The sequence below is a fragment of the Artemia sp. Qi Xiang Cuo genome, chromosome 13 (genome assembly GCF_049724085.1).
Source record: "Artemia sp. Qi Xiang Cuo chromosome 13, ASM4972408v1, whole genome shotgun sequence".
Classification (NCBI taxonomy): Eukaryota; Metazoa; Arthropoda; class Branchiopoda; order Anostraca; family Artemiidae; genus Artemia; species Artemia sp. Qi Xiang Cuo.
In genome coordinates this window covers 18,998,581-19,070,669 of record NC_142806.1, presented here as the reverse complement: position 1 = coordinate 19,070,669, position 72,089 = coordinate 18,998,581, and the positions used below count along the sequence as shown (strand labels likewise).

The window sequence follows — 72,089 nt, the reverse complement described above, 5'->3', positions numbered from 1 at the left end:
ACTCAAACAGCCCAGAGAGACACACAGCCCAAAGAGACACACACAGCCTCAAGAAACACAAACAGCTCAAAGAGACACAGACAGCCCAAAGAGAAACACAACTCAAAGATACAAACACAGACCTAAAAGACTCAAACAGCTCAAAGTGACATCTACAAACCAAAAAGACTCAGACACTCCAAAAAGACACACAGTCCAAAGAGACACACAAAGCCCAAAGAAACACAAACAGTCCCAAGGAGACATAAACATCCCAAAGAGACATCGTCACTTTTTCTCTATTTTCATGTATTTGCCCTGGACAGATACCGAGGAACGTAAGTCAATTCAGTGATTAGAGGGAAATTCTCTATCGTAACTGCTAATTACTTTAATCCTTTTTCGCCATCGTCAAGTGCATGCTCTGGAAATGTATACGTCATTTTCTTTAGAATATATAAACTATACCCTCTAAATAATTTCTCAAAGAATATTTTATTCAGAGATTTCACGTTAAAAAGTTATCAAATCACTAATTACCCCTTTTTTTATCTTGCCTCCTATCAATTCTGAGTTTCCGGCTAGAATTAGACAAAGCCCGTCTTAATCACCAATTTGGTAGCCCTTTCGCAATAACAAAAAAGGAACATCATTAAAAACTAAGATGAATGCAAATTACCCCGTATATGAATTGAGCTGCCCTCTCCGAAATACCTTGCTCTTTATGCTAGACGTTTTGCTAATAGCTATAAAATACATTAAAAAAAATAAAACTATACCTTTTAAATAATTTCTCCAAAAATATTTTATTCAGAGATTTCACGTTAAAAAGTTATCTAATCACTAATTACCCCTTTTTTTATCTTGCCTCCTATCAATTCTGAGTTTCCGGCTAGAATTAGACAAAGCCCGTCTTAATCACCAATTTGGTAACCCTTTCGCAATAACAAAAAAGGAACGTCATTAAAAACTAAGATGAATGCAAATTACCCCGTATATGAAGTGAGCTGCCCTCTCCGAAATACCTTGCTCTTTATGGTAGACGTTTTGCTAATAGCTATAAAATACATTAAAAAAAATAAACTATACCTCTTAAATAATTTCTCCAAAAATATTTTATTCAGAGATTTCACGTTAAAAAGTTATCTAATCACTAATTACCCCTTTTTTTATCTTGCCTCCTATCAATTCTGAGTTTTCGGCTAGAATTAGACAAAGCCCATCTTAATCACAAATTTGGTAGCCCTTTCGCAATAACAAAAAAGGAACGTCATTAAAATCTAAGATGATTGCAAATTACCCAGAATATGAAGTGAGCTGCCCTCTCCAAAATACCTTGCTCTTTGTGCTAGATGTTTTGCGAATAACTATAAAATACATTAAAAAAAATAAAATATAACTTTTAAATAATTTATCCAAAAATATTTTATTAAGAGATTTCACGTTAAAAAGTTATCTAATCACTAATTACCCCTTTTTTGATCTTGCCTCCTATCAATTCTGAGCTTCCGGCTAGAATTAGACAAAGCCCGTCTTAATCATCAATTTGGTAACCCTTTCGCATTAACAAAAAAGGAACATCATTAAAAACTAAGATGAATGCAAATTACCCCGTATATGAAGTGAGCTGCCCTCTCCAAAATACCTTGCTCTTTATGCTAGACGTTTTGCTAATAGCTATAAAAAACATTAAAAAAATAAACTATACCTTTTAAATAATTTCTCCAAAAATATTTTATTCAGAGATTTCACGTTAAAAAGTTATCTAATCACTAATTACCCCTTTTTTATCTTGCCTCCTATCAATTCTGAGTTTCCGGCTAGAATTAGACAAAGCCGGTCTTAATCACCAATTTGGTAACCCTTTCGCAATAACAAAAAAGGAACATCATTAAAAACTAAGATGAATGCAAATTACCCCGTATATGAAGTGAGCTGCCCTCTCCGAAATACCTTGCTCTTTATGCTAGACGTTTTGCTAATAGCTATAAAAAACATTAAAAAAATAAACTATACCTTTTAAATAATATCTCCAAAAATATTTTATTCAGAGATTTCACGTTAAAAAGTTATCCAATCACTAATTACCCCTTTTTGTATCTTGCCTCCTCTCAATTCTGAGTTTCCGGCTAGAATTAGACAAAACCCGTCTTAATCACCAATTTGGTAACCCTTTCGCAATAACAAAAAAGGAACATCATTAAAAACTAAGATGAAAGCAAATTATATCGTATATGAAGCGAGCTGCCCTCTCCGAAATACCTTGCTCTTTATGGTAGACGTTTTGCTAATAGCTATAAAATACATTAAAAAAAAACAACTATACCTTTTAAATAATTTCTCCAAAAATATTTTATTCAGAGATTTCACGTTAAAAAGTTATCTAATCACTAATTACCCCTTTTTTGATCTTGCCCCCTATCAATTCTGAGTTTCCGGCTAGAATTAGACAAAGCCCGTCTTAATCACCAATTTGGTAACCCTTTCGCAATAACAAAAAAGGAACATCATTAAAAACTAAGATGAATGCAAATTACACCGTATATGAAGTGAGCTGCCCTCTCCGAAATACCTTGCTCTTTATGATAGAAGTATTTCTAATAGATATAAAATACATTAAAAAAAATAAACTATACCTTTTAAATAATTTCTCCAAAAATATTTTATTCAGAGATTTCACGTTAAAAAGTTATCTAATCACTAATTACCCCTTTTTTTTATCTTGCCTCCTATCAATTCTGAGTTTCCGGCTAGAATTAGACAAAGCCCGTCTTAATCACCAATTTGGTAATACTCCAAAACATCACCTGTGTATTATACTGTACATAATCACGACATCTCCTCCAATTCGCAAATTCCATTACCCCTTTTTGCAAATGTTAAACAAACATCTCCGATTGTAAAAGCATTAAAAAATTTTCCAATCACTAATGACCCCTTTTTTATCTTGCCTCCTATCAATTCTGAGAAGGGTTACCGTGTATTATACAGATCACATATCTCATTACCCTTTTTAAATGTTAATCAAATAATTCTGATTATAGTGTCCAATTTTTTTGTCTGCTTTTCAAAATGATCGTATTTGGAAATCTGTCATTTAACACTAAGAAGTAAATTAGGTAACCCTTGTGCAATAACAATAGGCTTGCAAATAAAAACTATTCTCTTTGAATTCAATTCTCTTACTAATATGAATTGTAAAGAAAACTATTCCTTTTATTCAAATCCTAATCACCAATCAAGTTATACTCGTTCCTCTTGGCAAAGGTGTAATGACCTGTAGAATAGGACTACCAGAAAAACCTGTTTGGTACGGGGGCGTCAGCAAATCCAGACGAGCATCTCTACTGTCGTTATGCATCAGTACATACAGTTTCTTTAGTTTTTTTTTGTCTATTTTGAGGCTCCCTTGGTCCTCCTCATCCCCCCCCCCCCAAAAAAAAAATCTGTAACAATGGAGTCAACCCGTAGGCTGGGGAGGATGTTCAAATTTTCTACAGGGGATAAAAGATATGGAAAATCTTGATTTTTATACGACAATCCCCAGTAGGGGAGGCAAACTCTGAATGCAGGTAATTCTTCATGGTTGTGGATTTAGTTTTAAAACACATCAGTGCAAAAAAAATAAAAAAAAATCCAATTTTAAGCGCTTTGCATCGGTAGGCCTATCATTACATTTTCTTCCAAAATTTCAAGTCCCGGTTAAGGTTTTCAGGAGCCTCCTTTAAAGAACAAGGACAAAAAGGCAAACTTTGGCGCAAAGACCGCGGGATTCAGGAGAGGCAGCCCCCCTGATATATGGAATAATGTTTTTTTTTATAGGTTTTTTTTTAAGTTCCAATTTCGTTTTTTACCTTCATTTGAAAGCTATCTTTATTTAATCAAACAGCTCGTGGTGACGAACTGTAAGTAAAGAGTGCCACGGCTCAATAGTAACCGAAACTCTATAGAACGGAATTTTGATACCAAATAGATATATAAAAACAATCATATTTTTATGCTGATTCAAAAAATATAAATTTCATTAAGTTTAGTCTTACCCATCAAAGGCTACGGGCTTGAGAAAATTTGCCGGATTTTCGAAAACAGGAGGAAGCACCTTCTAAGCCATGAAATCTTAATAAAAATCACACTATCAGAATCAGCATATCAGAGAACCCTGCTGTAGAGGTTTCAAGTCCCTATCTGCAAAAATGTGGAATTTTGTATGTTTCGCCATAAGAAAGATCATGGATGCGTGTTTATTTGTTTTTGTTTTGTTGTTCAGGGGTGATCGTATTTACCCAGTGGTCCTAGAATATCGAAAAAGGGCTCATTCGAACGGGAATTAAAAGTTCTAGTGCTCTTTTTAAGTGACCAAAAAAATTGGAGGGCAATTAAGCCCTCTCCCTCGGCTCTTTTTTTCTCAAAGTCGTCCGATCAAAATTTTGATATAGCCATTTCGTTCAACATAGTTCAAAAGCCTAATAAATATAGCTGTGGAGATTTCATGACCCCCCACAGCCCCTAGGGAAATATTTTTAAGTTACAAAATTTGTCCATTGTTTACGTGTAGTATTTGCTATTGGGAAGTATGCATACATTTATCGGGTGAGGGGGCCAATTTTCTACAGGTGGGATTTTCCACGGGGGCAATTGGTCGTGGGGAGGGAATTTTTCAGGGGGTGAATTTTTCAGCAAAAATTTTACACTGGTGAAATTTGCTAGAATTCCTGTACGATATTCTTCTTATGTCTTGCTTTCTCTTTGTCGATTCAATTTTACGCGTGGAGATGTTAAGGGTAAGTTTCCAGGGCAAATTTTCAGCAGGATTGAATTGTCTAGAGCAATGGTTCTCAAACTTATTAAGACACTGTAGCCTACCCCTTTTTACCCACAAAACATTTTTGGTATCCTTTCCCAGTTACCGGTAGGCTACTAAGTAAACTATAGCTAAAATATAAATAAATTCGACAGTCCTAGAGTTAAAGGGTTGAGTTTTTTTTTGTTGGCTGGCCGTGTACCCCTAAAAAATTTTGCATACCCCCATGGGGTACGCGTACCACGACTTGAGAACCACTGGTCTACAGAATGAATCGGTCAAGAAGAGGAATTTTTCCGTGGAGGCTTAGCCAAATCTCTTGGTATTATTTAAAATATGATCAGAAATTAAATAAAAAAAAAAGTTGTTTCAACTGAAAGTAAGGAGCAACATTAGAACTTAAAACGAACAGAAATTATTACGTATATGAGGGGGGTTGCCCTCTCGTCAATACCTCGCTCTTTACGGTAAAGTTTCTTTTAGTACTTTCTTAAGAGCTATTTATTCTAACTATACCCTTTGTGATTCAGGGGTCATTCTTAAAGAATTGGAACAAAATTCAAACTTTAGCGTAAAGAGCGAGGTATTGAGGAAGGGGCAAACCCCCTCATATACGTAACAAAAATATACGAATAGAAAACTTCGGTACGGAAGTGAATTCGTAAGCTATTTATTAACTTACCTATATTTATTACTAATAAAACGTTAGTAAATAAAACTAAAAGTTCTAGTGCCCATTTTAAGTAACCAAAAATTTGGAGGGCAACTAGGCCCCCTTTCCCGCCACTTCAGTTAAAATCGTCCGGTCAAAATTTTGAGGAAGCCATTTAGCCAAAAAAGTAAAATTACTATACAATTTCCTTTTAATTATTCTTGTATTGTAAGCCAAAATCAAAACCTGCATTAATTGAAAAACATTCAGAAATTAAATAAAAATTAGTTTTTTTAACTGAAAGTAAGGAGCGACATTTCAACTTAAAACGAACAGAAATAATTTCGCATATGATAGGGGTTGTCCCCTCCTCAACACCTCGCTCTTTACGCTAAAGTTTGACTCTCTTACAACTCTATTTTTTAAAACAATAAAAAACTTTAGCGTAAAAAATGAGTCGTTGAGGAGGGGACAGTCCCTTTCATATACGGAATAATTCTTTTCGTTTTAAGTTTTAATGTCGCTCCTTACTTTCAGTTAAAGCTTTTTTTTATTTGATCTGAAACAGGACCGAAGGCAATACTTGTCCGCGAAATTTTCAAGTGTCTTCCCTTAATTTTCCCTGTCTAAAATTGAGCACTCCTGATTTCCCTCATGAATGATTATTCATGCAAATATTGTCTTCAATTAAATTTGGCATTCCGTCCCTGACAATCCTAGATCAATTAATAAAAATTCTCCCGACCACTTTATAACCTTCAAAATGTTTCAAATTCCGATCAACTTCCAATCTGCAGCGAAATTCCGGAAGTGCCACCTGATAGTCAATACGCCGACAGAGTAGAGAAAAGAGACTTGTCATTTTCTCCCCATAAGGATGACCAGTTGAAGGTCGTCGGCAATGGCCGCACCTGTAAAAGAATGCGGTCAAACTTTCTTTGATTTATTCTTGGGACAAGAAAAAAAAGAAAAAAAAAGATGGTTCAACCATTCAGAGAAATTTAATGCTATGACGTTTTGGTTGAGGTTGTAAGACTGGTTACTATCTAGGTAAAGAAGTCTGTATATCTTGAAAGTAGGCCTACATTCGTAGTGCCAATATTTATACTTGGCAATGCTATTTATGTCGTGATTACGAGAAGCGTTTACGTACTCACATGCAGTACTATAATATAGCAGAAACCATTTTGTTCACTTTCTACAGGAGAAAACCTCAATATTAAATGGTCAAGCTTTAAAGTGAATCAAATCAATGTTTTGTATTTTCAAATCAGGCACTTACGTTGAAACGTTTTCTAGGGGGCTCATTAACAACAAAAATATATTTGATTTGATGATTTGTACAAGAAATGCCCAGAAGTGCCCTTCGGGCGCCCTGTTTCAAATGACATAGCTAAAACTCAATACTCTTGGACGAATATATGAGCTGAGTTCTAATTCGTGTATTGGCTGTGATCTTTCAGCAGTGGTTGAAGGGGGTTGAAAACCAGTGCCCTCATTATTCTCGAGTTTTCCATGGTTTCCCTAAATTTCTTTGAAATGAAATCCGGTTTTTCGAAAATTCCACAAAAATCAACGTTAGCAAAAATTAACGATTTGTTAAAAAAAAAACGGAGATAGGGGCAGCAGTGATTTAAATCTAACTCGGCATTCGAAACGCAAAATGTTGCAAATTTTTTTTTAAGAGAACGAAATACTGAGTTTTACGTTTTGGGTTTTTCAATTGCAATTAATGAATAGCTGTTTGCACAAGGATGTTTTATTTGGTGTTGAAGAGAATAAAAGCTCCAAACTCCAACAGTTTCTAGATTAAGGAAATGGAAACATAACACATTTTGGCATAATATGAATGTCTAGTTTTCTTGAGCCCCAACTAAAGTATTGAAAAGCGAGCTGAACCAGTCGAACGAGCGCATTTTTTTTATATATTTTTGTTCGAAAAAAAGTATTACATAGCGCATTTTGAATGACTGCACCTGAACTGGTATAGTTTTAGTTCTCTGCTTTCACCGTAAAATCATCATAGCAAATTAGTATTGCACAATAATAACAGAAAATAATGACTTAAGCTAACATGTTCAGCTTTCAGAGCCTATGTTTCAAAAATTGTATATCTGATGTCGATGAATGTGTACGCGGAAGCCTCAACGCAATAAAAACCAATGCAAACACGAATAAGGTTTTTTTTAATTCAAATTCTGAATATGACTTTATCTGCAGAGGTGGTTTTAGAGGAGGGGCACTGACCCTGGGTGCAGAAATTTTAGGGGCGAAAAATTTCAATTGAATAATCTAACGGTTATAATATTATCGTAACTGTTGAAATTTATTTTTATTAAAATAAAGTATAGGGCGCAGATAATAAATTAAAATGATTAATAAATGATTAACTGACTAATAAAATAAAAATAATTAAATAATAATAATTAAAATAATAAATTAAAAGTCATTAAATAATAAATTACTAATTAATTAATAAATTGAAAGTAATTTTGTTAATAAATGAAAATTTGTTAAAATTTTGCCTGGAAATTTTGTGGGAGACAGGGGGGGGGGACACTAATCAAGATTTTGTCCAGGACACAAGAAAGGTCAGAACCCCCTCTGTTTATCTGTGGAGAAAAAGCAAAGCACAATGATGACCTGACATTTCGGTGGGTTCTATGGGCATCAATATGACAAGCATTTAAATACTGACTTACATGGAAAATTAAAAAAATATACGCAACAGCAGAGGGACGTGGAGGGGTGATTGCCCACTTTGATTGATTTTTCACTTTAATTCTGCTGTTTTGCTTATATCTGACTCGGGAGGGAAGTGTCTGTAATTACTTTTTCCCCAGGCACCAGCAACCCTACCCACCAACCCATGTCTTTGCCCATGGGTGTTTAAAGAAAAAAAAATGGTAATACGTCGAAACAATTTAAGGACAGCTCATGGTCTTATAGCACGAGAAATCTGTCCAAAGAAGGTCCGTATTTGCTCAATAACTCATCTTGTGTAACCAAGGAAAGACGGAGTTGTTAGCAGTGATTCAAAGGCGTTATGTAACCCTATTTTTGAGAGCAGTATTTACTACAAAAAAACACGGTCTTTAAATTGGTCTGATCTACTTTCCGATATTCTATTTCGTCCTTACAATAATTAGGAGTTTCTACTTTTCTCAAGATCTGATGTATCTCCTTTTCTCAACTGCAGAAACTGTTGCAACTTGAAGCATCAACCACCAAAAAATAAGCAAATTATATGAATTATAATTATATGAATTATATGAATTATAAATTATATGAATTATTATAAAAAATGCGTGAAGCATCAAACAATCTCGTGATCTTTAGAAAAAGGGTACTGGCCCTAAGCTCTGGCCCTCCGTCCAGAAACATGCCTAGAATACCCATGGGTATGAGGTTCCCTTCCAAAATTTAAGGTTATTTAATTCACCTTTTTAAGTTCCGCCTTATACCTTTGGATTGCCTTTTAAAATTGTCAACATCTATCCAAGTCAAAGTTCCCCGGATGCCACCTATGGTACTGATGTTCCGCTTATAATTGTTCCTCATAAACTACGGTGTATTTTTTTTTTCTTATAACACATTTCGGTATATTTTAACCAAAATTTTAATTTAGGATTTTTTTTTATTGTACATTTCGGTATATTTTCACTAAAAATATAATTTTGGTAATTTTAATTTTCTTATAGTACATTTTGTATATTTTTAGTAAAATTGTAATTTTGGTAAATTTTTTTTCTTATAGTAAATTTGGATATATATTCACCAAAATGTTAAATTCAATAAATATGGGGATTTTCTATATGCGTTTGATACTTTTTGCTGCCTTATTGGTTTGAAAATTAAAAAGTTTTTAGAAGCAAAGTTACACTTTCATTTGTGTTGCCACTTTGAATTATGATAAATAGATAAGCGAAACTAATTATTTAAATTCTTCAATGCTTTTCATCCGTAAAAATTCTAACACTAAGAGCATTCTGATTCCCCGTTTACTAGTATGCTAAGATATCCATTAAATAGTCAGGATCCTGCTTCCTTCATTGTCCTTATAGAAAATGTGTTTATAATAAATTATAAACTATAAATTATAATTATATAAGTTATATATAAAATTATATAAATTATTATTTAAGTTATAGTTTTATATAATATTTATATAGTTTTATAAATAATATATAATATATATTTTTATATAAATATAAGTTCATATAAATTATAAGCTATATAAATTACAGTTTATAACAAACTGTAAGCAGCGTGAGTTTTCGGTGAGGATGAGTTTGGTGAGCTCCTTGAGCCTTTTCTTTCAAACCACTAGCAAAGATTACCTTGGGTTTTCAGACCCCCTAACCCCCCGGATACGACCTTGGTAATGTTGGTCCTGTAAACTTCAAAAAATACTTTGGTAACTGTTTGTAATCCCGACCACACTCAAGAAGTGCAATTAGGTTAATCATAGTGCAATATACCAAAATATGATGAAAATATAATACTTTTGTTCCAAAATTATGGAAACTACGACAGGAAATTATGGAAAGCAGGCCGCCCACGACGCATTATATTAAATACCTAGCCTGAACAACTCTATATATTAAATATTTAATTAAAATATACCAGTATAGTAGTTCATTTCAATGAGACTCAGCTAATTATCTCCGAATACATACAGAGAAACCGGTTCTAATCAGATCAAGAACTTAAGTGTGATTGGGATAACAGACAAGTACCAATACTTTTTTGTGCATTTTCGTTAAAAAGAAGCGAAAAAATTGATCTCCTTATATTATGGAGAAAATGATTTTTTTTTTTTTTTAGTTTTGAATAACAAAAACAACAAAAAACTGTTCCCGCCCTAGATTTTAAAGCATTCATTTTTTTGTATTTCTGTAAAAAAAAAATTGAAGAATCATTGCATCCATCATAGCCTACTTGATTTCTGTGAATTGCACCCACCCCCCCTGCCGTCTCTGGGCAGATATTCCAGTAGAAAACTTTGGGAAAGCCTTCCTTCCTAAAATCGAACGAATTGAAAAGAATGGAATCTGAGTAGGCCTAATCATACAAATTAATATAATATAACCAGAATTGCACGTTTCCATAGTTTCAACTTAACCCAAAAATAAAACCAAAACTCGGAAACGATCTTTTGTCAAATATTTGGTCCCTACAGACGCGTAAGCATAAATTTATTTGATCAGGTAAGATCGAATTTGGAAGAAATATAAGCAGATTATGTGAACAATATAGGCAACTATAGAAAAATTTGTAAGTAATCTTGAAACTACGGGGGGGGGGGGCAGCACGCAAAATTGAAATCGACACATTGTGCAGCAATTCGAGAGGGCATAGCGTTTTAAAATATGGTTATAAACAAAAAAAAGTAAGCAAACGATATAGCCTATATGGAAATAATTAAATTACGAGCAAAATCATGAAAAACGGGTGCAAAGGACACGTAGGACACCATCCTGAGGAACTTCTTAGGAACACAAGTCTGAAGGCTCTATTTTTTTGCGATTTTGCACTGAAGGAGAGTGCTAACACAATTTCTATTTCGTCAGGGGATACCTTTTAAGTGGACATGGCACATTTTATCTGCTTCGACGGCAAGAGAAACTGTGCATGAGCGGCAACACATTACGACATTATCAGAAAGAACAACTCCTTCATTGTCTCTACTAACACCTGGAAAGGGTACCAAGGGATCGGCATAGTCAGAGGGTAAGCAGGGCAAATTTGGAACTCCCCTGAAACATGAAAAATGGCATAAGCTATATCTACTTTTTATTATATTATGTTGATAAAAAGAATCATCTCCTAGTTGGGCCTCCCCTTAAGTGAGGTGGATCCCACCTCAAAATTTACCTCCGAACGGACCCCACTCATGACCTGAGATCATGGAAGAAAATGTTGAAATAAAAACGTACATGGCTTTTTAATCCTACTGTAAAGGTAGGATTAAAAGTAGCTAGTAGCTAGTACATATCCACTCCCTTAAAATAGTATTATTTTATTTTCCTCAAAATTGTATTATCCGCGGAAGATTTCCCAGAAACAAATTTGTTCTGCCATTATTGTTATTAGCATAGATATATTACGGATGTATGCTGTTGAGTATACATTGTGATTAATATATGCTTCTGCTACGTTAAATCTACCTTGCCCGTATGAAGATATATGGTGCTTACACAATCAGACACAGAACTAACTTTTTAGAGCAGTACCACACTTTCGTCAGTGTTGCCACGTTGAACTGTGAAAATAATGAAGCAAAAGTAACTTGTTAAATTTGGCAATACTTCCCGTCCGCAAATATATTGACCTCCAACACAGCTACTCCTTCAAAGGAAATCTGCACCTTCTTAGCTTGTTCAGCGTCAGGTATTTTAGCTTAATTTTTACCCACGTTTCGTTTTTTTTTTTAATTTGATGCCCTTTACTACCAAAGTCTACATAACTACGTATATAGGTATTTTTCATTTGTGGAGTAATTTCCTCAAAATCCTGGGGGGACAAACTGGAATCTGGGGGACAGTTCGCCCCCCTCCCTGTCACTTTGTAAATAACGCCACTGTTTTTCATAGGAATAAATTTGAGATTTTCCTTATTTTTTAACTAAAAAAATTACTTAATTTAGGGTTATGTAGGTTTCCCTTTGTCGAACTTAAGCAATCAGATTTTATTTTCACTGAACTTTGTACTTTAAAGTATGCTAAAAAAAAAACATGAGTAGTAGAAGGGCCTTATTGACTCCCACGATTACACCACCCCTTCGAATCCCGATCCGGACACTTTTTTTTAAAACTCCCACGATCACCACGTGGTTTATGGTCCAAATAAGGGCATAGCCTCCCTAGGGAGAATGATTGCGTAATCGGTCAATGACCTCTTTTTCCAAGGTCGAGTTATTTGATGTTTCTATGTGTAATAGCTCTGGGGCGAAGGTTGCACATGTGCATTGAATTCTAACGGGAAACAATGTTATTGATCTAGTACTCGAGGGGGAAGTGAAGTTCCTGAGAACTTGATTTACATAATCGTTCGTGAATGTCGTGGTGTCCGGAAATAGTATTTGTTGTTGTTGCTCGAGCCATATGTTATGAGTTTCCCGGAATTTGGAACACCTGTGCTGTCGACCTCAATTCACCTATCGTAAATCAATAATTCCCCTTAGAAACAACAAATTAATTTCCCCTTTCTTGACAGATCAATCAATCAATGACATCATCTGTCAGACTTTAAAAATTTTCGCCATAGAAACATTTCTCCAGGAATGGATCCAAATCATTAATGTCTTTGCCTCGGGAACAACTCTTTTGGTCCCAAAGGATATTAATAACCCCAGGCCATGGAAACAATTAGGCAAGAAAAATCTTAGCGATGAATTGTTTTAGCGCGCGAAAAGGTTTCTTATTAATTTGAAATGTGTTAGCACAGAGATGCCAATAACAGAGGAAAACGCTGAATTTATGTTTAGGGATAATTTGGGCGAAACCGTTTTAGACAGGTTATGGAACTATTTCGGCGAAACAGATAGAGACATTTTAAAAGAAGATTTTTGAAGAGATTTTGGAAGAGGTTTTGAGTGTGGTCGTTATAATACACAAGTTTCATTTGAACAGTGTTGTGAGGTCCTCTAACCCAACCCCAAAGGGTTCCAATCCTCCTACCCCAACCCCGAAGGAAGCCCCCGGTCCTCAAAAGCCCCCCAAGCTCCCAAAGGCCCTCCACCGGTCCCCAAATGTCCCCCAGGCCCCCAACTGCCCCCCGGACCCTCAAAGGCCCCCCAAGCTCCCAAAGGGCCACCGGCGCCCCCAAAGGCCCACCCAGACCCGCAATGGCCATCCCCGGGCCCCCCAAAGGCCCATCGAGCTCCCAAAGGACCAACGGGGTCCCAAAGGCCCTCCACCGGCCCCCAACTGCCCCAAAGGCCCTCCCCTGGTCCTCAAAGGTTCCCCGGGCTCCCAAAGGACCAACGGGGTCCCAAAGGCCCTCCACCGGTCCCCAAATGTCCCCCAGGCACCCAAAGGCCCTCCCTGTGCCCCAAAGGCCCACCCAGACCCCCAATGGCCATCCCCGGGCCCCCCAAAGGCCCATCGAGCTCCCAAAGGACCAGCGGGGTCCCAAAGGCCCTCCACCGGTCCCCAAATGTCCCCCAGGCCCCTAAAGGCCCTCCCTGTGCCCAAAGGCCCTCCCTGTGCCCCAAAGGCCCTCCCCCGGCCCCCAAAGGTCCCCCGGACCAGAGAAGCGCCGCCGGGATAACACACACACACACACACACACACACACACACACACACACACACACACACACACACACACACACACACACACACACACACACACACACACACACACACACACACACACACACACACACACACACACACACACACACACACACACACACACACACACACACACACACACACACACACACACACACACACACACACACACACACACACACACACACACACACACACACACACACACACACACACACACACACACACACACACACACACACACACACACACACACACACACACACACACACACACACACACACACACACACACACACACACACACACACACACACACACACACACACACACACACACACACACACACACACACACACACACACACACACACACACACACACACACACACACACACACACACACACACACACACACACACACACACACACACACACACACACACACACACACACACACACACACACACACACACACACACACACACACACACACACACACACACACACACACACACACACACACACACACACACACACACACACACACACACACACACACACACACACACACACACACACACACACACACACACACACACACACACACACACACACACACACACACACACACACACACACACACACACACACACACACACACACACACACACACACACACACACACACACACACACACACACACACACACACACACACACACACACACACACACACACACACACACACACACACACACACACACACACACACACACACACACACACACACACACACACACACACACACACACACACACACACACACACACACACACACACACACACACACACACACACACACACACACACACACACACACACACACACACACACACACACACACACACACACACACACACACACACACACACACACACACACACACACACACACACACACACACACACACACACACACAAACACACACACACACACAAACACACACCCAAACACACATACAAACACACATACAAACACACAAACAAACAGACGCAAACACACAGACACAAACACACAAATATACACACACTAATGCACACACACATACACACAAACACACACACACAAATACACACACAAACACACACACACACAAACACAAAAACAAACAGAGATACAAACACGCAGACACACACACATAGGTGAGTGTTGTCTGAAACCTATGATTTGGGATATGTAATTTGCTATTTCTGACTTTTCATAACCAGATTTCTTAGTCTTTCGTAGGTGTGTGGTGTCTGAAACCTATGATTTGGGATGTGTGGGTTGCTATTTTTTAACTTTTCTGAGCAGGATTTCTTAGCCAATCGTAGGTGTGTGTTGACTGAAACCTATGATTTGGGATGGTTCATTTGCTATTTTGACTTTTCTGAGCTAGATTTCTTAGCCTTTCATAGGTGTGTCCTTTCAGAAAATTATGATTTGGGAGGTATAGTTTGCTTTTTGGACTTTTCAGAGCTAGGATTCTTAGTCACTCATAGGTGTTTGTTGTCTGAAACTTCGAGTTTGGGATGAGTAGTTGGCTATTTCAGACTTTTCTGAGCTAAGGTTTCTTAGTATTTCGTAGGTGAATGCTGTCTGAAACTTATGATTTGGGATATGTAAATTACTATTTCGGGCTTTTCTTAGTTGGATTTCTTAGTCTTTCATAGGCGCGTGATGTCTGAAACCTATGATTTGGGCTATGTAATTTCCTTTTCTGACTTTTCATAACCGGATTTATTAGCCTTTCATAGGTGTGTGCTGTCTGAAGCTTATGATTTGGGATATGTAAATTACTATTTCGGGCTTTTCTAAGCTAGATTTCTTAGTCTTTCATAGGTATGTGTTGTCTGAAACCTATGATTTGGGATGTGTGGGTTGCTATTTTTTGACTTTTCCGAGCTGGATTTCTTAGCCGTTCATAGGTGAGTGCTGTCTGAAACTTGTGATTTGAGATGGTTAATTTGCTATTTCCGGCTTTTATTAGCTAGGTTTCATAGCCTTTCATAGGTGTATGTTGTCAGAAAATTACGATTTGGGATGTGTAGTTTGCTATTTGAACTTTTCAGAGCTAGGATTCTTAGTCCATCATTGGTGTTTGTTGTCTGAAACCAATAGTTTGGGATGACTAGTTTGCTATTTCAGGCTTGTTCATTTTGAATTTCTGTCATGAAATGCAAGAGTTGGAAAATTAGGGTCTTAGTCCACCAGCTCAGTATTAGGGTCCCAGTCCACCAGCCTGATAGGTGGAAATTCACTAGCTCAGAATTGGGGTCTTAGTCCACCAGCCTGAATGGTGAAAATCCACTAGCTCAATATTGGGGCCTCAGTCCACCAGCCTGAATGGTGGAAATTCACTAGCTCAGAATTAGGGTCTTAGTCCACCAGCCTGAATGGTTGAAATTCACATTTGACGACACAAAAACTTACACACACACAAAAACTTACACACACGCACAAAAACTTAAACACACACAAAAACTTACACACACACACACACACAAAACTTACACACACACACAAACACGAAAACTCACACACCAAAACTCACACACACACAAAACACTAACACACACACACACACGCACACAATAACTGACACATGAACACAAAAAAAACTCACACACACATTAACAAAAACTTACACACACACAAACACAAACATACACACACACACACACGCAAACAAACACAAACACGCCAAAGAGAACGCACACAAAAACATACACACACACACACACACACACACACACACAAAAACATACAAAATAACTCGAAAACTAACATTCACACAAAAACTAACATGCACACAAATACTTACACACACACACACACACAAAACTTAAACACACACACACACTAACACTCACACACACACACGCAAAAACTAACACACACACAAAAACTTACACACACACAAACACATACACAAAAACACACACAAACATACAAAAGAAAAAACAAAAACTCAAAAACACACTCGCACAAAAACTAACACACAAACACACATAAAAAAAACTAACACATACACACACAAAAACTTACACACACACGCCAAAACTTACACACACACAAAAACTTACAAATTCACACGAAAAATAACACACACACACAAGAAAAAAAAAACACACATGTAAAAAATTACACACACACACACACACACAAACAAACACACACACACACACACAAACTTACACACACACACACACACACACACACAAAAACAAACACATACACAAGAAAACAAACAACCACACAAAAACTAACATGCACACAAAAAATTAAACACACACACACACAAAACTTACTCACACACACACACACACGAAAAGTCACACACACACACTCAAAAACTTACACACACACAAAAACTTACAAACACACACACAAACACACAAAAAAAAACAAACACATGAACACAAAAAAAACACACACACACACACACAAAAACTTACACACACACACACACACAAAACTTCCACACACACACACGAAAACTTACACACACACACCAAAACTTACACACACACACACACACACACACACACACACACACACACACACACACACACACACACACACACACACACACACAAACACACACACACACAAACACAAAAACAAACAAACACAATAAATATAAATCTAAAAAAAAAAATAAAACTATAAAACAAAAAAACCAAAACTAAAAAACACACACACAAACAAACTTACACACACACACACACAAAAAAACTTACACACACAAAAACATACACACATACACATAAACTTACACAAACACACAAAAAACTAATATCCACACGCAATATCCTAGACGCACAAAAAAATACAAGCACACAAAAAAAATTATACCCACACTCAAAAAATGACATGAACACAAAAGCTTACATTCACACAAACACAGACACATACACAAAAAAACATACACACACTCACCAAAACTAACACACACACACACAAAAACTTACACACACACGCCAAAACTTTCAAACACACACAAAAACTTACACACACACACACACACACAAAAAAACTTACACAGGCACACGAAAACTTACATGCACACAAAAACTTATACACACACACACTAAAACTGACACACACACGTCAAAACTTACACACACACAAAAGCTTAGACACACAAAAACACACACACACACACAAAAACTTACACACACACACAAAAACTTACACACACATACAAACATAAAAACACACAAAAACACAAAAACAAAAACACAAACACAAAAAAAAAAAAAAAAACCAACAAAAAAAAAAAAAAAACAAAAAAAAAACAACAACACACCCAAAAAAAAACAAAAAATAAAACAAAAAAAAAAAAACAAACAAAAAAACACACACATACACAAACACAAACACACAAAAAAACACACACACACACACACACACACACACACACACACACACACACACACACACACACACACACACACACACACACACACACACACACACACACACACACACACACACACACACACACACACACACACACACACACACACACACACACACACACACACACACACACACACACACACACACACACACACACACACACACACACACACACACACACACACACACACACACACACACACACACACACACACACACACACACACTACATACATACATACACACACACACACACACATACACACACATAGATACACACATACATACACACATACACACACATACACACACACACACATACACACACATACACACACACACAGACACACATACACACACACATACACAAACACACATACACATACATACACACAAACACACACATACACACATAAACACACACACACACACACATACATACACACACACACATAGGTGAGTGTTGTCTGAAACCTGTGATTTAGGATATGTAATTTGCCATTTATAACTTTTCATAACCAGATTTCTTAGTCTTTCGTAGGTGTGTGGTGTCTGAAACCTATGATTTGGGATGTGTGGGTTGCTATTTTTAAACTTTTCTGAGCAGGATTTCTTAGCCATTCGTAGGTGTGTGTTGACTGAAACCTATGATTTGGGATGGTTCATTTGCTATTTTTGACTTTTCTGAGCTAGATTTCTTAGCCTTTCATAGGTGTGTCCTTTCAGAAAATTATGATTTGGGAGGTATAGTTTGCTTTTTGGACTTTTCAGAGCTAGGATTCTTAGTCACTCATAGGTGTTTGTTGTCTGAAACTTCGAGTTTGGGATGAGTAGTTGGCTATTTCAGACTTTTCTGAGCTAAGGTTTCTTAGTATTTCGTAGGTGAATGCTGTCTGAAACTTATGATTTGGGATATGTAAATTACTATTTCGGGCTTTTCTGAGTTAGATTTCTTAGTCTTTCATAGGCGCGTGATGTCTGAAACCTATGATTTGGGCTATGTAATTTCCTTTTCTGACTTTTCAAAACCGGATTTCTTAGTCTTTCGTAGGTGAGTGGTGTCTGAAACCTAGGATTTGGGATGTGTAAATTACTATTTCGGGCTTTTCTAAGCTAGATTTCTTAGTCTTTCATAGGTATGTGTTGTATGAAACCTATGATTTGGGATGTGGGGGTTGCTATTTTTTGACTTTTCCGAGCTGGATTTCTTAGCCGTTCATAGGTGAGTGCTGTCTGAAACTTGTGATTTGAGATGGTTAATTTGCTATTTCTGGCTTTTATTAGCTAGGTTTCATAGCCATTCATAGGTGTGTGTTGTCAGAAAATAACGATTTGGGATGTGTAGTTTGCTATTTGAACTTTTCAGAGCTAGGATTCTTAGTCCATCATTGGTGTTTGTTGTCTGAAACCAATAGTTTGGGATGACTAGTTTGCTATTTCAGGCTTGTTCATTTCGAATTTCTGTCATGAAATGCAAGAGTTGGAAAATTAGGGTCTTAGTCCACCAGCTCAGTATTAGGGTCCCAGTCCACCAGCCTGATCGGTGGAAATTCACTAGCTCAGAATTGGGGTCTTAGTTCACCAGCCTGAATGGTGGAAATCCACTAGCTCAATATTGGGGCCTCAGTCCACCAGCCTGAATGGTGGAAATTCACTAGCTCAGTATTGGGGTCTTAGTCCACCAGCCTGAATGGTTGAAATTCACATTAGACGACACAAAAACTTACACACACACAAAAACTTAAACACACGCACAAAAACTTCACACACACACACAAAAACTTACACACACACACACATGAAAACTTACACACACACACACACCAAAACTTACACACACACGACGAAACTTACACACACACACACACAAAAACTTACACACACACACACAAACTTACACATGCACACGAAAACTTACATGCACACAAAAACATACATGCACACAAAAACTTACACACACACACACAAAACTTACACACACACACAAACACGAAAACTCACACATACACACCAAAACTTACACACACACAAAAACTTACACACACACACACACACACGCACACAAAAACTATCACATGAACACAAAAAAAAACTCACACACACATGCACAAAAACTAACACACACACACACACACACAAACTAACACACACACACACTAAAACTAACACACACACTCAAAAACTTACACACACACAAAATTACACACACACACACACACATACACACACACACAAACTTACACAAGCACACGAAAACTTACATGCACACAAAAACTTACATGCACACACAAACTTACACACACACACACACACAAAACTAAAAAAAACAAACACAAAAAAACATACACACACACACTCCAAAAATTAAACACACACAAAAAATAACACACACACACACACACAAAAACAAACACACACACAAACACACACACACAAAAACTTACACATGAACACAAAAAAACTCACACACACACACCCACAAAAACTAACACACACACACACACACACACGAAAACTTACACACACACACGCAAAAACTAACACACACACAAAAACTTACACACACACACACACACACACAAAAACATACACATGAACATAAAAAAAAATAAAAAACACTCTAACAAAAAAATACACACACACACACACACACAACTCAAAAACACCAACAAACGAAAACTTACACACACAAAAACTCTAATTATCCAAAAATCTCATACACACACACACACACACACACACACACAAACATACACACACACACACAAAAAAAACTTACACAAACACAAAAAAACACACACACACACACACAAACAAACACAAACACACAAAAAAATAATAGCCACAAACAATAGATTAGACACACAAAAACCTACACACACACACAAAAACTTACACACACACGCAAAAACTTACATGCACACAAAAACTTACATGCACACAAAAACTTACACACACACACAAAAACACATGAGTGTGTGTTATCTTACACACATGTGTGTGTGTTATCCCGGCGGCACTTCTCTGGTTCGGGGGACCTTTGGGGGCGGGGGGCGGGCCTTGGGGGCACAGGGCGGGCCTTTGGGCACTGGGAGGGCCTTTGGGGGCCTGGGGGACATTTGGGGACCGGTGGAGGGCCTTTGGGACCCCGTTGGTCCTTTGGGAGCTCGATGGGCCTTTGGGGGGCCCAGGGAGGGCCTTTGGGGGTCAGGGAGGACCTTTGGGGCACAGGGAGGGCCTTTGGGTGCCTGGGGAACATTTGGGGACCGGTGGAGGGCCTTTGGGACCCCGTTGGTCCTTTGGGAGCCCGGGGGACCTTTGAGGACCCGGGGAGGGCCTTTGGGGCAGTTGGGAGCCGGTGGAGGGCCTTTGGGACCCCGTTGGTCCTTTGGGAGCTCGATGGGCCTTTGGGGGGCCTGGGGATGGCCTTTGCGGGTCTGGGTGGGCCTTTGGGGGCGCCGGTGGCCCTTTGGGAGCTTGGGGGGGCCTTTGAGGGTCCGGGGGGGCAGTTGGGGGCCTGGGGGACATTTGGGGACCGGTGGAGGGCCTTTGGGAGCTTGGGAAGCTTTTGAGGACCGGGGGCTTCCTTCGGGGTTGGGGTAGGAGGATTGGAACCCTTTGGGGTTGGGTTAGAGGACCTCACAACACTGTTCAAATGAAACTTGTGTATTATAACGACCACACTCAAAACCTCTTCCAAAATCTCTTCAAAAATCTTCTTTTAAAATGTCTCTATCTGTTTCGCCGAAATAGTTCCATAACCTGTCTAAAACGGTTTCGCCCAAATAATCCCTAAACGTAAATTCAACGTGTTCCTTTGTTATTGGCATCTCTGCGCTAACGCATTTCAAATTAATAAGAAACCTTTTCGCGCGCTAAAACAATTCATCGCTAAGATGTTTCTTGCCTAATTGTTTCCATGGCCTTTGGTTATTAATATCCTTTGGAGTTCGACCAAAAGAGTTGTTCCCGAGGCAAAGACATTAATGATTTGGATCTATTCCTGGAGAACTGTTTCTATAGCGAAAATTTTTAAAGTCTGACAGATGATGTCATTGATTGATTGATCTGTCAAGAAAGGGGGAATTAATTTGTTGTTTCTAATGGGAATTATTGATTTACGATAGGTGAATTGAGGTCGACAGCACAGGTGTTCCAAATTCCGGGAAACTCATAACATATGGCTCGAGCAACAACAACAAATACTATTTCTGGACACCATGACATTCACGAACGATTATGTAAATCAAGTTCTCAGGAAATTCACTTCCCCCTCGAGTACTAGATCAATAACATTGTTTCCCGTTAGAATTCAATGCACATGTGCAATCTTCGCCCCAGAGCTATTACATATAGAAACATCAAATAACTCGACCTTGGAAAAAGGGGTCATTGACCGATTACGCAATCAGTCTCCCTAGGGAGGCTATGCCCATAGTAGGACTATAAGCCACGTGGTGATCGTGAGAGTTTTAAAAAAAGTGTCCGGATCGGGATTCGAAGGGGTGGTGTAATTGTGGGAGTCAATAAGGCCCTTCTACTAACATGATCTATTATAATAGATAGAATATATTTATTAAGAATAAATTATCATTTATTGATCATAATATAACTTAATAAACGTAATAAACATTGGTACTTGTGTATCATACGCCACTCACTCAAGTTTACGCAGCGAAAAAGAACAAACCGGTTTCTTCGTTAGTTTCTTTCAGCTTAGCGTGAGACAAGACAAACTGAAGTGATAGAACAGATGGGAAATATATTATTTGGGCTATATATTTGCACATAAGGAGGGGGAGGGGTAAAGAATTGGGACAGTGTGGAGTTAGAAAACATTTGTACTACATAATATGCAGAATAATTATAAATAACACATTTTGCACGTAGACCAGCTGGGCTTCGCCCCCCCCACCCCCCTTATGTGCAAATATATAGCCCACATTTGTTTCTAAGTATTATGTTTTTGTCATGTTTTGTTATATTTCATTAGAATTGAGCATCGAAGGTTCTAATTAACACAGATTCTAATTAAATGAAACACTTGAGTGAGTGGCGTATAATACCAAGGCCGTATCCAGGGGGGGGGGGTACCCGGTTTGAACCCCCCCCCCCCCAAAAAAAAATTTTTTTGGACCGAGTCGAAAATTAGTAAAACCTTAGTAAAAATTAGTAAAATAAGTCGAAAACCGAGTCGAAAATTAGTAACCCCCCCCCCCGAACAAAAATCCTGGATCCGCTCTTGTATAATACGCAAGTACCTAAACGTTTAATGTTTATACATTTAAATTTAACTTATTGTATACTTAAATAATTAATCAATGTATATTAATTACATAATTAATGCAAAATTTAATGCAAATTTAAAATAATTTAATTTAAGAGTCCAGTTTAATAGTTAAACTTTTAAAGATAATGAACATTTTAATTTAATAAACATAGTTTGTTAATAATAAATGCTTTCGTGTCTTCTATAACGTTTAATTCAAAAATATCAAAAAGCTAATGTATCTGTGTCACTTTGTCTCCTACAAGGATATCCGCTACAATCACAACCATCCTTGATTAAATTCCAAGTTTAATTTACTTTTTTATTGATTTGAATTTTGGCATTAATCACTACAGGATATAGATCTACGTCAATGATTTCTGTTATAAACAGAGCAAAACAGCTTGTGTGAAAACACAGCTTTTTGACCATGAAATGTATGTAAGGTCCGTCATGCGTTAAAGATCCCGCGAATGCGGATTTACTTTCTACGGGAAGTTCACAGGGGCGTGAAAGGGCATTTGCATTGATAGTATCTTATGAAAATAGTTAAGTACTGACGTGTGAGTTCAAAAATCATAAAATAATTTAGATTGTCCCTGTGAGACGATAAAAGACAGAAAGACGAAAAACAAAACAGGACACAAATATGGAGGAAGATGACCGTATCCAGGGGGGTGCCCAGTTTGACCCCCACCCCCCAAATGTTCGTCTGATTGATACAAAAATAAGTATAAACAAATTATTGGTAGTGGTTAAGAAAGCGGCAAACACGCCATATATTATATAAATATATATATATATATATATATTATATATATATATATATATATATATTATATATATTTATAGGGAAGATGCTTTAGAAACTAGTCAAACGGTTTTTTTTTTCAATAGAAAATTAGATTGGACACCGTGGTTTGTCACTGCGTTTACAATCTTTAAACTATTGGTTCTTGGGGTTTAGGGGGGAAAAGGTACCTAGTTTGGGTTAGGCTACGTATTTAATATATGCTGTGCTTTACCCCCCACTCCCTAATGTGCAAATATATTTCCAAAATTTGTTTCTAAACTATTATATTTTCATCCTATTCTGTTTTATTTCATTAGCATTAACCAAACTTCACTTATCGCGTGTTTACCGCTTTCTTAACCAGTACCCAAATTCTGCACTTCCTAACAAAAATGCTAATAACAATTTTACTAACAGTTGTGTTTCCGTGAAAACAGATAATTCTTGATAGTAATTATTAATGAAATTGCTAACAATTGAAAACGCTGTTGTAGAAACCGGTTGAATGATTCTGGGCACCCAATTCAAAAATATATAGTTAACAAAAAATGTTAACTTTATATTTTCATCAAACATAAATATACTCAAAAAAAAAAAAATCAACAAAAAATGTTGATTTATTCAACAGAGGAGTAAATCTAAAAAATAGCATAATAACATAATTTTATGTTTGCTCTAAAGTTTGAAATACTACTTTTAATTTATATCACATGTTAGCTATTGAGTAACAATGTTACTCCACAAGCCACGTATCTCCAGGCAAGCTGTACCACCAAAGAACATGAATCTTTATGTTTTTTTCTGCTTCTATATTTATCACTCCATTAGATTTTCTGGATCAGGCACGTCTATTGTGGGAGGAGCAAGGGGCACAATTCCCCCCACCCAATTTTGGGTGTGGGGAACAGATTTTGAAAATATATTATGGGTCATTTTTCTTGTAAACTATATTTAGCATTTGAGATTTTATTTTTAAACCCTCAGCCCACTTAAAAGGCTACGTTGCCGCGAGTTCTAATAATAATTTCTGGTAGATAAAAATTTTGTTTCCGTAAACTAACGGAAAATTGTTAGAAAGAATTGAGATGGTTAAAAAAATTTGACTGAAAAAAAAAAAAACAGAGGGATTACACTAAAAACAAATCTGATTCAAAATCTGTTCATTATTTTATTGGCTTAAAATCCCAGTGTTTTTGAAGACGGTTAATTTGTCTCCCTAGAAATTGAATTTGCTTAAGAAATAATACGCATGTCTGTGAATTGGTCTTTACAAAACAATAGTTCAGTGACGTGCTGCTTACGAGCAAGGCTGTAACAAAACTACTACTACTAACAACTCACTTTAGTACCAAGCCACCTGAGGACAAACCTGTTGCAAATGTCCCTTCTCCACCCCAATATATTCACTGCTTCAAAGTTTCGCTCCTTAAGCTTGACTCCTTATCCCCTTCCATAAAGTTCTGATTTCCTTTAAATACTCATGACCTCTTCCCACTGTGTTTGGGAACGACTTGCTTTTTGTTTTCCCCACTTGGATGGAAAAAAAAAACAATCTTTGGCAGTTTATCATACTTCATCTGTAAAATGTGGCCTAGCCATCATGAGCGCACGTAGCTTCTTCTCTAGGTGAGGGGGGGGGAGCAGCCGTTTCTATGATAAAGAGAGGGGGGCTGAAGATATATTGGCAGTTCACAAAACCTTACATTGCCAGCATGTTCTATTATACCTATGACATCTTTTTTAATAAGTAATCACCAAAAATCACAAATAATCATTAAGCTTCAGCATTAATCAATCTTCTTGGATTAGAGCTTAATCTTTCCAACACATTATGCATAATTGCTTCTTGTTTGACTTTTATTCCGTCATTCCAGCTGTTTATTTCCAGCTTTTTCAACTATCTACCTTTTTTCAACTGCTTTTTCAACCAACTGCTTTTTAAACCATCTGCTTTTTCAGCCATATCTAGTGTAAATTTCAAGTTCTAGGAGGGTCAGCTGCCCCCCTCTGTCGCTCTTCCGTACGCGCATGGGCAGTTTGTCATACTTCATCGGTAAAATGTGGCCTAGCCATCTTAACTATTATTTCATTATAGCCCTAAGAAATGACATCGAGCCACATTTTACGTGGAGCTTATTATTTGATACACAGTCTATCAACGAGTCCCTGTAAATCGTTCTCATGTAATCATGAGAAGAAAAAAAATCTGTATTATAAAATACGACAGAAAAAAGTAACATGAGGCGAGAAATTTAAATGTCAATCTGCACAAGATCATTCATTAGACAGATGTGAGTAAAATATAACATTTGGCTATATAAAAGGATTAAAATAAAGGCTCACGTGAAAGTGAAATCAAAAACTGTTCTGACAAATGAAGGAAGTAATGAAAATGAGACGTAAGAAGTCCTGTCTCGAGTTTCACATTCAAATTTGCGCACGGACAGCTGAGCAAATGAATGATATGTTGAACGAAAAATTACAGTACAAAAAAAGAAAAAAAAACTTTTAGTGTGCCTGCAGAAAAATATCAGAGACAGTTTAAGGATTGTGTTTTTGTTATAAAAAAAATTGTATGTATTGCTAGAGCAATTGATAAAAAAGAGGAATCCCACAGTAGATTTGACAAAAAAAAGTGGTAGGCTAGTAGAGGAAAAGATGAAACACAAAGAAGTATGATAGTGACACAGTAGGAGAAGAGTTTTAGCCAAAAAAAATCCAAAATTAAAAGAACTGTTTCTCTTATTGATACTAGAACAACATGCAATTGAATTGGGGTATACCCTTACCTGAATGTGTAAGCAGCAGTAAGGAAATAAATAAACAGCACAATCTGCAATCCCCTGATTTCCAAACAGGCTGCCTAGAGTACTCAACCTGAGACAGATAAAAAGTGTCACTCGCTTGGGGCCTTTAGAAATACGTTGAAACATTCTTGGTTTCTGAATAATTTATAATTTTTTGTTATTTATTGTTTTTAATATCTCCCCCCCCCCTGTAGTAGATATCTCTTGGTCAAAGTTGGAAACGTATCTTTGCATTGTTTATTGCGCATAGCACTTTGCTCTCGATGGGTTTTTGATAAGTAATCAACAGAAAGGGGGCAAGGCGGGGGGGGGGTAGCTGTTCGTTATTTTTGGTTCTGGTATAAATTTTTCGGGCAAAAATATATTGTTCTCTTTACTCTTCAACCTCCCAATTATAACACTACTACTCAGAATTTAATTATTATTAAATTAGTGCTCTAAAAATAGAGGAGTGTCTTTAAAGATTAACTCAAGCAATGCCAGAACCAGCAGAACATTTGAACTATTTTTAGTATATTTTGTTTCAGAATAGTAGCTTGATTGTACATTTAAAAATAACAGAATGGCAATTTTCAAGACATTAAAAAGGAAGCACAACTTTGGAAAAAATATTTTTGGCATTAAAGGTGTTTTCAAGCAGCTTCGAGTTCAACAAGAATTTTCTGAATTTTCGAACTTAGAATTTCTTATTTTTTATTATAAAAAAAATTAGGGGATATAAGAGCATTAGCAATTGGAGAAGGGGAAAAAGCAAAGTAAACAATTTTTTTTAATTCTATTGAGTGTGCTTAAACTACTCTCTTTTCATTCAATTGGTAAATACGTTTGGTAAAGCTTAGCACATATTAAATACGTAACCTAACCTAGGTACCTTTTTTGTCTCTAAACCCCAAAAAACAATAGTTTAAATATTGTATACGCAATGACAAACCCCGGTTTTCATGCAAATGCAAATATTATATAACTAAATAATTAATAATTGTTGAAAAACAGAGCAAACGAAAATCTTGTTTTACTCTTGTAGTGGAAGTGTGTGAATAATTTTGTTCAAGTTTCTTTAGTCACAAAAAAACAACAATTTTTACTATTTACAAACTGCATTTAGAAAAACTGCCGTTTTTCCTGGTGTGTAACATAAGATACTAGCCAGTTTCTTCAATTCTAATACAATAATAAATAATTAAAACCATAATAAATAGTTGAAAAATGGAAAAGGAAGAAAACAGCTAAACAACAAACCAGACTTTTTCAACAGCATCTTCTCCATATTACACCAATACAACAACCTCCCACCACCTTTATTATCTGCCACCCTAAAACCCTTCCTCCCTGCCTTTTTAATACACTCTTTGATATCAAACCATCTAAATCAGCCTCTAAAATAGGAAAGTTCCTCCCTCCCTACAAACAAAATTAAATTCCCCAACAGCTATCAACTAATTTAAGTTATAAACTATAAATAAAATCGCTAGATAATATTAATAGCCAAAAATTTAAATTTGTTCTAAAATATAATTCAAAGCCTATTCTGCAAATTCAAATTTGTTTTAGGCCACGAGGCAGGAAAGCTTATCAATTCAAAAACTCAAATATGTTATTTCCTTACTACGTTTTCTCTCTATTTTAGTATGACTTTCCAAAACCCTAAAGTAGGAGGGCGTGGAAACAAAAAACAGGTTTTGCATAATACTAACCCCCCCCCCCCCTCACCGACGATTTACTCACTTGTTGAAAAGGCAAGCTTTCATCATTTGAGCCAAATAGAGAGAGAAAAAAAGAGAGATTACTTTCCAATTCTTCTGTGGTGAAGGGTGTACTTTAATTTAATTGGTTTACATTCCTGATGCACTATCGTAAGGCTTACATTATTCCTTAACTGTATGCTGGAAAGAGATGCTAATACCTGCGATATTTTTGCAGTCTGTTTTTATCTTATTCAAACTTGAACATGCATTGACAAATTTTGGGTGACGATAGTCGGTCAAATTAGATTAATGATGATACAACCCACATCACAGGATCTAGGATAGAGGGACGGAATATGTTCTTAGTTTTCCTGCTTTGCGACTTGCAAGAGATGTTTTTGAGCCAGCCAATCAGATGGTTTAAATTTTTCACTCCTTGTCACTTTTGAACCCTTTGTTATCATTTGTGTGACAACCATGTCCAAATGTCTATGATTTAGTGTTCATTATTCCAAATGTCCAAAGTTCATTATTTGAACAGTTATGTATCTTTGACCAGTTTTTAAACACAAGACCCCTCTACACTAAAAAAAGGAAATCACAGATAAAGTGAGTTTCATATCCCTTGCCAGTATTTACAAGGAGTTTCCCCAAGACACGTCTTAAGGATCAGTTCTTGAACAATTTCACACCTTTCACCAGTTTCTAAAACTTAAGCCACTCTCCCTCCAAATCGACACAAGGAAACCACAGACAAGATATGTTTCATGTCTCTTACCAGCATTTGTAGGTAATTTCCCAAGACAAGTCCTAAGGATCCTTCACTGAACAATTTGACATATTTTTCAGGTTCTAAAATCGAAACTGGTAAAATTGAAAATCAGTTTCGGCCCCTCCCCCGAAACTGACGAAAGGAAATTACATATAAGTTTTCCTTGCTATATATCCCTTGACAGCACACATAGGAATTCCCCGTAAGACTAGCTCTAGGGATCCTTCCTTGAAAATATAACTAAAACTGAAACCTAACTAACAAAAGAAATTAATATATAATATATGCTGCCTGTCCCTAGCCACAACATACATGGAATTACCCAAAGACTGGTCCTAAGGATCTCTTTGCAAAATTATTCAAGTTTTAAAAGGTCCCAAAACTGACGCCCCCCCCCCCCCACACACACAAACTGGCGAAAGAAAATCTCAGATATAATATATGTTGCCTAGCCCATGCCGGGCATGTACAGGGAATCCTCCAAGATTACTCCAAGATAAGTATATTTTCATGAAAATTTTACATAACTGACCAGTTTCTAAGACTATACCTCCCCCACCAAAAAAAGCAAAAAAAAGTAAATCCTGAGTTGCATATAGATTGGACGTTTTACTTATCCAATACTGACACTTACAGGAAATCCCCAAAGACTAATTCTTAGAATCCTCTCTCAAAAGATTATAGAGTAGTGGCCTAAAAATTCCACTTTTTTCCAACAGTCAACCCCTCTCCTCTCCTGAGAAAAAGACTCTGATCCCCTTCCCCTCCCTTTGGTCCGACCTTTGTGCGTGCACCCCTTTACATATACGTACTCACGACTCACTTTTAAAGCATTTGCTTGCATTAAGCTATATAAATGTATATACTATATTAACACAATCAAAGTAGATAATGTTGTTTTATCAAAATACCAATATTTTTCAATAAGTTTCATAATTTTTGGATTTGTTAATGATGGAAGCCGCTCCCAAAGAAGACGCGTAAGCTGTCGGATATCAACCCTGACCGCCAGAAGTGTCTCATATAAAAGCTCAATTTAGGACAGTTAGTGAAATAGTTAACGTCACGTTTTCGAGTCAAAATAGTCGGTTTTATGGTCAAAAACTAAAAAGTCATGAAAGTAAGTTGGGAAATTGAATATAGTATAAAGTGAAAAAGTGCTTAGTGGAAAGGATACTATGTGGAGCACAGATGGATAGACTATGGATTTTTATCGGATATGGATTCTGTGACTTTTATTTTGGTGACAGATTAGCGTGTCTTCTTCTAAATTATACAAATATATATACATATATATATATATATATATATATATATATATATATATATATATATATATATATATATATATATATATATAATTTATATATATTTATTTACCCACCTACCAAATATCTAAAAACCTACATTTAAATCTATAATGTGCTACAATTGCAATATTATTAACGTACACTTAAAGTAAGGGCAAATTTTTTGATTAACGTACTAGTAAGATCGCTAAGAAATGGACATACCTTTAGAATCAGAATTATATCTTGAATTCAATTATAACAATCATTGCTTTGAAAATGAAATCCCCCCCCTAATGTGTAAACATATACCCTAAATTGTATATTCAATTCATTATTTTGACAAACGGTTAAATCAAATGGAAGGAAGAAGTGACTTATAGAAAATTCAATGCATATATGCAATCCGTGGTATATATTTAAAAATTAGGAGGAGGGGGACAACACAAATGAATGTTATATTTGCATTCTGAATAAAATTCGGATTCCAAACGTATGTCTATTTCTTAGTTATCTCAGTAGTAAGTTAATCGAAAAATTTACCAAAATAACAGCATATTTCAACGTAATGTAATCTATTAAACTACTTATAATATATTATATTAATATTATAGTATAATATAATAATATATTGATAATGTAATAATAAAATTTATATAGGCCTAATATATTGATATAATTGATTATATAATTTATAGCATAATAATATAATATACTAATATATTTCAAACGACCTTAAATCGATTCAAGAAGTCTGAATCATATTAATTTATTCATTCAGATATTTCATTAGTATTTAAGCCTTGAGTAAAGTTATAATTCTTGTATTTGCAAAAGGAATTTCTTTAAAAAAGTTTGTTTTAATAGATTATATTCAGTTCATTTGTGCTATTATAAACTTACTCATAAACGCCATGATTGCTATTTGACAACGCTGTTACATACTCTGTTTGTTCTAATTATACTGAATTGTCTTAACTATAACTTAAAACATAAAATTAGAAATCAAAATTAGTAAAGAGAAATAATGTCTTTCTGTTGATCTACGTTAGTTTACCTATTGTCTTGAATAATCCCAAATAGAAAGGCTAAAAAGAATTTTGATTAATAAATGATAAATCTGGGCTCTACATTTTTTCAAATTAATGTAATTTGCGGCCCTAGACAAATGAAAGCTAAAGCCACTTATATAGAGTTTACGGTTTTAACTTGCTTACCGCAATATTTTGTGTAAACACTGGAGTGGAGTGGCCTAAAGAGATAAGATAGTCAAAATAGAAATTTTATATATAGGCAACAGGCAGAGGGTATAGTAAAGGGTCTCAAATTTAGATCCACAACCAAGGCCAATTATCTTTAGTCTATATGTTCTTTCATTTTCTTCCTCAATTTATAATCTTCATTTGATTTATATCACCTATTTGGTTATACCATGGAAGCCCAAAAGGACTTTAAAATTATAAATTGTCCCCTTAAGCTTTTGAGTGCTCAGGCCAGATTATACTAGCCTATTGAGTACAGCCCTGATTGTTATTTATCAGCTTTATTGGTTGTACTAATAAGGATTTATTATAAAAATTAATTTTCGTCCTAATTTATCATATTCAGATTAGTTATCAAATTATGAACAATTTAGGAGTAATCGTAGTTATCCAATCCGGCACACCTTAATTAGAATACAGTTATAGGTAGGGTTATCAATACCTTTTTTTTATGTTTAATAAAACAAACTTAATCAGTTTTATTAAAATAAAATGTATGAAAGCCTTTGTTTAATACATTTGGGATTAAATCTATTAATACATAAGCACGAAGTAAATACTTAATTAATACATAAATACATAAGTTATACATAAGTATGAAGTGATTTTTAAATGTTTTTGTCATTTGAATCCTCTTTTGTTTGAATTTAAAATAAAATGTTCACAAGGTTTAATTATGATACCAAAGCCGACAATTTTCAGTAATTCTAATAATAGAATTAACTTAGCATTTTTTTCATTACTTTTTCTTGTCTTTTATTCAGAAATAATATTTTTAAATTATTACAACTGCAATATCTAAAATTCCATGAAGAAAAGCATTTCCAAAAACCATAAGTTCCTTCAAAAGAAACTATGGGGATAATTTTTGAATAATTTTTTATTCTATTTATTAATTTTATTATTCTATTTCACCACTTTCTATTTTCTTTTGCTTTCGCTTTTTCGAAATGAATGAATTATGCTTGATATCTTACTGTAAATAATCGTATTACATAATGAATTTTACAATTTAACGATTCTGGTATTGCTGCAATTGTAGCAATCTGTATTGCTGGTTTAAAAATACCTGAATTAGCTAACTAATTATATTATATATTTTTGTCGTTTTCATTTGCATACTATGGACCAGTGGAACGAGAAGACCGTTTGGAGTCTTCTAAGAATATTCCTTGAAACTCACCATTGATGAAAGAGAGAAAGAGAGGGGGAGAGGGAGAAAGAAAGAGTAAGAAAGAGAAAGCTGAATTAAAAAGAAAGGCCAATTTTCAACTTAGAAGTAATTTTCTTTAGGCGCATTAATTAGCTGTGTAAAATTTGAATAAGGAGCTTTAAACACTTAAACACATAAACAAATTTAAGCACTTGATGAATTATCCAATAAAGAGATATTATTTTCAGGGATATTGTTTATGGAACAGGGATATTTTCAGGGATATTATTTATGGAACATTGGTAACAAACCCTATGGAGTCTAAAAAATCTAAGGCAAGAAGGGGAATTTTTCAGATGATGGGATATGAATAGTTGTTTCTAGCTCAAACCCTTATCCCCCCCCCCCTACCTTGAATAAAGTAAAAAAAAATTTTTAAGATTATCCATTGTTTGATACATTGAGTGTCACAATTGACATCAATCAGCAAATTTATTGAATCCAAACATTAAAAAAAAAAAAAAAAAAAGCAAAATCACAACATCTGCATGCCCCCACAAAGAACTCGTATGCTTTGCTGGGTTCCTAATCGATATAAAATATGATGATTCACCTTGGAAATTCAAAATATCACAGGTAGGCCTAATATCTTCCAAATAGAAAAATAGGTCTACACTTGGTTCCCAAGTCCCAGGGAGGACCTATCCAGTATAGACGGTGATGTTTCCGGTTTACTTAAAATTTACTTTTTTGAAATATTTTGAAGTTTATCGTGCATTTTACATCATTATTAAACAATTAAAATGGTACTGGTGCACTATGCGGGCACCGCAAACATATCAAGTTTGGTTAATGCTAATGAAATAAAATAGGATGAATATAGACCTATATTAGTTTAGAAACAAATTTGGGCTATATATTTGCACATTACGTAGGGGGGTGGGGTAAATTAAAGCATATATTAAATACATAACGTAACCTAGGTTCCTTTCTCCCTCTTAAACCCACAAAAAACAATCGTTTAAATATTGAGAAACCACGCTTTACCATCAATTTATCTAGCAAATCACCCGTTGTCTGCTAATGAAATAGTAGTTTGACGGGTTTCCATTGCACCAGTACCATTTAATTATATATATATATATATATATATATATATATATATATATATATATATATATATATATATATATATATATATATATATATATATATATATATATATATATATATATATATATATATATATATATATGTATATATATATACCGGAAATATCAAGCGCACTTAATTTCAGTAGTTTTTTTGAAAATATAGGCAATTAATGTACATTTTAACAAAATATTAATTTTTATGAGGTAACTTCTTCTGAGGTACAGCACTAGTTTTGCTTTAGACTATTGCTATTACCCAAATTTACATGAGTTACAAAATTCATTTCATGTTTAATAAATCTGGCCGAAAACATTCAGATTTTTTCTGTAACCTAACTTCTCCCTCTTCCCCCTATGTGGACAGTGGTGGATCCAGGGGGGCCGAGTGGGACGCACGCCCGCCCCCCTGCCGTAGTTTAAAGTAGTTTGATTTACTTAAATTAACATAAGTTTGCGTTAATTAAACTTGCTCCTAACACAAGTTTATTGGATCAACCTATTTTGCACCCCCTTAAAAAAAATCCTGGATCCGCCCCTGTCCGTGGGACAGGTCGCAACAGCATAATTTATTATTAAAGATTTTTATATACAAAATCAGGTTTCATATGAGTAGAGGCGTGTAAATGAAATAGCAAGCGCACTTAAAATTCAATGATTTGTATAAATACTATTACTTCTTATATTTAAAATGTGCGTTACTTTTTTATTAGTTACTGCTGCAATCCATATTTCAGTAAAATATAAATCCTCTTTTGGATTTAATATATTTTGTCTAAATGAAAAACTAAACCCTAAATACTAATTTACTAAAATAATAAAAAATATTTACTAAAATTATGTTTTTGGTATTTACTATAATATACAAAGTATTTACTATAAAATAAAGTATTTACTTTATTTTAATAAATCTATTTTACTATTTTTACTAAAATAGATAAATATTTACTAAAAATTACCAGAAAAAACCTATACAAATAAAAACATAAAGCTAAAATTTAAATAAAAAACAATTCCAGCGCACCAACTTTCCCTCTCTCACAGTTAATTTTCATTAAAAGCCTATATATGACGTGTTAACTTTTACTTTAAACTGCTAATTCCTTTTGGTGAAATTCTGAGTGGTTAATAATGTTGTTTAAAAAAAAACGACTAAAACCTGTTCTATGCGCCGCCTCTTGTCCTATATTCATTTGTTGTTAGATTGGCTCACAACACCGTTAAAGTTGGCCAAAGTATGTGGCTTGAGGTGTGGATTGTGGCATCTCGTGACTTAGATTTGTGGGGATCCAGTTTCAGAAAAAATGCCTAGGCCTATGCGTTGCTGTAGTAAATTGAAACAAAAATATTGCTTAAAAATAATGAATATTGAATTTTTCAAAATACATTTTGTTGGTTTGTAAAAAAAATTACTCAAAATTCATAATGCTATACTGTTTAGTACTGAAGCTCCTGCTCTGAGAGCATTTTAGACAAAGACAGTTGCTAGGGATTGTTTGCAACTTTGATTACATTCAACTTTGATTGCAGTATTAACATTCTTGCAATAGTTTGATTTTAATTAAAAATTGTTGAATCGACTCACTTAAAAATTGTGATCCTATGGAAATGATTGACTGAAAATGTTTGGTTGTCTAGTTCCACATAGGCTACTTTTTAATTGAGTGACAACTCAAAAATAATAAACCTGCCTTTGTTCGGGGGAGGTGTAATTCCTCTCAAGATTTAAAAATCCATTTTTTTTTAAATTATTTGCTTTGAGCCGTTGTTAATTGTTTTTGGAGCAATAGGTCATTGCCCTTCTGGTCCTCGAAGATTAAATTTTATTTAGGCGAATATTCGCCCCTATGGTTACGATAGGGTGGACTTCCTCGTTAAAACTGACCATAGATAATTCTCCTTCTTGAAATGATTGCTAAACACATTTATGAATTTCCAGAACTTCAAATATGCTGGCCTTAAAATATATATTTTTTCATCTCTTAGAAAAATTAAATGTTCTCTTCCAAGGCCGCACGCTGAAATTCTTTTTTTTTGGGAGGGGGGGGGGTAGTAATGCTGGTGGGGATCAATAATAAAAAAAAGTTTTATTTATGATTTTGTGTATAATTGAACAAGGAGTTCCCAGAAATTTAAGACACTCTAGGATTTCAGAGGGGCCGGACTCCGAAGCCCCCCCCCCTTCTTGGGTCCTTGTCCTTTCTATACAACTCGGAATATTGGCTGTGACATCAAAGTGGTTCTTTAAGAGACAAGTAATTAAATAGGAGGAAAAATCAGCATACCCTTAGGACAGGATAGAGGGAAGATTTTCTTATAAAATGTATTAGAAGATGACCCGTCCCCCGGTAAATTTCTGCTAAAGTGTGTTAAATTTCCTGAATTCAGATATGTTGGCCATACAATGCGGTCTATTTTATTTTCTCGTGGAAGTATTTAGAATTACGTAAATTGTAGGCACTTATTTTAAAAAGAGTTTTTGTTTTCATTTTTACTGTAACTTTCGATGCATTTAGAAAGTGAAGAAACATTTGTATACCTGTCTGATAATATATCTAATAGAGAAATATATATATGTATATATAAAAAAACAATAATAATTGTTCTTCTTTGATTGATGATAATGAAGCCTGATGACGTCTACCAGATTTGTAAACGACGGATATAGCCTGAAGAGCGACAAAAAATGTTTCGACTCTCTCTTTGGCAGTGAGTTTTAGCTCTGTCCTTCGGGCCTTTTAAATTTTCGAACCTGGATTTCACTTTTCAAACATGTCCTTGATCCTTTGGCCCACTTCGGTTCTCAGCCAATCACGTATTGAGAACCTGCAGGTCATGTTTCGATTAGGTCTTCTTTAGGAAACAACCTGTAAAACAGCTTATCGTAACCGTGTCAGGGAAAAAATTTATACAATTACAGCTTCAATAACTTGCAAAGTGGCGGAAATCAATTGTTTCTGTATCGTAAATACGGACAATTATAATAAATACATATACAGTAATGCTTATTTAAAGTAAATAAATTGTTTATACAGAAAAACTGTAAATAAACAAATAAAATATCTCCTATATTTAAATTATATTTTGAGAAGTAAATAACTTATTGAGTAATTTGTTGTATATAAGTATCGTTTTATGTATTTCAATTTCTTATGTATTTTTTTAGCGATGTTTTGGCGGAAGAAAATTGTTCCTTTGCCATCAATGCGGAGAATTATAAGAAATAGATATATATTCAAGCTTATTTGGGCGTATAGAAAATATAAATTTATAAATATAAATACTTATTCCAAGTTAAACTATATAATACTCACAAATTACTAAAATACAACAAACATAATATAAATAAATGATATTATAAACAGATAAATAAATAAATAATAAAATATACTATGCTATAAAAAATTTATGCTATATTCAAACAATTGGCTATGTAAATATTTAAAATATTTAAGCTAAGTTAATTTTTGGAGGGAATTGCATGATTTTAAGGGATCTTGAAAATACTCTTTTTTTAAGGCCGATTTTTTCAAAGCCTCGTACATTTCCGAAACTATTTTGAGGGAAGTTAATCGTTCTTGCATCATAAACGCCGGAAACTATAATAAATAGATAGTGAATCCTTAGCCATAAATGACAGTAATTAACCCCCTCCTCTATGAATAAAAGTACTGTCTAACCTATAGTTGTAACCAAAACTTTTAAAAACTTGGCTTTGGGCATTAATATACCCACAGAACGCTTGTTTACATCTCCCAAAATCCTCCCCCATACCAATGACGTCGTTTGTATTTGCCAATCATAGTATTCTACTAATTTTAAGAAAGTCCAATGTAAGAGTTACTTTAATATAAGTATACCGTTCTAAGGATTAAGTGCACAGATTCAACTCAGGGAGGGGCTCAGGGTGGGGCTCTCTATTCCCAATCCACCGATATCTCAACGTTTTTATGGTTATACTGGTATTTGTTTTAAACTGTGTAACTCCCCCCCTACCACTGAAATGTAATATATCTTTATTTGTATGTATGCTTCCGACCATGTAAGCCATTAAAATATTTTTGAAGGTATGGGAGGGGGCAAGATTGATGCACTTACCAAGATTAGACTTAAAATGATGATATTGTCTTCTATAATTTTTTAATTATTCTCCGGCTTTGGTGATAATCATATGATTTTTGAACTGTAAATGTGCCCCCCTGATCATCCCCCAAAATGATCCCTCTACCTTCAATTTAGTTTCTAATAAGTGTACCTTGGTTCTAAGACCACACTGGTGTATCCAGGGCTGGGCCCAGGACCCCCTCCAAAATTTTTCTGGCGTCTTCATTCCTTGTTTTTTCTGTTTTACTGTTTTTTTTAAATAAATTTGTCTATTTGGTCAATTATTGGCACCCTTATCACTTTGGCCCACCAAGATTTTGCTTATTGGCGCCCCTGTCACATTGGGTACCCCCCCCCCCCCAAGATTTTGCTCAAGATGCACCCCTGCACTGGCTCCACATTGCATTCGACGAAAACAAAGACAATAAAGTAATGAAATTAAAAAGAATTAAGAAAACCGAGCAAGGATGACTTTTCAGCGGAAGGGTAACTTTTTTCTTTGTTTTCTTCATTTTACTCGATTTGTTTTCGTTTGTTTTCCCTTTTCTCAGCCTTTGAAAAATGACATTTTGTTTTATCTTTTAATGACAGTATTTACATTCTCAAGCTTATTTACTATTGATGAAACATTATTTACGCTATTTATCTTCATTTCATGGCTTACTGCCTCCAATAGCAGCTAATTCCATTCAAAAATATCCGGAGTTCTCTTTTAGCAATTAGACACGGCTTATGAGCTATAGTTGAAATTTATATACATCTCCAAAGCTATATTTCTAAATGTTGAGGTATTAGTATCTACAGAAAACACAGGCAAAGAGGATAGTTTAATGGGATTGATTGCCTTCTAGTTTTCATGGAACATACTTAAATCTAGGGGCACCAACTCAAGACAATTCAAAAGAGGGGGCAAATTTTTTTTTTTCAAAATAAGAAAGAGGTGACTGTGTTGTTTTCTACTTTTTTAAACAAAAAAAACGTACTTTTCAATGAAAATGTCAAAAACCTGTATTTTCAATGAAAATACAATAAAAGATATTTTCCAAGACACAAGGGGGAAGGGGCTACATAAATCAGGGTTTTTAAAGTAATTTAGCTATTCTAGGCAGTTAAGCATATAGGATTTTATTTTGAAAAGGGGTGACTTTTAGAGAAAGGGGCAGATTTGTGAAGGATATGAAACAGTTAAATAAACTGAACAAAGCAAAAATTAGAAAGAATTGTAAATGTCTTGAAGGCTGTTGGAATTCTAGTCAGCCCCTCTCTCCGTACCAGAATCTTGGAACGTATTCTAAGAGTGAGGATCCTCACCTTTTTTGTTGTTGTTTGTTGTGTTTCTCTTTTTGTTTTGTTTTTCTTCTTTTGCTATTCAACTTAATTAGTCATGCAACAGTATAGGGGTGCCTTATAAAAATGCCTTTAATAAAATATTTTAATGTAATAAATATAATAATATAATATAATAATAAATAAAATAATATAATAATATAATAAATAAATTAATAAATAAATTAGAATAATAAATAATAATAAATAAAATAATAAATAAATATAATAAATAATAATATAATATAATAAATAAAATATTTTAGCAAAGGTGGAAAAGAAACTCTTTAACACGAAAAAAAGGAATACGTTTAATAACAGAGTTGTAAAACTTGGATTTTTTTGTAATTGCATAGGAGAATTTTAGTTTTTTTTCAAAGACAAGTTAAATATGGCTGATTTTCTTTCATACTTGATAGAGCCACCAATTTACGAAAATAAAGGGTAGAGAGGGGGCGCCAAATGTAATCTTCAAAATCTAGGAGGGGGCAATTTTGTTATTTTTCGATTTTTTTTTCAATGAAAGTACCTATAAATGTATCTTCTGGCAAAAATAAAAAAAAACAGTATCTTAAAATCTGGAAGGGGGAGGCTATTACTCCCCCTCCCAATTGGCATCCCTGACCTTTGGATTTGGTGTGTAGCTCTCATTTCCGTGATATTGTTTATATGCGTGCTTCAATATAAAAGGAAATAAATTAACTAATTCGTTATATTCCTCTCAAAGTCTTTTGTGTGTCTACGCCGCCTGTCTATCATCAATTGGAAACCAATATTAATGACTTTAAAAATCCTCTTAGCGATCGTAACCAGCTTCACTTTCTACTACCGTGTCCGGGTAGTTAAAAATTTTTAACTTCAAAACCCAGTTGTAACTAGGCAGTCATGTGGGTATCTTTATTACAGCCTTTAGTTCTGCTAGCTGTGTGCTTAGCAGCTGCCAATGCAACTTTTAACAAAGGTGGAGGAGGTTACCCTGCCCCTAAGGCGCATAAGGCTCCAAAGAAAGCAAAAGGACACGAGCCTGTCAAATATGGTGGACCAATTGTGTATACAGGAGAGCAACCTCCAGTGATTTATTTCCCGAAACCTCCTGCACCAGAGGTAAGTCAATGAACTTTTTGTTTTTTTCCTTAGTCATGCTTCTGATTTAATGACGTCACCTGACTAGGAAGGGATCACGTGACTTTGGGTTGGGGGAAGCAAGGGTGACGTGAATCCTGATGTGTTTTGAAAATGGGGGCTCTCAAACATGCTTTTGGAGTCCTGTTACTTAAGTTGAAAATCTATGTTTCGGTGGCAAATAAGTAAATAGACAGAGAAATATTGGATGTCTTATTGTACAAATGATACTTTTTACTATTAGTGACATATGATATCCAAAATAATAATTTTTCTAAAATAGTGTCTTATGATCACATCCAAAGAAAGTGGTCCATTTTTAGTATTTCCGCTAAAATTACTAAGACTTTAATAAAAGAAAATTTTTAAATAGCATTTTCATATTTTGTACCTTTATTTAGCGTTCCTTTGTCAGTTTAGCACCGCATGCAAGAACAATTCTTGAATATAGATCGACAGATGAATTTAATGTAATATCAGTTGAACAACAATTTTAAATAATAAAATAAAATATACCATCATTAAACCCCCCTCCCCTCAAGCCTTATGGCCGGGAATTCGGACACTACTATTTTCTTCTTGCATCATTTTTTGCTATTACACTGACTATCTAAAAACTAAGTGACAATCTTGTTTGCAAGTGGCGCAAACACCCGGAGAGGTAACGCTAAATTAAATGAAAAACGACTTTTCTTATTAAAAAAAAAAAATATTAGACTTGGGATGTTGATAAGGGGTGGTGAAGGCATAAGGGATAGAAGATATGCAAGAGAAATTCATAAGAGACTTAACTATCTTTATCCTTTTGCATTTTAGATCTTTTTAAAAAATGGGATATATTAAAAATGGAGGGAGAGGTTACCAAATCTCTCGCTATCTGGGATGGGAGTCAAATTCGAATCACAGAAAATTAGCTTGACAAACTTTGAAGGGAAAAGGCTTGATAAAGGGAAACGCATGCTTTTTGTCTTGAACTAAAGTAATCTGTCTTGAAATAGTTTCCGCGTTTTTCTGAAGGTTTTTGCGTTAAAATATTTTTTTTTTGTCATTAACTTCTTACATAAATAAGTTTTCTAAGAAGAATGATGAGAGCTGAAAAAAAAGCAAAACATATTAGCAATCAGGGCTGAATCTTATTAAACGTGTTTTTACGTGTCTATAATAGGATGTCCTTGAACACATTTTATACACGAAGAGATGAGAAATAATATTAGAAAAAACTTAATCAATATATCAATTTATAATTTTATCCTTTGCTTGTTTTCCGCTTTTAATCTATTTGGCATCTGAGTATCTCACAGTTGGTTACGAGATGCGTATGTGGTGGGGGGAGGGAGGGTAAACAACCTCCGTTTAGGAATGAAGTAGCCTAGTATATGTTGGCAACTGAATATAGTAAAAAATAGATGGAATACTTAAACGAGCAAGCTATGTGAGTAGGGGCGTAATTTGCTATGGGGCAGGGGGGCAACTGTCCCTACCAGACCTTTGCCGCCCCCCTCCCAACTCCCCAGTTTGTTCCCCCAGCTGAAATTTAGTTTCTTCCAATATCTTGTCAAAACTAAGATAAACCTACATAATTCAAGCATCAACAGAAATAAATCAGGTTTTTTAGTACATATTTACCTTTATAGTACTATAAAGTACGTTTGTAGTACTTTCTTAGTACTAAATAGTAACTGTATGATACCAAATGGCTTATTTTTTAGTTTTTGGGAAAATTTGCTCCAGTTTTGCCCCCCCCCCCAGAATTTTGACGAAATTATGCCACTGTATGTGAGGCTCTAGATTTCCTGGCAACCATAGGGTTGGGAGGGTATATATACTAAAATGTGATCGCATTAAACGAGGGAAATTTCCAACGACTAACACTTATTGGAATAGTTTTCGGTAAGTTAACTCCCCCGCCCCAACCAGTTACCCCCGACTGACAAATTTAATGAAGAATGATGTCTATAAGCTGTATTTTTTTTAACATGAATATTCATACGATGCTATATATGGCACAATTAATTGAGCAATTGAGTTAATTGTAAATGAGTTGAATGAGTAAAATTTACAAGGAATAACATATTTTTACGAAATTTATAGCGAATATTATTGCAACGAATAACGAACAAGGTACCCACCCCTCCATGAAATATGCCTAACCGACAATTAAAATCTAATTGCTAAATTTTATTAAGAATGAAGATTATAAGCTGTATTTTTTAGTTACATAAAAAAAGAAGATTCACGCCACACTATATAATGACACAATTACAAGGCATGGCACCATACCAGAAACTTTCTCCTAGATAAACTAGACGTGTATGCTAAAGGCATGTACACACATATTGCATGTTTTTACAGTGATTTCAACAAATCCCTCATAAATATAAATAAAGATAATAAGTAGGACAAAGCAAATGACATTCTGGCTCATAAGTCATTGTTTTACTGTTTACGCTGAGCTGACTGATTCAATGTTTACAAGCCAGATTGTCACCAAATTTTGGATTCGGTTTCAAGTAGGCTCAAGTATGTGTGCAAACTTTAAATTCTCTAAAAGAGGCTGGATTCGATAATTTGAGCTTAACCTGGCTTTGTCAGCTAAAAGTGAATACTGACTCCATGTTTGATTCTGTGACTCCTTTCCTGGAATTTGACGCATGCTTGCGTATGACTTTGGTTCAACCATACACCTGTCACCATACACATGTACACCATACACCATACACCATACACCATACACCAATACACCTGTCAATTTAATTTTTGTGGAGGAGGTTGGGAACAATAACCAAAACAATTCCTTGGACTATGGCAAAACTAAACGAAAAGCTAATTTCCTGTAATTCTCCCCTTTTTGCCAGTTGACTATTAGAAAATTTTTGGACCTTACGGATGCTATTTTGAGCCCCTCCCCCTAAGTGGCTTCCCTACATTTTGATTGGGGAGTGGTGAGAGATTTAGTCCCAATCATGAGGAGATTTTCGGATTCGTTCTAGCCCCAAGTGTTCCCATAAGCTTGTGTTTATGAATGGAAGCCGTAACTAAGATTTGCCCCTAACTCTCGCGTGGTCTTGACTTTGATCTTAACTCCGGTAAAAACCCAATTGATTGATCAGTAATCCTTTTTCTTCATTAATCTAATAAATCCGTCAATTCAAGACAAAAATGTAAATGGTTAAAACATTTGATATAATAAATTGATTATTAATTTTTGGGGGAGATGGGGCAAGATCCAAGCCCACTTCTGACTATTCTCTCCACACGCTTATTTAAAAGAGATTCCATACAAAATTACTATCGTTGACAAACATGGCAACAAGCAAAAGGATCGACTGCTTCTGGTAATGTAGATCAACTAGTACTACTAAAACTCATCAGAGTGCCGAGCCACTAAAGACCAACACAGATGCTTCCCCTCCTCATCCATGTCAACCTATTCAAAGCTGCACTCCTTACCATAAAGCTCCTATATTATCAAAATCCTTTCTATTGCCTCCTTCCCACCATTTGTCAGTACTGAATTTGCTGTAAAAACTTACTAAGGCTTCCCGGACCGTATCCAGGATTTTTTTTTCAGGGGGGGGGGTTACTAATTTTTGACTTTTTTTGGGGTGGTTTTACTAATTTTTGACTCAGTTTTCGACTAATTTTACTGATTTTTACCTAGGTTTTACTAATTTTCGACTTATTTTCGAGTCGGTCAAAAAAGTTCGGGGGGGGGGGTTCAAACCGGGTAACCCCCCCCCCCCTGGATACGGCCTTGAAGGCTTCTAATGGAATGTTAATTGATCATAGGCAAACAATTTAAAAAAAATACTCACGGATCTATAATATATTTACAGGCTTAAAAGGATTTGTTAAATCCTTTTAACACAAGGTGGCACACGATGAAGAAAAACAACACATAATATACATAATATAATACACTAAACAAACTAACATATACACTAAACATATAATACACTAAACATAATATAATAACATAATTTAAGTGATTGCTAAGTTTATAAGTGATATGCTAAATTGATAAGTGAGGAGTACAGAAAGTTTATAATGCAATGTAGACACATAACAACGATAATGTATTGTGAAAATCTCTCCAGTGTAACGATTGTGAACTAACAGGTACAAAAAATATCAAGGGAAAAAGAACAAAAAGAAGAAAAAGAAAAAAATAAGGAACAAAAATAACAGATGATTTAAAAAACAACAGCAATGAATATACTAGCTTCGGAAATAAAAGAAAAAGTATATAAGCCTGTTGCCAATCGAAAAAGAAATATTTGCATAAGAAATAAACAAAAGAGGAAATTTTCCAGCTTTGGTTAATATTTACACACTGAGAATAAAAAATGCGATTCAAAAAATTACCCTTCAAAAAAGATAAATTTATCAGATATAAGCAGAAGATACCCCGAATAAAAAGAGAAGCTTTTCCCATTTAATTCCAAATCTGAAATGTTTAAATACGTATTACTCCCTTGGATAACTATGAGCTTACCTACTAAAATATATATCAAATTGCTAACTATCTTTGATTCAGAGTCATTTCTACGGATGGGCAATCGGGTCAGTTGCCGCGGGTGCCGAAGTTGGAGGGGGGGGGGGGGGGCTGGAAGATTGCCCATTCTGCTCAAATTTTTACTTTGATTTGGCTTATTTTTGTTTATGTTTGAGGTGGGAGGGGTTGCTGTAATTAATTTTTCTCCGGGCACCAATAACCCTAGAAACGGCTCTGGCCCTTGAGTAACTTAATGTAACAGTTGAATAAAATTTTGAAACTTTTTGTAGGAATGTGAATCCTTATAAAGTTTTTAATTTAGCTTGATCATGGATATGGATACCCTGCTGCCAAAGGCAAGGAAAAGGGAGGAAAGGGACATGGACCAATAAAATATGTTCCTCTACCACATGACGATTTGCCAGTTCTTATATACCAGTCAGGTAAGAAATCAAGATTTTCGTGGGGGGCGCGTCTTTGCCACTCTTCGGTTATCTTATTGCCAAACAAGTTTAAAAACAAAACAAAGAAAAAACATAAAATAGAAAAAAAATCTACAAATTACAAAATATATCCACAAAGTATTATAAAATACAAATTATGCTTTTATTATTGAACCCCGCAAATAAATCCTATGCAAGTGTCTGGTACAGTACGCATGTCTTTCAATAACCGTATAGATATCAGTAAAGCTGTACTACAATGCGAAGCGTTAGCAACATCTTTTATTTTTCATTCGCTATCCTGTTCCCATAAGTAATCTATCTGATAACCTAATGTCAGTTCATTAGTTGCCATAAAAAAGAAATAACATAAAAAGAAAAAACATTAAATAGAAAAAAATCTAAATTTTGTAACATCTGGAAAAAATGACAATATTCTGACAAAAAAACATTAAAAAATGTAAATTTTGTAGTATCTGGAAAAAGTAGCACTATTCTGACAAAAACAAAGAAAGAAACGCAAAGAAAATGACATAAATTATTGTATAACCCTTAAATTTTTTCTCTATGGGCTAACTTAATATGCATCGGGAAGTTCTTCTTTCTCTTATAGGTGACGAATTAGCCCTTACTTCAATACCCCACCTTAAAATATCCACCGTAAACGTTTTAAACTCACCTTACAAGCAATATATTCTCCCTAAGTCTCTTTGATGTGGCTACACATATTCAAAGGTTTTGCTATGCTTTATTTATATACCAAATCTGCTTTATATATGATGGTGACTTGGGGGGTCCTAGGCATTTCATCCTACAAGGGAAAACGAAATGCCTAAAGAATTCAAAAAAATAATTGCTTACTTCTTCCCTTAAAGGCTTTTAGCTAAACAGCAAACATTACTAATAGGCAATTTGCTTCTAATATCGTATTTATAACTGTGGTCCAATTACCAATTACTCGCTAAATATATGCCATGTTGCGCTTCTGTATAGCGATTGTTACTATTACTTTCCTTTCCCCCTATTTCTAGGATCTTGGGGTCTACTATGGGTGGGGTATGTCCATTTTTGAATTGTTTATTAGCATATATTATTAGCATTGTTTATTGGCATATTGTTTATTAGCATTTATTAGCATATATTGCTAATAAACGAACTTGAAAAGATAACCCACGAATAACTTTATACGTAAAAACAAACAAAACAATAGCATAGCTGGGAGACGGGGGGGGGGGGCTGTAGAGATTTCAGGTAGAAAATTATCGAGCTTTTTAGTGTAATTTAATAGGTTAAGTGGAATGCAACAAATATAACAAGTACAAAAATGAAACCAAACGCAAATAATATTGCTAAGAAGAAAAGCTTGATTTGTTATTAAACTTTAGTGTTTTGTGATTGTACCGGGTCGAATTATATCCGTGAATAGTTGATTTTTGGGTGTTAAAATAAATAAACAAATAGTAATAGTATTCACCGATATTGAAGCTATAACTAAAAGAAATAATGTTTCCTTTGACATTATAAAAAGTGCTTAAAAATATAACATAAGTCAAATTGAAAAAAAAAAAACTAAATTTTTCTTTCAATATGAAGCGAAGAAGTTAATTATAATTTTTTGTTTACTTAAAAAGAATCAACAATACTGGCAATTCTTGTTAGTTTTTTTGCGAATTTAAATGAAAGAAAAACTAGAAAGTATTAACTTAATAGGAGAAAAATATTGAGATTTTTTCCCCAGATAAATGAACAAAGGGTCATAGAAAGAGGGTTTTGTTAATAATAAGAAACAAATCTTTTTGAAGCAAATTTTACTTTAACCAGACTTGCTATTCTGTGCATGGCACTGTACATATTCTTTGTACATATTTTGTTTTGGGAATAAATAGGAAATAATCTTATATAAAATTTTCATAATACGTCTAAAATAATTCCGAAACCAATCAATCAGTCAATTTATTCAACCAATAAATTTACAACAAAAAAACTTTAATAAAAACCTTCCTTTTAACTTCTTTTCAAAAGACTTCTAAATATGCTGAACAACTTTTAAATTATTAGAAACAAATAATGCTATGGAATCTCTCACCCACAATAGATCGTTGCTTTTTCACCTTTAACATAATATTTTATTGTAGATTCACAGCCACCAATCCATGTTGTGCACCCTCCTCATGAGTTACCTGCTTCACAACCGATTTATCAACCAGCCGCACCCACTTATGATGCTGCACCAGCTTATAGTGTAAGTCGATAAACTTGTAGCAATATTTGATTGTTACTTGGCTAGCTATACTTAACTAGTTACTTGACTATGCTACAAATTACAAATTTGCCTCACATAACCGACACCACGTAAATACTGTGAGTGCATGTATAATACTGCTTACTTGCTCTAATATCGTCCTCAAAATACTGGACGTAGAAATTTTGTTAACCTGTTTTAGAAGTAAGGCTATGCCAAAACAGTTGAGGATTGTAATAGGCATTGCAACCTGAAAGCGGCCACTGGAGGCGGATAAAGGCAACAATAGTAGATGTTGTCACTAGTATATAATGAGAAATATAATTAGAAATAGTTAGAATGGAATATTGAACGCACTTGCTTTTGTAAATTAATATTTCACATCTATTGTTTCACAATATATCCAGCAAGCCCGCTTTTTTTTTCTTCTATGACTTTCAGTAATCCTAGTTTATATGCATTATTGCCCAAATAAAATAGGATTCACTGTAGGAATTTAATCTTTGGCAGTTTAACAAGGAAAGATAGGGATTAAAAACTACTAGAGTTAAAAAAATGTATGCATGCCTAGATTAGCTTTTAAAATCTTGGTAGGTTAAGAAGGCTAGTTAACTTTAAGTTCTGGGCCAAATAAAGTCGCCAAACATTATATGACGCAGGCGATTTTCTTTTCGACACTAGCACCAGGTTCCAATTTTACAAACTTTTCATACCCTGGTGTTGTCAACAACGAATTATGACTAATTATCTACTCGTTCTTTGATCGTTACCATTTAGGAAAATTACTTAAAATACAAATAGTCTAAAGCCCAGTTTTCATCTTACGAATACAACACCAAATGTAGCTTTTGAATTGAAAACTTTCCTATGTGTTGGTTAGAAAACCAGCTTTCCCGCATTTTCATTGGCTGATTTGCTACCCGGTTTTGTCTCTAAAACGCCAATTGAAAACGGGTCTTATATTAAGCCATGCATCCAGATAGGATTTACTTCGTTACCACGAGCTAACTTCGGCATTGATAATTCAAAAGATTGCTTCTTGCACTCAAAAATTTATAGCACAGTGAAAAACTGAAAATTTTGTATTATTAAAAAGAAGATGCTTACAAATCAGAATCCTATGAGACATCAAGAAATATGTACAAAGAATTTTGACATTCAAATTTCGTTAGAATAGATTAATTTCTGAATATCCTAAAATCAAATAATGTCAGGGGAGCCAATTAGGGGAGTAGGGGTAGAGAGGTTGGCAATTTCCACTAGATTTTATACCCTCTTACGTTTCAAAAAAAAAGATTTTTTTTGTATTTTCATTCAAATAAACGGAAAAATTGCCCCATCCTATATTTTGAGAGGACTAAACATCCTCTTTTACCAATTGTTCAAACAATGAATTCTCCCCAAGTCCTTTTGACCCGACAACATATATTTATAGGTTTTACTATACTGGGTATATGTACCCAGTATTAAATCTATTTAAACTAAATTAATGATATACTAAATATTATCATTTATACTGAATATATAACTATTTTAATTATATTCTAAATGTATTGTTTTATATCTTAGATGAGAGGGATTTGGGAGCCCTAGGTGGTTCACTTTATAGGAAAAATGAGATAATTTTGAAAATTTCAGAAAAATAATTCTTGGCTTCTTCTTTTACTTTCTCTTTCTATGATATTTTTCGTTGCTTTTTAAACCGACTATTCAGATTCCCAAGTTTCTTATATCTGGCAAACCGTATATTTTCAAAAGTTCTGTTATATTTCGTTCTTTGCTTATCCTGTCTAAATTCTTGGTCTCTTAAATATATTTTTGTTCTTTTGTGAGATATCCCGTTTTTGATACGTAATGCAACACAATAAATGTTATGACACACAAAAAAAGTTGCATTAAATAGAATATTTACTAAGTGGGATAAGAAAACTTATATTAGAACTAATTTTCTGTTGATTAAAGCCATTGCTTTTAAATATATGCCATACATGATGATTACATCATCCATCCATCCAGATGCGGATGATTGAGAATCTAAATCATCCATAGAATAATGAGCTACACGGCATGTATAAAGAGCTGAGTAATAGGGCAAATGCTCTAAGAAGGAAAAAAAAGAAGGCATATTTTACAAATTTATTTGAAGAAAGTAAAGACAACCCCAAAGCAACATGACACGTTGTGAATGATCTTCTAAGAGGCCCTATGAAGCCATCGGAGCCAAAAATTGTACTAAATAATAGGACCTTGGAAGAAACTGAGGAAATCTGCAACGCATTTGGACACTATTTCTCTGAAATTGGCTGCAAGATTCAAGAAGAAGCAAGGAGCTCCCATGTTTTCGAATCAAGCAGTTTTGTTGATGAGCGAGGAAGAGGTTTCGAAATGCATTTCCAGCCTTATACTGAAGAGGAGGTACGCAAAATTGTTAGCACGATTAAGTCAAACAGTGCAGGAGTTGATGGAATGAACCTTAGAACGCTCAAGTCGGTTCTGGTTTATTTGCTTCCTGTCCTCGTATACCTTATCAATATTTCTATGGAAAAGAGGATGTTTCCGAGTGCGCTTAAAATAGCTAAAGTTGTACCGTTGCACAAAGGTGGAGTCAAAACTGATATATCTAATTGGAGACCAATATCAATTCTCCCGATTTATTCAAAAGTTTATGAAAATATTGTTCATCACCGGCTTTATGAGTATCTGATGAAAATTGGTGTTTTACACGATGGTCAATTTGGCTTCCGGAAAGGACATTCGACGACGCAGGCAGTCCAGCATCTTTTGGAAAATATCAACTCAGCACTTGAGAATGGCGAGCAGTGCATGGGCGTGTTTATTGATTTTAGAAAATCTTTAGACACGGTTGATTTTAAGATTTTATTTGAAAGGCTGTGTTATTTAGGCATAAAGGGTAGTGTTTTAAATTGGTTTGAATCGTATTTAATTGAAAGGAAGCTACGAGTGACTTTGAGTAACAAATCTTCTCAGCCGTTTCCCATAAAGTGTGGTGTTCCACAGGGCTCAGTTCTTGGCCCTCTCCTGTACCTGATATTTGTAGACACAATGAGATTCTACATTCCCGGAGCTTCAGTTACTTCTTTTGCTGACGACACGGCTTTAGTGATTGCAGCAAAGTCGCTGCAAGAGCTCTTGTTCAAGGCTAATAAGGCGCTGGATGGCCTACATGAATTTGTTTGTGCTAGCCTACTTAGCGTCAATGCATTAAAAACTAATTTTATGATGTTTACGAGGACTGGTTCTGCTCCCTCTCTCCCTGGTGTCATTATTTACAATGGCCTACCGCTATCACAAGTTGAAGAGATCCGATATCTGGGATTCATCCTGGATCGAAACTTGAGTTGGAGAAAACACTGCGACATTATAGCATGCAAGCTGGCGCGAGGCCTTGGAGTTCTGAACCGTTTTCAAAATTTTTTACCTTTGAGAATTCTGCTTTTATTGTATTTTTCCATAATAGCGCCTTATATAAATTATGGTTGTTTGATTTGGGCGAGTAATTTTAGTTGCAATTTTAGAAGAGTTCAAGTTCTGCAGAATAAGGCTATAAGGTTGATTGGAAGGTATGATCGTGGTGTTGATAGCACTGAATCACTTTTTAGAAAGTTTAAAATTTTAAAGGTTGGTGAAATAAGGGATTATCAAATTGGAGTTTTTGTATTTCAGTGTCTGAATGGTTTTGCACCGGATTTTTTTTTATGAATATTTTTAAGCCTAATTCGTTTTATCACGATTATTCGACTAGGAGTGCGGATAGTCTTGCATCTGAGCCACGGAACACAACCAGAGCGAGTCAAGTGACCAGACACATGGGCCCGTCAGTTTGGAATTCGTTCCCAGATTCTGTTCGTCAAGCTGAAAGTGTGCCGCAACTTAAAACCCGTATTAAAAATCATTTTTTTTCAGGAATTTGGTAGTGTTAATGGTTCGAGAGAAGGTTTTTTTTTTTTTTTTTTTTTTTTTTTTTTTTTTTTTTTGTAGATATTTTATTTTTATTTTATATTTTGTGCCATTATATATTTATCATTATTTTCTGTTATTATTACTGTTTTCCCCTTTTTTCATTTTAATTGGTTTGATGATTTGGCATGCATGATATCCAACCGGTCGCTTTTTCAAGCATCTTCTTGCTTTAGTGCGACTTGTTGTCACATTGAGTTGTTTTTTTGTTAATAAAAATGTATGAACCTGAACCTGAACCTGAACCATTCTACCTAAGTAATATATAATAAAATATTTTTAACTGCAAAATGTTGCCTAAATTTAAATATATTGAAAATGGAGGAAACTAAGGAAGTTTTGTGACAATGTTCGTGCTTTTTTTACTGTCATACTCTTACTTACTGTTCATACTCGCAGTGCCAATTGATTGGTTATCATTTATTTTCTCCGTAGGCTCCTGTGACATCTTACGAAACTGCTCCAACTGGCTACGATTCTGCTTCAGCATACACAGCACAAGCACCGGTTGCTTCATATGATCAACAGCAAACTGGCTATGCAGTTGCTGCTCCAGCATATGAGCAGCCAGCTGTTTCTGGATACGGACAACAAGCTGCACCGCAGCATGCTGCTTCTGGATATGAACAACAAGCTGCACCCCAATATGCTGCTTCAGGATACGAACAGCAAGCAGCACCACAATATGCTGCTTCTGGATACGAACAACAAGCTGCACCACAATACGCTGCTGCACCTGCTTACGAACAACCACAGGTTCCACAATATGGAGCTGCTCCTCAAGCTTATGAAAACCAAGCTGCTGCACAATATGCACCTGCTGCGCCCGTTTATGAACAACCTGCCTCTCCCCAGTATGCCGCTGCAGCTCCAAGCTACGACCAACAGCCTCAGCAATATGCTGCTCAATCATATGACCAACAGAGTAAGTAATTCATTTACACTTGCTTCAATGTAAAAGCTTTCCGTAAAGTAAGAAAAAAGGTGTGAAGAGAGTTTAATGTTAAATTGAATCAAACCCTTTTTAAAATATATGTTATTGACGGCTTAATATTCCATAATGTGCTAAAATTTCATAACACGGACTGCTCTAAAGCTCAAGATGTGTCTAAAAATATGTGATAATTAGTCCTACAAAGTTCAAAGTTATCTTTGAGATATTAATTGTATTTTTTTTGTAGCTTCGGATCCCATAGTTTGATAGTTATCGCAATTCTCTGTGTCCTTCCTAGAAAAACTCTCTTCTCGTTGGAACTTTTAAATTGTTTGGATTTCTTGAATTTACAAAACACAGAAAAAGACAGCTCTCAGAGAAAACAGCTCTCAGAATCTTGTCTTTAAATTTAGGGTTGCTTTTGCTAGAAGCCTGTATGAAAACAATGCCAAAATAGTTCAACTGAATTTCGAATGTTCCTGACAAAAAAAGACAGAAAGTAATACTTAATAGCAAGGTAGTATTAAGCCCACTCGTATAATGTTGTAAATTTGACCTAAGAGCTGATTTTAAAGTAGATCGTATAACACTGACTTATTGCAGGTTATGCTGCTGCTCCTGCTGCCTACCCTTCGGCTGATCCCGTTTACATAAAAGCTCCCCCTGCACCAGCACCAGTCCACGTAAATGCTCCACAGCCACAATATGTTGATAATAGCTATGGAGCTGACACTCATGTACCAGCAATTACCAGCTATGGAGGTGACAGCTATGGATCCTCGTACGACTCATATGCACCAGCTGCCCCTGCCTATGGAGGTGGTTATGATGATTATCAGCCATCTAAACATAAGTTCAAGCTACCTTCACTTCCAAAACTTCCTAAGATTAGTTTGAAACACAAAGGATATCCAGCTCCCAAAGCTCCAAAGGCCTCATATGGTGCACCAAAGCCCAAAGCTCCTAAACTACCAAAACTTAAAGCAAAGGGATACAAAGCTCCTAAGCACAAAGCCCCAAAATACGAAGAGCCTGAAGCACCACATATTATCTATGCTGGACATCCACCCATCCATGTTTATCAACAGCCCGAAGTTGTCTACGAGCACCCAGAACCACCAAAACTGAAGAAGCATAAGGCACCAAAGAGTTCATATGGAGCCCCAAAAGCTAAGAAATTTAAGAAAGCAAAGAAAGGATACGGTGCACCTATTGCTCCAGCCTACGGAGCTCCTCCTGCACCAGAATACGGAGCTCCTCTAGAACCGACCTATGGAGCCCCAATCCAAACCGGATACTCTGCACCTGTTGATAATTATGCTCCCGCACCTGCATACACCGCACCCGCTGATTCTTACGCCCCAGCTCCTGCTGCCTACTCTCCACCAGTAGACAATTATGGTGCAGCTCCTGCATACTCCGCACCAGCACCTGACGCATACGCAGCTTCTGCCCCCTTAGCTCTCCCAGTTGCTTCCTCATATGAGGGTGCAGGTACTTACCAAGCCCAAGCAGCATCCTCTTATGACCAACAAGGAGGTGTTGGATCGTATAATGCAGCACCACAAGCTTATGAAGCTCCAGTCGCCCAAAATTACGATGTACCTGCAGCTCCTGCATATGATGTACCAGCCGTCCCATCAATCTCTGCTCCAGTCGCCTCATCTTATGGTGCTTCAGCTGCCATTCCCTCTTTAGGCGATGCGTATGCTCAGCCTGCACCATCTTACAGTTCTGGTGCTGACTATGCCCCAGCTGCTCCAGCCTACGGAAATGCTCTGCCGGAATACGATAATTATGAGCCATCTCACTCTTACGGAGCACCTAAGAAAGGATATGGTAAGTGTTGGAATTTTGCCATATATATGATATTAATTTAATCATAATTATTTTTTATTCAATGATATCTATTTAACGATATTTTTATTTAATGATAATTATTTCATACTTAAACCTTGGTCTATTTTTTTTTTTTTTTTCACTGTACGGCTCAGTGTTAAAGTACCAAGGACATTGAAAATCAAGCATCATTATTTGAATTCATTAAACAGAAGATTATAAAACTATATACGTCTTAAGAAACAAATAGGAAAACTTGGGAATTAAATTTTTAAGGAAAAAGACCACAATTTGTAGTCATATAATTTTTGGTGGTGTTTAAGAAAAAGAAACGTGGGTGAAAATTAGTGAATAAAAATCAAAAAAAATATATGGCACCAAACAGCCGAAGGAGGTATAGTTTTCATTTGAAGATGTGGTACATGTTAATTAAACGAAACACAACCAAAAAGTGGAGTTAGGTTAATCCTAGTAAAATATAACCCTCATATAACCTTAAGTTTATACAATAATATGATTTGGGCTATTTATTTGTACATTAGGGGGGTAGGGGTATAATAATGCAAATATGTAGGTCAAATTACATAAGTCCAATGCATTCTGTCACCCCTCATCTGTCTTAGTGGCTATGAAACCGGTTTTCTAACATGACCGTAATTCTTGAGTGTGGTTTGTTTACTTAACAAGAACCAAAGAAGTAATTGTGTTTGGGGATCAACAGACTGTTAATGTTTGAGTCTTTCCAAACGAAAAGTGTTAATTTAGCTAATTAGTTTAACTTATTGAATCGTGTGGATCAAAGTGGCAATGCTGACGAAAATGTGCTACTGTCCTATACCATTTTCAGGTATGATTAGAACTAAGATGGGCCCAGGTAGCAAAAAAAGTTTCATTTTGATGTCCTTGGTATTTTTAATTTTCCTAGTGATATTTTAGAAAAATTCCGTAAAGCTAGAAATATGATTTAAATAATTTATGGTAGAAAAAATAGTAAATTTTCTAATTCTAGCTCTTTACAAATAAAACCACTTCGGGTTTCCGACTTTTACCTCCCAAACCTATTTGATTTCCGAGTTTTTTTTAGTACTGCAATCCTGATTCAAATTCCTTTATTGGGGAGCATCTCTTCTTAAAAGAAGGGAAGGCAGCTATTGAGCTTTACAACATAATTTATTTACGATTGTTTAATTCTAGAAGTAAATTTAAAATAAAATAAAATGTAGCAAAAGTAAAGTAGTTTAGTAGTAATTTAAAATAGTAGTAAATTATCTATAGTTGACACATTCAATCTTTGAAGATGGAGTACGAGAGGATTATTCTTAAGGGTTGGGGGTAGATCAAAATACGAAACAGGACATTGTTCGGCCCATTTTTCTATTTTCTGGGAGGGAGGAATTATGTTTTGAAGTATCCAGTAAGAAGATTTAGAAAACTTAAGTTGCGAATCGCAATTAAAATTAATTTTCGGGGTATTTGATAAAAGGTACGAAAAATAGGAAAAAAAAAAATGATTTAGCTCTGAGGTTACGTAAGATTGTAAAGATCTTTGAAAACCTTGGCATATTTTAAAGTTCTCATAGTTCTCGTATTCTAAAGTAATCATTGTTAATTTTCAGTACTTTATTTTCAGCTTTTCAGGTGTAGCCTTAAAATACAACTTAAGAAAAATATAAAGGGAATGTAAAAATATAATGAAAAATATAGTAAAATATTGGTAATTTTCAGTAGCAATGGGAAGAAGCAATATAGCAGATATGAAGTATCTACGAGGTGTGAATTCCAAAGAAACACAAAACTTGCCTAAAGAACCCACCTTGACAAGCAGTGAAACATTTGTGGGGATCAGTGCCTTTTATTCGTTGTACGATTTTTTTTTTTGACTATACCCTATCTTTTTAAAACCTGAAAGTTTATTGCCCTAGATATCGTTGTTAATTTTCGGTACTTTATTTTCAGTTTTTCAGGCGTAGCCTAAAAATACAACTTAAGAAAAATATAAACGAAATTTAAAAGCATAATAAAAAGTGTTGAAAAATATAAATATATAAAGATAGGAAACTACACAAAGAAATATATGATTTGGGGTAAAGACTCTAAAATCTTAAATATTTCTAAATCTTATTGTAGCATTTTCAACAACAAAAACAGTTTGACATCTATTTCATGTCTAAACTTTGAAGCATAAGACAGATTTCACATTTAATAATTCATTTCCAGGAATTCCAAAACTCAAGAAATTCAAGTTTCCGAAAAAGAACAAGGGTTACAAAGCACCAAAAAAATCAAAGGGCTATGGAGTACCAGAAGCCCATCCAATCGAAGCACCCCTAGTACCCGATATCAAAATCACCCCAGCAAAGACCAGCCACAAGGTTAGCTACAAAGCTGCTCCAGAAGCTTACCATAAGCCACCCATCATCATCTATCAAGGAGTAAGGCCTCCAGTGCATGTTTACCAGGTAAGATTATATAATTGAGTTAGTTTTAGTTATATTCTTTATCGTTATTATAAATTATAATATATCTATTATCATTTTTATACTATTATAATTATATTATATTATGTAATTATTCAAGGCATAAAGAAAAAGTACGGAAGACTTATGGCAGCTTGCCAGATTAAAGGGGGAAATTGCTTAAGAAGGTTTTACAGTGGAATATTTACGCCTTAAACATTTTTTATTATGCCGGTTTGAAGGTTTTTTTAACAAGACTGAACACCTTATATTCCATGGACAGTTTTTCATATTTTATTATTATTAAAAACTCACTGCAGCCCCAAGCCGCTTCAGGCCAACACAGCTGTACCGCTCCGTCTCCACCTCAACTTTTTTAAACTTCCAGTTCTGACACCCTCTCACAAAGTTTCAGTTGCCTTTAAGTCCTTTATTATGACCCATTCCCTCCTCAATCGGAACGATCTGCTTTTCGTAAGCTTTGTCTTACCTAACTCTATTTATCAGAAATACTTACGTTGCTAAAAGGATACAGAATTCATTGTTGATTTTCCTCTGCACTAAATCTGTGTTATTTTTTTTTTTTTTAGATTTCAGAATTTCCCTCAGTTACACATTTTTTACTGCTGTCTATTTTGTTTTCATTTATTTACTTTCATTGGATTTACTTTTATTTTTTTTTCATTTATTATTTACTTTTCATTTATTTACTCTATTTTAGTTTTCTAAAGAAGGATTAGAAACACTATTATTATTAAATCTTATTGCATTAAATACTATTATTATTAAATAAAATAAAAAGAACTAAGTATATAAAAAAGATTTCTTCGTAAGAAAAATTTTTAAAATCTGAAAAAAAAACAATTTATATTTATTTAAATGCTTAAATTAAGAAGAGGTCATTAAAATGTTTCTATTTAATTAATGTTTTTTGGCATTTTTTTCGTTGCTTAAATTTGTCGTTCGTTTTTTAACATAGTTTATAATTTTCTTCTGCTTAATCTTTATTTAATCCTGCTTCCATAATCTTTCTTAATGACTCCGACCTCGTAATCTAAAATTTTTGCCTGAAGTTTAACTTTTTATTTAATTAAAAAAAATATATAATACTCTTTGGTGTAAAATATATCTAATTTTAACTTCTGCAACTCAGGCGTGGTCAGTTTTTGTTTAATGTCTTATTAGTCTGTCGTGTTGAAAAATCTAGATTAGTGTCATATGGATAAATGTAACACACTTTCCCTTATTTTCATGGTTGAGAAAATTGTCGTGCTAATGTGTTACAAGTAATATTAATATTTTGAGAGAAGATAATATACCATAAATCTTCATAATTAGGGACAGTATCAAGCAAGGGAAACGAAATTCATATATATATATATATATATATATATATATATATATATATATATATATATATATATATATATATATATATATATATATATATATATATATATATATCGCAACAGTATATAGCAAAAGGTAAAAGTTTATAGCAAGTACATAGTTTATAGAAGTATATAGCAACAGGTAAAAGTTTTAAATTTGGGAGTGGGAAAATAAAAAAAAGCTGAATATTACAGAGTGTACACTTATAAGAAATTTTTCATTTCATTTGGCAAACAATTAAAAAGCTTTTCAGAAGCCATCTCATGTTTTTCTTGTTTTTCTCGTATAGTTTTTCCCGTTTTCTTGTATACTTTTGTTATTTATTCTACTCTTTCTTGATAAAGATTTCTGGATGTGAAATCGAAATATATGGGCTTGTTTATGTCATATGTTTAATTAAAAGTCTTACCCTTTGTTATATACTTCTAATTATATATTTTACTTATAAAATGCATAAAACGAAATAAATTACTATGCATTCAATGTGATTGCAAGCCTTGTATCTAAAGAAAAGAAAATGAATCAACTGCAAACGTCGGTTTGGTAATCTTTCAAGTGATATGAGTGAAAATTAATTTGAAGTACCATTGACAGAAAAAATGTGGAACCACATATCCCTTACAAAACTTGGATTTTTTTTATTTAGAATTTTGTTTTTAGTGAAAAAGACCTCCATATGTAGTTATAGAGTTTTGATAGGAGGGAGTGTTAAAGTTGGAACAAGAAACATGGGTGAAAAACAAGAAAAAAATAAGCTAAAAATATGTAGCACCAAAGAACTTCAGAAGATATAGTTTTTCTTTGAAGATTTATTTGTGTTTGGAAATACAGGAGATGGTTAATTTTTGAAATTCTACGGACGACAAGTGTCATCAAATTCAACGTTGAAGCAGTCCAAGGTGGCAACACTGGCAAAAATATGGCACTGCTCTAAAAATTTATAATTTTGGAACAACCATACAAAAATTAAAAAATTCCCGTTTCAGGAATGAATAGACCAAAGATGTATTTAGGGACAAAAATGTTTTATTTTGATGTCCATACTACTTCAAAACCCCTACATATCTGTTCCACTTCTGTCCTTCTAATGACCCAAATTAAAATCTGTTGTCATGCGAGAAAAATGACTTCAAATGTAAAGGAGGATAAAATCTTAATTTGGGTGCTGTAGGAGAGAGTGGAAAATTTAGAACTGCTTCATCTTGTACAAAAAGTACAAGGAGATCAATATACCCAACACCTGTCTGTGGATCAATTTTATTAATGAAGGGCGTATTGAATTTAAACTTTCGTTATAAACCAAATATATCTTTTTCAATTCAATTCTCATGAATTTAAATAAATTATATATAAGACTTCAAATAGCAAACGTTCTTTGACAAAAAAAGAACTTCCGTCTTTATTTGCTGTAAAAAGTAAAGTGTTATTCCGAAAATTCAAAAATTTGAAAATAATAATGCGGAAGAAGTAAGACCCATCGAAACTAATACACTTACGGCAAGATTTCAAATAAGGTCATAACCAGTATTTTTATTTTTTCTGCCTAGAATTAGAAAAAAGCCTGAAAGAATATTAATCTAAAACGTTTTATTAATCTTTGTATTTGATTCCAGGCTCCAGTAGACAATTATGGTGCTGCACCTGCCCCAATCGTACCATCATATGATGCTGCACCTTCGTATAGCGCTCCTGCCCCTACTGGCTATGATGCCGCACCTTTTCAGGTAGAGTATCAATCAGCACCTACAGGATATGAAGCTGCACCAGCTGCTACTGGTTATGAAGCTGCCCCAGCTTCGACTGGCTATCAAACTGTACCCGCACAACAAGGATATGGGTCTGCACCAGTTGCCACAGGCTACAACGCCGCACCAGTACAGCAAGGATACGATGCTTCACCTGCCCAGCAAGGATATGAAGCTGCACCTGTGCAACAAGGATACGGAGCTGCACCTGCACAACAAGGGTATGGATCTGCACCAGCAGAACAAGAATATGGAGTTCAACAAGGATACGGTGCTGCACCATCTGCTCCAAGCTATGAAGCTGCACAGTCATATGGTCCTCAGGCTCCTACTGGATATTTTGATGCCCAGTCAGCTGCTGCTCCTTTGACGCAAGGATATGAAGCTGCACCACAGGTATACCAACTTAGTTTATTATTCTTCTTATCCCTTGTTTTTCACCTTTCAGATTTTTTTAAATATTGGCTAACAGATCTCATAATATGTAATGCTACGCCTTTCAGAGGAAAAGTTAATGTTTTTTCAACTCTTATTTCTGAAAGCCCAAACAAACATTAAAAGTACAACTAATCAGATTTTAAACTAGCCACCATTGAATTCTATTTTCTGTAGAGTTTCAATGGAAAATATATTTTAAATTTAAAATTTTTGAATCTCTAGTTTTTTTTAGTTTTTGGTTTAGTTTTAAGTATTTTTTAAGAATTCTAGTTTTTTACCTTTCAGATTTCTTTAAATATTGACCAATGAATCTCACAATATGCAAATGGTATTCCTTTTAAAGGGAAAGCAAACGGTTTATAACTCTCACTTCTCCAAGTTCAAACTAAAATAAAGGTACTTCTAAACAATTGAAAGTAGCGAAAACTGAACTTTATTTTCTTTAGTGCCAAAAAGGAAAATATTTATTAGAATTTTAAGCTTTTAAGTTTCTAGTTTTTTTTTTTAAGAATTTTAGTTTTTACCTTTCAGATATCTCTAACTATTGACCAACGAATTTAATAATATATAATTAGGTATGCCTTTAAAAGGGAAAGCAAACGTTTTTCAGATTTTAAAGTGTAAAATAACATTAAAGTTACATCTAAACATTTGAAAGTAACAAAAACTGAACTTCGTTTTCTTTAGGATTACAAAGGAAAATGATTTTTTTGGAATTCAATAAGGTTTTGAGTCAATTAGTCATAGTATGACAAAAATTAAGGATAGAATTAAATTATATAATTTTAATTTGCATTCCCAAAAATAGCGTTATAGTCCAACTGTATGTTTTCAATGTAGCTGAATTACATGGTTTAATTTAATACAGTTCAGATTCATATGTAGTTTAATTCCAATATATAATTTTAAAGTTCGAAGTTGCCAAAATTTGGATAACAAAACTAAGCATTTCAATATAATTTCAAAAGAAACTTTTTTTTTGATAAAAAAAACAAGTAAAAATAGTAAAAATTTAAAAAATCTCAATAATTATTCAAAACTCAAACACCGAAAATTCTCCTATAATTTGTTTTAATTCCTCTCTCTTCAGCTTTAAGTACAGTTTATACAAATACTTGCGTACAGGGGGAGAAAGGACAGAAAAAATTCACTGTTTTCGAGTTCTAGCCCCATTCTACAGGAAAATCATTTTGACTCTAAGTATTGGACCTGCTTTTACCTTTATCAATTTTAGATTTAACAATAGACGCACAGACAAAAAAACCCTATCCCCAGCTTTTTAACAGCTGTTACTGAACGTAAATCAAAGACAGTTAAAATAAAGTCAGATAAAGAAAGTTAAAGAAATAGTACCATAAAGGCGGTTAAGATACAAATGGGTGAGGTATACCAGAGGTCAAGGGTCACTCTGGTATTGAGACATGAATTTTAATATTGACACTCCCCCCCCTCCCAATTTGTTTTTATAATATCGTTCATTTACGATGTTAATCCACTTTTCTATTATTTATTCTTTTCGCGTCTTGCACAGTCGGCCAACTTGACAAAGGTCCTACACAGGGGAAGGGAGCCTCTTGGGATCTAACCCTCAGAACCCTAGATTTTCCTGAATTGCTGGACACTTCTTATTCAAATTATTTTCTTATAATTGCCCTCCTCCCTCCCCGAAAAGAATTCCTCTCCAAAAATTAATTTTTGGTTTATAATAAGCTTTAGAAAAAAGGGATAACACTTCGTTTACTGAATCTGCCAGGATACCAAGAAGATCCTGTACTGGGGCAACTAAGGAGCCTGAGCCTGAACAAGCCTGGTAACTAAGGAGCCTGAGCCTGAACAAGGCTAAGATCAAAATACACATTTAATAACCTAATAATGCATGCACCATAAAGTACTTTTGGCCTATGATAGAATCTAAAACCGTAAATGCCATCTGGTCCTTTATGGCACACATTTTGTCATCTTTGGTCTCTCAGCGTTGTCAGTTGACGATGTGATGCTAGTCTTGTCAATGATTTCTTTTTATTTTCAAATATTTATTATACATCTTTTTATAGCAAGTATGAAATGGTTTGGTTGGAATAACCTTTGCAAGGGGACCACTTTGGGATGTGATAGTACAAGAACCGCACTATTGCGAATAGATTTCACCGGATTGGCTCACCTAAAGTTTGATCAAGATGAGCTAAAGATTGAGTACAATAATTATTTTGCGATGGCCTTTATTCCAAAATGTACCCACCTCCCCCCTCTCCCCCCAAAAAAATCCCCAGCCACAAATAACCCAGAATAGAAAAATACCCAAAAGAACAACTCAGCTTACAAAGATTAATGAAATAAAGAGTCTTTTTTTTTTACAAAAAAATATATTTTCGTTGGTAAAATAACCTAGTTTTGATTTGTCATTTTTTATCTCTTAGTTTATTTTATTGTGTTCTCTTTCTTTGGATATATTTTCTTATTTTCCTACCTATATTTATGTCCTGTCTTAAACTAAACTCAGTTCATTTTCCAGGCTGCCGCATATCAAGCTGCTCCAACTGGATATGAACAAGCCGCCCAACAGTCATACCAGCAGCCTCCTGCACAGTCATATGAACAAACAAATCAAATAAGTTATGAACAACCTGCTGCTCAAGGATATGAACAGCCAGCTATTCAAGATTACCAACAGCAACCTGTCCAGAACTACCAACAACAGTCTGTCCAAGGTTATGAGCAACCAGCAGCACAGGCATATGAGCAGCCTCAGGCATATGAACAGACTCAGACATACGAGCAACCCCAAACATATGAACAGCCTCAAACATATGAACAACCTCAGACATATGAGCAACCTCAGGTATATGAACAACCCCAGACATATGAACAGCCTCAGGCGTATGGGCAGCCACAAGCTCAGACATATGAACAGCCAGCTGCGCAAGGCTATGAAGCTGCACCAGCACAGCCGGGATATGACGCTCAGGTTGCACCAAGTAGTTACCAAGCCTCTGGTGCAACATATGATGCTGCACCTATAGCTGAAGTACCTGCTGACAGCTATGGCAATGTAGCTGCAGCAACTGAATGGACTCCAGTAAGTGGTCCAAACAGCTATGCCAAACGATCTGGTACTTCTGGGAAAAAGAGTAAGAAGAGTAGTCAAAAGAAAATAGAAATTGTAGAAGCAAAGAGCTCATAGACAATAAGTTATTTATTTAACCCCTATTTATTTATGCATTGAGGATGTGATGCTTTTTTAGACTGGTTTTAGTCTCTGTGCATATTAGTATGTACAAGGGGTGCATACTGTGGGGTGTTTGAAACGTGACTGGGTTTAGCCCAGGTGAGTATTACGATATGATGATGTTGCCAGCGTTGCGTGATGTTTTTTTTTTTATATATATTTATGTATACCTAGTTAAGTCTGCATCTGACCCAGTGATATGCCCGGTTTATTTTATACAGAACTGAATGCAGTGAGCTACAAGTATATTATGCGGGTCAAAGGGTTTTCCCACCTTTAAGCTGCCAGCTACACAGCTGTACACGTACAAAATACGAAGAACACCGAGCCTTGCTCCTATTAAATATCATCGATATTTTCTAGTCTTTTGGAGGGCTGTACTTCGTATTTTCTAGATTGGCTCTTATTTATCCGGTATTTATTTTCCGGTAGTTATATTTATCCGGTAGATTATTTGATTGGCTAGTCATCACTTAAGACATAGGACAGTAGCTCCACAGCTTGAATTAAACCTTGATAAAATATTTCTTAAATAAGTACAAATCAAACAACGAATAGTTTATCCAAAATCATAATCTAGGAAAAGTATAATTAATTTTACTGTCTAAGAATAATTAATTAATTATTATCGTCAGGATGCTTTGCATGAAAAGTAAGATTTTGGATGACATAACATCAAAAGGTTTTATGTTAATCAATTATACATTATATTAAATTAAAAAGTTTTGGTTCGTTTTTGCTGTATTTAAGGACCACGTAATTTTTTAATGTTTGTTTGATAATTTTTCAAAGACCATTAAAGAATAATATTTTCTTGACATAAGCACAGCTTCCCAACTATTGTGAGTTAGAAAAAAGGATATAAACGTAACAATTAGACCAATCGATAGAACTTGCTCAGTTTCAAGAGATGGACTCTGAACACAAGTTTTACAAAAATGTCACATACTGCCTTTTGAATTTAAAATCAGGTCTTGATTTGGTTTGGGAGCTACTTGAAAGTGGATCACTGCTCTTGGTTCATTACAAATTATGGTTTTTCTCCTTCTGTATTTTGGTTGTCTTTGGGGGCCTGCTCTTTTGAGTGGGTCATCTTTGCTCAATTTTTCGGTGGTATTTGTGTTGTTACTTGCTATTACCTCGTGTAAGGCCTATGGCCACTCTATTTCTATTTATTAAGTTGTCTAACAGAATAAAGTTCTACATCAAATTTTCTAAGCTGTTTTTGTTTCTTATTAAGATTAGAAATATTTTCAAAAGCTCGACCAATAGCTAAACAGTAAAATCTTACTTCACATATTTGGTAAGTGTCTGTGACACCCAGTCAGTCACAAAAGACCATGCAACGGGCAGTAGGAGACAATATTTTTTCGGAGTATTGTCACACTCTAAGTTCATTTGGTTTCTGACACAGTATATAAATAATAGACAGTATGATCGTTCCCTATCTCACCCATTATAAAAACCCGGACCGAGGTGCAAGTGCTCCGGAGAACGTAAAAACATAAGCGACATTAGATCTTTTCACGGGTAGACAAGTCAGATTTCTCTTGGACGCGAAACTTGGCTTCAATGTTGGAACACTAAATTATAAAGAAACTAATTTTAAATTAATATATTTCAATACATATATGAAAATTGGTAATTAGAAGTGCAATGTTTTTATTTGATGTTTTTAGGAATTACAAGTAAGTTTCGAAGTCTCGAGTTGGTTTCAAAGGCATTTTGAGAAAGTTTCTGCCAAAATAAGTGTTCCAGGGTAATTGGACCGCTGACATATACGAACATTAGTAACCCACTAATGAAAGAGTATGTGGGAGGAGCTGTTTGTGCGCACCGAGAATGAAGAGCCAGAAACCGTCTGTGGTGAACTTACTGTTAATTATCTTTATACAGTGGTTTCCGATAATTGTAAGATATTATGCTCTGTTCAGTTTCACACCTGTGAGACCAAATTGAGCCTTTCAGGAATCTTTTTTTGTGTCTATAAGGGGGAGTCGTAGAAGGAGACTAATATATTTGTGTCGGAGGGAAAGGAGGAAAAATATTTTTTCTCTGATACTCATGAAAGAGTTACGGTTTTTTCTTCTTATTTAGAGATAGAGGGGGAGGGGTGGAGAAAAAATTTTGATCAGGTGACTTTGGGAAAAAAATGAGCGTGGGAGGGGGCCTAGTTGCCCTCCATTTTTTTTGGTCACTGAAAAAGGGCACTAGAACTTTTGATTTCCGATCCAATGAGTCCTCCCACAGTATTCTAGGACCACTTGGTTGTTACAATCCCCCCTGGGGAAAAAAAAAACAAAAGAAAATAACAAATAAACACGCATCCGTGATCTTTCTTCTGGCAAAAAATACAAAATTCCACATTTTTGTAGATAGGAGCTTGAAATGTCTACAGTAGGGTTCTCTGATAAGCTGAATATGATGGTGTGATTTTCATCAAGGTTCTTTAGCTTTTAGGGGGTCTTTCTCTCTTTTTTCGAAAATCAGCCAAATTTTCTCAGGCGCGTAACTTTTGATGGGTAGGACTAAACTGGATGAAAGTTATATGTTTGAAATCGGCATTGAAATTTGATTCTTTTGATGTATCTATTGGTATCAAAAGCCCGTTTTCTAGAGTTTCAGTTACCATTGAGCCGGGTTGCTCCTTACTTACAGTTCGTTACCACGAACTGTTTGATAAATATACGTAACTTACGAATTAACATACGTATTGAACTTCTATACTCATATATTCTTAATACGTATATTAGGGGGTTCTTCCCCTAGTTAATATCTTGTTCTATACGCGAAAGTTCGAGTTGTGTTCCAATTCCTTAAGAATGACCCCTTGCTCACAAATACTGTTACTTATTAAAGATGGCTCTTATGAAAGTACTTAGAAAGCTTCGGCTTAAACAGTGACGTGTTTACTAGGGTTTGAACCCAATCATATAAGTAATGTTTTCTTTTTGTTTTAAGTTTCGATGTTGCTGCTTACTTTCAGTTGAAAAACTTTTTTTTATATTTAATTTCTGATCTTTTTTTTAATAATGATGGGAAATCCAGCGCCCCCTTCATAGCAATGTCCCTTCCCCCATGAAAACTTCCTTCATGGAAAGATCCTCCCATATTACCCCCTACCCCCCTCCACCTACCAGTAAAAATCTCCCCTGAAAAACGTCTGTATACTTCCCAATAACCAATACTATATGTTAACATTGGGTAAAGTTCGTAACTTTCAGCCCTCCCCCCGGGGACTTCGGCGGATTAAGTCATCCTAAAAGCCATAGTTATCATATTTTCGACCATGCTCAACAAAATGGCTATCTCAACATTTTGATCAGGTGACTTTGGGAATAAAATGAGCGTGGGAGGGGGCCTAGTTGACCTCCATTGTTTTGGTCACTTAAATAGGGAACTAGAACTTTTAATTTCCGTTCCAATGAGCCCTCCTATGATATTCTAGGACCACTTGGTCAATACAATCACCCCTGGTAAAAAAAGCAAAAAAAAGCAAAAAAAACAACAAATAAACAAAAAAACAAATAATCACGCATCCGTGATCTTTCTTCTTGCAAAAAATGGAAAATTCCACATTTTTGTAGATAGGTGCTTGAAACCTCTACATTAGGGTTCTCTTATACGCTGAATATGATAGTGTGGTTTTCATTAAGGTTCTATAGCTTTTAGGGGGTCTTTACCCCTTTTTTTGAAAATCAGCCAAATTTTTTTTGGCTGAACTTTTGATTAGTAAGACTAAACTTGATGAAACTTATATTCTTGAAATCAGCATTAAAAATTGATTCTTTTGATGTATCTATTGGTATCAAAATTCCGTTTTTTAGAGCATCGGTTACCATTGAGCCGGGTCGCTCCTTACTTACAGTTCGTTACCACGAACTGTTTGATATTATCGAAGAGAAGTTGCTAACGTCTTTTTTTGTTAATTTTCGTTGCCCCGAATTTGACATCACTGTTCATATTTTGCCAAGAAATCTTTATAATTTAAAAACTAATCCTTTGAAACTAAAAAGATGGATGTTTTTCTTAGCAGTTTCTTTACTGATGTTTCTGTATTCTAAAAATATTTTTCTCCCGCTGAATAGAGCAGGAAAAACGTACAACGGCAAAAGCGTTTCTTTTGTCGTGGAAAAAAATTTTTATACGGGAAAACATTTAAACATTGGGGGATGGTTCCACGGGGAGAATTTTTGTGGGGAGGAAAGTTTTTCGGGTGAACTTCCAAGATAAATTTTACACGGGAGAATGTGCCAGAATTCCTATACGAAAGGATTTTATTTTTTTTTTACTTTCTATTTTGCAACCCAATGTTACATCTGAAGATATTCTGGGGGAAATTTTCAGCGGGGTTGGAATTGTCAAAGGACTTTTCAGCGGGGTAGGTAATTTCCGTGGGATTAAAATTTCTCCAGGGGGATTTTCAGGAAAATTTTCCACGGAGGGAGATATCTGGCATTATTTGGAAAACAATTCAATTACAGAATAAATAGGTCTATTTTCAAATGAAAGTGGGCCAAGGAAAAATTTCCAAGGGGTGTTGTCTGCAGGAATTTTTCCAAGCGGAAATTTTAGCGAGAATGGGATTGTCTGGGAATACTTCCAGGGTGAGAAGTGTTACACATGAGAAGAACTTTCCATGGAGGTATTTTTTTTGCAGAGGGGATTTACCATGGAGAGGGGAGGAGGACTTCTCGGTAATATTTTTAAAGATAGAAAAGAAACCAGTATTTTCAAACTGAAAGTTAAGAGCAATACTAAAACTTAAAAGGAATTGAAATTATTCCTTATATAAGGGGGGCTGCTCCCTCCTCAATACCTATCTCTTTACGCTAAAGTTTGACTTACTGTCCGAGTTCTGTAAGAACAACTCCTAAAGCTGTGTAATTAAAATAAGAAGCTTTTTTAAAGTGGGAAAAAACTTTAGTGTGAAAAGCGACGTATTGAGGACGGGACAGTCCCTTTTCTGTTCGGGTTAAGTTTTAATGTTGCTCCTTACTTTCAGTTGAAAAAATTAGTTTTTTTTCTATTCAATTTTATTCTTAAAGGGTGGATCAACTGGACATTGAAGATTAGCAAAATCAAAATCTGAATGAGTAGAAATTGCCCTTTCTATCCTCCAATCAAGAATAGTTTGAGGGGCTGCTTACTTTCCGTCATCTGGTATAGATCTCGGAGTGTACTGCATAGTTCTGCTACGCGTGGTGCACTTTAACCACACGTGGTACCACCCTTGTGCCGCTTTGGGCAGCTTCACCATGCTATCCACGCGCCACCTATTACAAGTAATTTCTGAAAGACAATGACCCCTCAGAATAGCTTGGCAAAGAGTTTTTCGCAATTATCTAAAAAATGTTAAAAGGTCAAATATACTTTTTAGGCGGGACAACAACACTGTATGTTTATTTAGTAATTTTTGAATCTTACGTTTTATCATTTGAAGTTCTTTATGGTTTGACAGGTACGTACCATCGCTGAAAGAATGAGAAACAAAGTTTCTGCTTAATTTGCAAATTTTACCGATGGCACACATAATAGCATGACAATTTATATGATTCATGACGACCCAACTATTGTTGTAGGCTATCACAAAAAAAAAAAAAAAAAAAAAAAAAAAAAAAAAAAAAAAAAAAACTGTTTACTGGGTCATCTTATGAAACAGAGCTACAAATCGTGTTTTCAAACTAGTATTTAAGGAGGAATCCAAAAGTAGATGGTTAGGAGACGATGAGAATAAACTAAATTAAATGAAAAAGATTAATTAAGGTCAAGACCCAGATTAAGGGGGATAGGATACTAAATAGAAGGTTGAACTAGTGGAATTAGTATATTTGGCATTAGATTATTTTACAATAAGTATAATAATGCAATAATGTTATAATATCTAAAAATAAATATAATATACAAATTATATTAATATAAGTTATCTTTTGTCTATTATAATATAAAATATATAACATAATATATAATATAGATATTTAAATTATAAATATAATGTAAACATATTATTATAATAATATATAAAAATATAATAATAAACATGAGTATAAGTATTTATAAGAACAGTAGCGGCACGTGGCAGGCATCTATATATATAGATTCTCAATGTTGCTCGTCTTCTAAACGGAGACAATTTTAGCCTTTTCTTGATGGCATGACGTCCAGACCCAATCAACATCGCTATCATTTTCAATTTGTTTGGTTCGTTAGACCTCGGCTTATCTTTCGTCATTATGAAACATATATCGCCAAACCTTTGTTTTTTAACAAGGGTATGGGGCACACGGCAGGCTTCTATTTATAGATTTTCGATGTCGCTTGTCTTTGAAATGCAGACAATTTGATCCTTTTCTCGATGTCACAACGTCCAAATGGACCTAAAATTAAAAGTGGTGCCTTTGAAAATTGCATTTTTTTTTGGACCTTTAACTTTTGCCTTGTCTTGTCTTTTGTCATTATAAAAGACATATCGCCGAACCGTCTGTTTCTTTTAATTGTTCAGGTGGTGAGACGAAAACCTTTTTTTCTTCGAACGAATTATCTAGTCCAGGTTTTTGATTTTACAAGGTATGGAAGGCATTGACAACCACCTTTGTTTCTTTTAATTGTTCAGGCGGTGGGAGAAAGAATTTTCTTCTTTTGCCTTGGCTTGTATTTTGTCATTATGAAACCGAACCTTTGTTTGTTTTAATTGTTCAGGTGGTGGGATAAAAACTTATTTTTCTTCCAACGATTTATCCAGTCCATATTTTGATTTTCAAAGGTATGGTAGGTATTGATGACCTTATCCATGTCAAAATCCCAAACCCAATCATCATCGTTAGCATTTTCAATTTTGTAACGTTTTGATTCTCGCTGTCCAGTAGCCGTTGGGCCCCGGCACTTGGCACGCGGCAGGCCTCTATATAAAGATTCTTACTATTGCTCGTCTTATAAACGGAGACAATTTGAGCCTTTTCTTGATGTCATGACGTCCAAACCCAATCATCATCGTTGTCATTTTCAATTTGTTTGGTTCGTTACACCTCGGCTTATCTTTCGTCATTATAAAATATATATCGGCGAACCTTTGTTTTTTTTAACAAAGGTATAGGGAATGCGGCAGGCTTCTATATATATATGTATATATAGATTTTCGATGTCCCTTGTCCTCTAAATGCAGACAATTTGAGCCTGTTGTTGATGTCACGACGTCCAAATGGACCTTAAATTAAAAGTGGTGCCTTTGTAAAATCATATATTTTTTATTGGACCTTTAACTTTTGCCTCGGCTGGTCTTTTGTCATTATAAGAGACATATCACCAAACCTTTGCTTCTTTGAATTGTTCAGGTGGTGGGACGAAAACTTCTTTTTTTTTCCCAACGATTTATCTAGTCCAAGTTTTTGATTTTACAAGGTATAGAGGGCATTAATGACCACCTTTGTTTCCTTTAATTGTTCAGGTGGTGGGACAAAAAATTTTCTTCTTTTGCCTTGGCTTATATTATGTCATTATGAAAGATATACTACCGAATCTTTGTTTGTTTAAATTGTTCAGGTGGTGAAACGAAAACTCAAATTATGATATGAATTTCCCGGCATTACCTACTGTCCCCGCGAATGATAATCTAGCCACAGTTGTTATCTCGAATGTGCCTAAGGTTTTGAATAACCCAGCAAAACGTAGAGAGGTAATTGACAAGATCTCTGGTCATGAGGCAATTAGCAACATACGGTCGTCTAACGATAAACTTGTTGTAAGAATCGATAATGTGGCCGTGAATGATTTTTGCAAGGCTGTGCCCTCAGTTTTAGCGAACTCTAAAGCCAAACTTATCGAAAAGAAATATTTTGGTCTATTAAAGGGTATAGGCACTGATTACGATATCTCTCGCCTTACTAAATACCCTGGAGTCTCTGACGTAACAAGGCTTGGAACTTCCCATGCACTCAGAATTTCGTTTGTAGATGTTGCAACTAAGATCAATGCCA

At 35.0% G+C, this 72,089-nt stretch overlaps 1 protein-coding gene across 2 annotated transcripts; it reads left to right on the top strand.

The window, feature by feature from the left end:
• Positions 1–30,542: 30,542 nt before the first annotated feature.
• On the top strand, positions 30,543–65,326 carry LOC148945040 (uncharacterized). Of its 2 annotated transcripts, XM_089099336.1 has the most exons (9): positions 30,543–30,641; positions 40,713–40,910; positions 45,746–45,866; positions 48,002–48,108; positions 52,522–53,011; positions 53,624–54,859; positions 57,077–57,318; positions 60,321–60,848; positions 63,403–65,326. In XM_089099336.1, the coding sequence occupies exons 1-9, from the start codon at positions 30,636–30,638 to the stop codon at positions 64,069–64,071; spliced, it is 3,597 nt and encodes a 1,198-aa protein (XP_088955462.1). In that variant the 5' UTR covers positions 30,543–30,635; the 3' UTR covers positions 64,072–65,326. The 2 variants fall into 2 exon arrangements, with proteins under 2 accessions (XP_088955462.1, XP_088955461.1); XM_089099335.1 differs by lacking the exon at positions 30,543–30,641 and having other exon boundaries at positions 40,692–40,910.
• The last annotated feature ends 6,763 nt before the right edge of the window (positions 65,327–72,089 follow it).

Coding starts and splice junctions, on each gene's coding strand:
- LOC148945040 (XM_089099335.1), top strand. CDS start 40,692: ATGTGGGTATCTTTATTACAGCCTTTAGTTCTGCTAGCTGTGTGCTTA. Junction 40,911..45,745: donor CGAAACCTCCTGCACCAGAG/GTAAGTCAATGA, acceptor TTTTTAATTTAG/CTTGATCATGGATATGGATA. Junction 60,849..63,402: donor GATATGAAGCTGCACCACAG/GTATACCAACTT, acceptor TTCATTTTCCAG/GCTGCCGCATATCAAGCTGC.